This window comes from Paramormyrops kingsleyae, chromosome 4 (assembly GCF_048594095.1).
Source record: "Paramormyrops kingsleyae isolate MSU_618 chromosome 4, PKINGS_0.4, whole genome shotgun sequence".
Lineage (NCBI taxonomy): Eukaryota > Metazoa > Chordata > Actinopteri > Osteoglossiformes > Mormyridae > Paramormyrops > Paramormyrops kingsleyae.
This window is the reverse complement of record NC_132800.1, coordinates 22823636-22895724: the sequence shown is the minus strand read 5'-3', so window position 1 is coordinate 22895724 and position 72089 is coordinate 22823636. Positions and strand designations below refer to the sequence as shown.

Here is a 72089-nt window from a genome sequence, read left to right as displayed (position 1 = left end):
CTTATCCAGAACACAGTGAGGGTGAGGCAGGTGTCACAGATCCGGGCGGATTTGGGGCATGGGCAAGGCGTGGAGCAGGCGGGTGTCACGGATCCGGGCGGATTTGGGGCGTGGAAGAGGCGTGGAGCAGGCGGGCGTCACGGATCCGGGTGGATTTGGGGCGTGGAAGACGCGTGGAGCAGGCGGGCGTCACGGATCCGGGCGGATTTGGGGCGTGGGCAAGGCGTGGAGCAGGCGGGTGTCACGGATCCGGGCGGATTTGGGGCGTGGGCGAGGCGTGGAGCACGCAGGTGTCACGGATCCGGGCGGATTTGGGGCGTGGGCGAGGCGTCGCGCAGGCGGGTGTCACGGATCCGGGCGGATCTGGGGCGTGGAAGAGGCGTGGAGCAGGCGGGTGTCACGGATCCGGGCGGATTTGGGGCGTGGGCGAGGCGTCGCGCAGGCGGGTGTCACGGATCCGGGCGGATTTGGGGCGTGGAAGAGGCGTGCAGCAGGCGGGTGTCACGGATCCGGGCAGATTTGGGGCGTGGAAGACGCGTGGAGCAGGCGGGTGTCACAGATACGGGCGGATTTGGGGCATGGGCGAGGCGTCGCGCAGGCGGGTGTCACGGATCCGGGCGGATTTGGGGCGTTGGCTGAGGTGGGATTTGACCACATAACCGAGGGGTGCGGCTGATGGGGAGCTGGAGAAACACTACAGACTGACAAAAGGGGAAGACAGGAAAGACTGGGACAAACAGGTGCTGACCCTGACAGCAGGATCTCATCCTAGAAAGTGAAGCGCGTCAGACTGGAAACACATGAGTCAGGATGTCAATCCATTTCAGGGCATAAACCTGCATATTATGGTCAAGTGAGAGATACCACCTGACCCATCGGCATCATTTGGACATGCCAACCCCTTATGCAGAGCTGGAGGTGGGATTCAAACCAGCAACCCAACAGGTATGGAGCCACTGTGCCACCACAAATAGAATTATGTTAATAACATATCTGCAGAGGATTGGTACACCCCCTTGACACCCCCCAAAAAAACTTATCTGATTGCGTTCACCTTGTGTGCACATCCTATGTATTTGAATGTCTTGTCTTGTCCTGTCCATTTACACTGATGCCCTCTCAAGTCAAAGACAGCAGTTCTGTGGATGATAATAAAAATAAAACTGCAGGACTTGTAATATTTTAATATTGTTAAAATAGTCACAGGATCACTGAGGCATTTGGGATTTTGACACACTTTGCATAATTGAACAGCCATCCCTGCATGGAATATGCCTACAGTGTAGGTTCATTCCAAATAGTACTATGTGGGTGTTCCTTTTCATGCTTTATACCAAGTTCTTTGGCAGGACACTATTGGGGAACACTTTGTACAGTTCTAGCATGTCAGAGTCACACATTTGCATTCCGCTCAATACTTGTACTGACGCGATGGAAGGAAGGGATACAAAAAATCCGTAATGGAACACATCGGTTTGCGATGTTCTCCTTCAGCTGACAGCAGGGTAACAGACAGACTACAGATGGTCAAGCATAGTCAATGGTCTACATCTGTGACATGGAAAAAGGTGATTTTATCATCACTCCTAAAAACAGATAGAACAAGACAGCATTGAGATTTTTGAACACTACACAACCAGAGAAGGAAGATATGTTTGGTTTGAAACCTTTGCATATTACTTTTTCTTGCATATATATGGAAGCAGGTGCATTGAGTTGGGGGCGGAATGTTGCATTATTATGAAATATTATACAATGTGTCTGCTGTCTGCTTTAACTAGCTGTCAACATGCTGCAGTTCTAATGGTTATGGTTACATATGATGACAAAAATGCAACTGGTGGAAGGAAGTTGTGGAAGGAGCGACAGCATTCATAACTCTTACAAAGTTGAGTTTTTCAGCACGGAAAAGCATTCTGCACTGATTTCAGGAAAGGTGCTGGACAGGCTCAGATCTGTTATCCTGTATCCTTGGCATGCCAGTATTTTTGAGTCAAAAAAGGAGTCATGTGACCAATTGCTAGGGGAGAAAAAAACAACTAATAGGATCAGCAGGCCCTTGTAGACGCGTGTAGCCCAGTTACCAATAGGGCTGTCATCAACTCTCTACTAAGCGCTGAAAGACAAATAGAGCATTCTGGACTAAAACTGTAGTTGTGCGAACTTACATAATCCTTGGTTTGGGAGTCTCTGGTTAGATGTGGGTAAAGGTGGTTTAGGGAAAGGAATTGGAAATGAAGACAACAGAAACAGTTTTAATGACTAGGATTAAGTAAACCTATCCTGTAGAGATAACTAGAATGACCCTAAAAATTACCATCTAATACAAAGAACTAGAGTAATACATAATGATCCCTTCTTCATCTGCTATTTAAATACATCTTTCAAAATCTTTGAATTTTTCAGCTGCAGTGTGACGCCAAGGAACGACTATATGGCTCTGAGCTCTGGAGTGAACGCCGGAGTGCAATCCAGAACAACTGACGCGCGATTTTCCACCCGCTCACCATCCAAGATGGACCTGCACCAAAGCTGTCAGTTTTTCTCATAACTTATCTCAGCCTAGACGAGCACGGAAGTCCAAAATATTTTGGCCACGGAAGGGAAAAAAAAGTAATGCAGCTCATTGTTAGAAATCAAACACTTTTTGCCTTTTTTTTTCAAGATGTGTGACAAAGGACGTAGGTTACGTTAACGATGTAGCCTCGTGGAAGTGCTTGGGAAAGGCCGAGTCCGTTTTGGGGAGTTCAACGTCATCAAATTGCATCATCTTGGCACAGCATCTCAAGGTCATCACCTGCTTACACAAGATTGCTCTGTTCTCATTAGAATCGGAGTCTAAAAGAAACTCAACAAACAGCTGGGAGGGAGAGAATAACAACACTGTTGACTTCAGTTTGCCCCCAGCTGTTCTTCTGCAGTGGCAAGTCAAATTTAGGGCCGTGAGCAAGTCCAGAACTCATCTCTCCTCACTCCTTAAGGGACATATTAAAGAGTAATGAATTATTCTTACAGGAGTTTGGCCTGGCAATCAGCTGAAATACTTACTGATTTTATCTTTGCTGTGTCATTTGTTTGCCCACTTCTGAGTTATTTTTAGATGTTTCGGCGAACTCACTTGAAGGGGCACAAGAAACTTAGTAACTCAGTTACTACTCAAGTACAAATCATGACCGAATAGAGTAACTGCCTGAAATCGATGGACCGCTATGACTGATTAATGATGAATAAACATGGGATCAGCGTGTATCACTTTGTATCTGGCTAATACATTACATAATAGTGCACTACTGCATGCCCTCACATAGTGTTACTGATGTTTCTTATATTAAATAATCATATATCCCCACTACTGGCATCCCGTCCAGGGTGTGACCCAGCCATATACTACATGCTGCCTGGGAGGTCCCCGATTATGCTGAGTAGGATAAACAGATAGAATATGGATGAAAGGATGGATGGATGGATGAGTGGATACATTCCCACTTAACAAATTCTGTTAGGTCACTTAATTCCTAAGCAACTTAATGTTTGTGTATTCTTTTCAGCAATATCAGTACTCAGACTGAGTAACAAAAATCATTATTTACAGTGAGGCAACCTCCATTCAACCAGTAAAAGGCACGGCCCAGTTTGCCCATCTGTCTAATAGTAGCCTGTCGGGGTAAATCACAGTCCCCGGGTGGCTTGCTCGAGGAGAGAGAGAGGGAGCGTTCCTGACTACTTTCACTGATTTACAAAGTGTTGCCCTCCATGCAGGAAAATGATGCCGACTTTTATTTGGGTCTTGTGATCAGCAGAATGTTCTGATACATCTTCACCGAGCTTTTCCCTTTTCCTTTTGCACATGTGCTCCCTATTAGCGGTACTTTAGGGTATTCATTATCGCAGCAGAAAAAAGAAAAACAACGTAAACTGGCCTGACACAAGAAAGACAGAGTTTTGGCTGATGCGGACAGACTGGGATTGAGGGCCGAAAAAGACATATTAAAACTATTACAGTATGAAAAAGGTTACAGAAAGCAGATGCACTTGGTGTTCCAATAAGAGGATGTATACCTGAAACACACTAAGAGGACAAAGAAGGCCTTTCTGTTATTGATGACCATGTTGGAAACACAACAGATTAGCACAGACAACAGGACCGATGTAGGGAAAGGAAAAGCCCATCTCCCTCTGTATCTGACTTGAAAACAGCACAGCCCTTCGTGGGATCTGAACCCACAAGCTCAGCAGGTCGGGGATCTGTGGGCTGTGAGTTCAAATATTGTAGCCGGTAGAGTAATCGCATTACCCTGCTTTCTCGCTTCCGTGTCGCTTTGGACAAAAGCTTCTGCTAAGTAAATGTAAAGTTCATTAATCAGATGGGAATACTGTTTTTTTTTTTTTAACCAGATCTTCTCATTTTTCCAGCTAATGTGCAGAACTCATTATGATGCATCATTAGTACAGTATGACAGCCTTGGGTTTGGCGGTGTCTCACTCTGCTTTGCTGCCTGGTATCGTTTTAAACGTTATTGCCCCTTGGGACTGAGCACTTCATGGAGAACGCTGTGGAGTTGCTTACACTACAATCAAAATGGAGAACAGTCCAATTAAGGCTTCCAGAGTGTGAAACTGGTAACACGACAACAGAGTTCGGAAGAAAGTCGAGCACAATTCAGCTCTTTGTGTCTGCTGAGAACACGCTCTGTGTAAGCACAAACCAACCAGAGGAGCACCTCTACACAATGCCAAATGGCGTTGAAAATCGAGGTTAAACACTGGGGGGGGGGGGGGGAGGTCTAAGGTCAACAGCCCCATCAACTAAATTAAATTAGCGCCAGATTTACAGCTGAAACTTCAGATGAGGTGCAGTGGTCTGCAAATAATCACGTCCGTAAGTCAGAGTGAGAGCTGGTCAGAAACAGGGGCCACGGGCTCCCCAGCAGAGACAGGGGCCACGGGCTCCCCAAAGAGACAGGGGCCACGGGCTCCCCAGCAGAGACAGGGGCCACGGGCTCCCCAACAGAAACAGGGGCCACGGGCTCCCCAGCAGAGACAGGGGCCACGGGCTCCCCAGCAGAGACAGGGGCCATGGGTCTGTACACGGGCTCCCCAACAGAGACAGGGGCCACACACACACACAGGTACAGGCACACATGCATGAACATAAATATTAAGATTTACCCCTACAGATGTAAATAGATACATGAATAATTAGAGGCTGATAGACCCAATCGTCTCTGTAGCCCTGACAAGTACCTTGGAAATGAAAATGAATCAGATTTAATCAATCTGAGCTGCTCCTACTTTTCAGTCATCAAGTTCATAGAACCTCATGCAGGACGTTCAGCTTCAGGTCAGAACAGTCTGGTCATACCAGATACCCCATACCTCTGAACAGCGTGTTAGTGAAAGACCAGTAGGCTCAACGTCTCCACGCACACCCGCGTGTTTAGTGAAGGACGGCCCGCCGTGAGACCTGCAGGCCACGTCACGGCCTCCTTCAAAGCTCCTTCATTAGCCTGTCCACCCATCACTGAGATAAAGACTGAGCGGCGGAGGGCTAAATAACCCTGCGACGTTCATATCTCACCGCTTCAGTCTGAGCCACAGCACTCATCCTCCATACCTTAATGGTGACCCCAGTGAGCAAGTTCCAGTTCACCTCGCCCCCCTGCGGAAAAAAGAACACCAAGCCTATGATTTTTATTCTTTATTATCTCCTCAGGGGCTGAGCAGCGAGACAATAGCTGTCCAGTGTCTTTGAGAGTAGCTGAGGGTCGATCACAACAGTCATGATAGTGACTGGTTACTGTGGTATTGTTAGTGAGTTTACTCTCTCAGTGATTTAGTTAGTAAGGACATTGTGGTGGCAGACAAGACTGGTAGGCAGGCCATTATAATGTCAACAGCAATTTCCTCTCCTCTGGGACAGGACACACTGTCCCAGTGCTGTGCACCTTGGTTTGGCAACATTACATTGCTCCACGGGCTTTTGTGGCTGATGGACTTGACCATATAGAACCAGGCATTTTCGATTAGAGAGGAATGAGAAACGGAAAGAAAAATAAACCAGCACTGGGGGGGGAAAAAAATTCTCAAATGTTTTCAGCAGGTGTAAACAGCCCGTTATGAGGGCTTCCTTTGGAGGCATGGAGAAATGGGATCCACAGCCAGCAAGCCCCGTACGTAGGAGTCAGCCGTCTTTCTCTCTCCCAGGAGCCGTGCAATAAGCCAGCCATCAGCCATAAGGAAGGCCAGCGTGTTGACAACTTGTTGAGCAGCAGAACGTTGTACACATCATTCAGAAGCCGTTGACACAATGTGCGCTTGACATCCTGCCTGCAGTCCCTAGCTCTCTCTCTCTCTCTCTCTCTCACTATCCCTCTCTCTGCTTAATCAAAGAACACATTTCAACACACCTCTCTTGACCGGGTCAGAACTAGTTCTCCACCTAATTTGCTTCCACACGGCGCTGATTTTGCTTCTCCATTGTGCCCCATTGATTGAATTCTATATGCAGCTGGCTTTCATCACCAAGCAATGCCAAGAAGATCCAACGGGCATGTCATTGGCCCTTCTGTGGCCAATCAACAGCAGCTGACACTGGGTTCTGTAAAGGTATTCGTGTACTGGGATTTCAACCAGTGGCCAGTGGTATCTATTCACATCCAATAGTGTGAGGGTAGAAAACAATGAGCATATGCCGCAAACAGAAGACGGCACCAACACTCCTGGAAGACGTATCCTGGCCCCAGATGAAAAAATTACATCTAATAAAAAAATGACATCATGGATCTCCTCACTGTCAAACAGAGAGACGCCCCTCTTTCCCCTCAGAAGCCATGCATAATGGATGTTATTCAGAAAATAAAGAGAGGGGATCACTCCAAAACAATATCCTGAAGGGGGAACTATCGTCATGGAATCGGCAGGCCTCTTGGCAATGGAGGCCAATTAATGATCAGACACAAGATACAGGGCCACTTGATGAGCTCCATATGTGCAAACTACTCTGAGGAATATTACTTACTATTTGATATTTCTGACACAGAAATGCTTCTGATTGTTATTGCAGCCTCAGCCAAGACTCGATAACTTAATCCCGCCCCCCCACCCCGCCGTGATGAGAACTGGAGTGGCGTTCATCTGCATCCCATCATCACGCCTGTCTATATGAGGCGAGGGGACACGGTGCACGTGCCATGGAGGATGTGAAGAGAGGAGGGCGGAGGGAGATGGTGATGGTGGTTTCGGGGGCAAGTCTGGCTTGTTTCAGATACAGGCCAGAAGGACCACAAACAACATTAGCGCAGGCAAAGGACAGGACAGAGATGGATACTCTGTGCTTGCAACACGAACGAACACAGGCAGGAACTAAAAAAGATAATATCTTTAAAACACATACGCTAGCCATCTCTGATATAACAGCAACAAAGCTGTTTTTGTGACTCATCTTGGAACTTTGTACTAGCAAGACAACTGCTTTGGTTTCCATAATACAGGTTCTTAACCCTGAAATGCAACAGTGTAATATCCAACTCAAAAAATTGGTACAGAACCATAACAATGGTCTACATTAGTCATAGCTGACAATGGAGGGATGGAAGACTTCATTATTCTGTTGCTGGCTTAGATTCAAGAGCAGCACGTGTCCCAGCAGATTTTCTCCCATGTACCTTTTTCAAAACCTTAGTCCACAATCATCTCTAAAACCCGAGAGCTCCCTCCTGCTACCAAATTATGGACGAGAAGAAGACGAGGACACGCTCAGAGAAGATCGGTTCCACCAGATAGCTCACAATGTGAAATGATGACGTATTATTCTAGTGTGCATGTTGAGTTTATGCATGCAATGATAAAATAAGAGAAACTCCATGTCAAGAAGAAGGTAACTTTGAGGAAATGAATCACAAAGGCGAATGCCAATTAGTAGCATATTAATAAAATGGATCTGATAATAAACACTTTGATTTGAGTTTTCAAAGGAACATGAGGTAACTAGCAGAGTTTCAAAATACCAAAACAGTCTGTGCCTGAATTGTATTGGTCGTAAAAACTGCAAAATTATCTAATGTGTCAGGGGGAACAGTCTCGAAAACCACAACAGCACATTGCCAAGCATGGACAGACTGCATCAGCAAAGACGAACACTGGTCACAAGTCGAAAGCAGACAGGGTGGCATATAAACAACACAAAAGTACAGCCTCAAGACTTAACACAGAAGTAAATAAGCAGTTCTGTGACGACTCAAAGCTGCCCATTGCGAAGTTCACAAAGCTAGAGTTTGTATGGTAGATCTGCCATTTACCCGACGTGAGAAGCACAAAACGTCAACCCACGGGCAATGCATAAAGTAATATAGTCTGATAAGCCATCGTTCATCCTTTCCGCTATATTCTATCAGATTAACTTTTTTCAGAAGGGCAGAGGATGCTTTCAAGCCAAAATGTCTGCTAGTATGATTAACCATCTCATGGGGCTCATCAGGTCTAAATGTTCCTCTGCATGATCATAGCAAGCAGGGAATATGAGGTCATTGTACAGATGCTCCCTGTGGTGAAAACACTATTACCAGTGGACACCCCCTTGTACGCTACAACAAAAAGTAAACTAAATATCACTCAACCTTTAGGAGGTGTTACGGAGCATAGAGCAGTGAGTAGATTTCTGCCTTCTTAATCTCAAAGTGGACTGGGGTTTTTCTTTATAAAGATTGGTCCAATATCCCATGACACAAATATATATGACAGCGTTCCAAATATCCCACCATAGAACCTATTTGCCAACATTCCTAAAAGCGTTGAAGCTGTTTTAAAAATTAAGATTGGCAGCCCGACGGCACCTTGATATGAGCTGCCCTCGTGATTTTGTCACCCAATAAGTTAAACTAGAATTTAATATCTTAATATATACATATTCATACTCTATAGAAGATAATTTTGTTACAGTAAGGCTTTTTGCCAATTAAGAAACACAAATACAAGTATAAAATACAAATGCTGAGTAATAAAAGGAACTGTCAGATAGTACTTGGGGTTCCCTCTGACAGTCCAGTGATATGCATTCTAGGTGAGCAGGTATCTCTCTAAATTGCACTTTTTGTGTGAGTGTGTCTGAGCCCTGCCATGGAGAGGAAGCTGTGTACTTCCTGGCAAAAGCTCCGAGCTCACCGTGATCCTGTACTGTAGTGTTTCCCAATCCGGTCCTGTTGGGACCCACAGGCAGTCCATGTTTTTGCTCCCCGGGAGCTGGGAGGGAGCAAAAATGTGAGTTGTTGGGTAGGGAGCCGGGATGGAGGAAAAACATGGGCCGACTTGTGGGTCCCTGAGGACTGGACTGGGAAACCCTGCTGTAGTGGATATGGATGGATGCATTTATATTTACTATGAATACATTCTTATAATGTGTTTATGACACCATCACAATTATAATAAGAGAAGCATAACTGGCAAAGGTACATCATAAAATGATACCTCTGTAGTATTTGAATTGGATGTGCCATCCCAAACAACGTAAATCTTAGATATGTTGTTGTGAAATTCAGTGCATATTGTGTGGCAATGCGGGATATTATGTAGTATTTATTGAATTCCAAGCAATCTAATTTATTTTCATATTTCACCACAACATGTGTAACAAAGATTTCACAAGAAGAGCCACATATCTGAAATACTGATATATGATTGTAAAATCTAAGCGAAAATCAAGTCAGAAGATGACAGTGGGGGGGGGAAAAACGTATAAGAGAATAAATCTTTGGCCAGCTGGCTACACAAAGTCCGATCCACCTCAGGAAGGAGATGGGGTGATGGTCAGTAGGTCACACCCTGATGTCACTGCATGTGTGTTGACTGCTGTACGCTTCACCGCTTATGTTCACTGGATCCTTTACACAGCAAACATGGAACACTGCCGTTCCAGTAGGTGCATGACGATTATGTTACGTTTCTGCCCAGTTACATGCTTTTTTAAACGTTATTTTTATTAATATCAATACCCCGATTGGTGACACTATCCAGTGTTCTACTTATTCACTGTACATACTGATATTTTCATGCACAAAAGCATCTCTCTATGAGGCCTTCTGCTTCACTGTCAACAGTGAGTCAGGAAATGTTCTCGCCTTTTGGCGTGTGTTGTTATTAAAAATCTTATTTATTTTTTTTTACTAGCTCTGGAAAATTTCTATTGCAAAATGCTTTACTGTTACAATGTGTGATTCAGACATTACTGACTGAATGACTAGCTTCATCCAGAGCAAGATGTTGGGTGAAATATCTTCCTCACAAGCCCAGTCAACTCGCAGTCAACAGCACACAAGATGGAAAACATCCAGACTCATTTTAAAGGTGTTGAAATCCTAAGACTGTAACATTTCCCTTGATATTAACAGCATTTCCAACAATAAAAAGTATGTGTTTGTCATGTCTCAATTATTCAGCACTGAGATTACGATGAAAGGAACTTTGCAAAGTGCAAATTCTACAGGTCCAGAGAATCTCTTACATTTTATATTAATGTTCCCAAAAAACTATTTGTACACCATTTAATTGTGAAATGTATTTTATTTTTCAAACACGTTTCCTGCTGTGCTGGAAACATTTTTACATTATAAGAAAAAACATCTTCTAGCCATATGACCCAGTAAAATAAATCTTTTCTAAAAACAATGTTTTATTGCACAGGGGATGACTGCAATGCAAGCTTCAAGATGTTCCTAAGAAGGACCAGATGGAAAGGAGAGAAACACGGAGGGCTTCGGTTAAGATCTTAAGAGTCGAGCAGCAACACAAGAAAACATCCATTTCATATTTATCATTTCAGGCGTATGCATGCAAGAACCAGGAAAGATGCCTTTACAAAACCTTTTCTACTTCTTCGGAAAAGAGAACTTCAAAAACCTCACGACTACATTAAACTTCACTAGACCATGTTAGCCTGTTGAGTGGAACAGGGGTAAATATTTTCGTACAATGAATCCCAGCTCCAATTCATTTCCTCTTTCCCATATTTTGGAAACGAAAAATGGTTAGGGTGGCAACGTGCTAACCTTCTTCAGTTTCCGAAAACATCATAGATAAAAGTACATGGCCTGCTACTTCTGTTCCATTCCGGTTCATTCTCCCTCCCCAGTGTAAAGTATATGTTATTCAGTGTGCTAGTGTCAACATCTTTCAGCAGTTAGGTTTTCTCCAACCATCTATCACAATCTCAGTAGCCCACCTAGCCCTGTAGCCACTGTTAGGTTGGGAAACCTTCGCTTGAGGCCTCTGTCACTCTGTCACACTTAACTTCCCATTTTCTTCCTCCCTTGCTCATTGGCAGTCAAGTGTTTCAATGTGATACGCACCCAAGGTCTTATCACGAAAGGCTGCGTCTCCAGTCCGGCCCCTCTGAGATAACAGCCAATCACAGACCAGCACAGAGCAGCTAGTGAAAGTGCTAGCGTGGAATAACAATAATATTCAACATACGCAACGATTTGTACGCCGGCGAAGCTTTTGTTGATGACTATGCGGTTAATTGCAGCAAGCGATGCTTTGAGTGAGGACCTCAATGAGATCTGAGAACTGAAATCTGAGTAGAACGCCCACAAATTATGACATATCACTCCCAAGGCATGGAGAAATGATAAGTTGTACATAGACCAGAAGGGTACGCCTATCAAACAAGGTTCCAAGCATTAACCTATGAAGATCCATTTCAAGGGCAGACTGACCTCTCTGGGGGCCCTAGGCTTACATGGGTAGGGGCCCCCTAAGTGGGCTATTTGAGCTATTTTATTGGAGCTGAAAGAGGAACGAGTTAAAAATGATGGGACATCAATAATATGCTAATCAAAGTGCGGGGTGCCAGTGCTAATACTTACCTATCGGGGGGGGGGGGGGAGTGCTGTCGATAAAATGCATAGGGGCATTGGGCCAACTGATAGATTGGCCAAATTTAAGATTTTTTACCAAAACTGTTATATAAATGGTTTCGAGTGGTTATTTGATAGAAAGAAAAAACAAAGTCTATTCTACGCCCCCCCCCCCCTTTAGATTTTCGGGTTGTTCACCCCTCCTCCCCAAATTCTGCCTTTGATCTGTTTCAGTGGCTGTGTGGTCCCATAATTCTCTTTTCAGTTAACGTCCCCAAACAGTGCACAGTTCTCGCACAAAACCTCCGCCATACCGAATGCTCGAGATCGTGACGGCTTCACATTCTGGAGCGTCTGGAGAAGTCGATCATCGATTCCCTCAGAATAAATCAAGAATACAATCTTGGCATCAAGGTCTCATTAGAAGAAGGTCTGCAACCCTGGAAATAAAAAGCCCATTCATATTCCTTCTATGTGAAGGTATTATCAGCTAGAGAAGCAGTTGGTTGCAGGAGTATCACTGTTTATATTTCTTTGTTAAAGACAGCCAGGAGCTGAAATTAATATTTTGATTACTGTCTGCATCAATTTTTATGACGTTTGTTAATAATTTCCTGTTTTTTTCTACCACTGTATATTTATCTTAGTTGGTTTGAGCCAAAACCAGCATGGATGCTGACAATACTGCACAGGGAAGCTATCAAATCATCCATCTCCCACAGCTACCCCCGACATCAACCGCATCCCCCCCCCGCCCCCCCCCCCTCACAAACTCGCCCACAAAAATAACATCCAGAATTCCCTATTCTTTCCTCACTGAAAGCACACCCCAGATTTAGCTTGATTGTGACCGTCTCTTTTGGTGACCATTCTGCAAGCTGCTCCCTTTTATTTTAACTTGAACATGATTTCTACAGAGATTACTTGTCAAAAATGTGTTGGTAATTCTCGGACCTTGTTCATTAAATCTACCCTAATATTCTCAGTCGTCTTGCTCTGCTTTTATTCCTTATCAGCTAAAGGTTTCAGGTGGCTCTGTGTTACTAAGGCATCCCATCAGCTGGAAATCCATTCAAAAGGAGATGAATTTGTTTTGCAGATAGAGCTGCTATTCATGAGGCCAAGAACCCATTGGGGACACTGGCATAACAATGAGGAATTGATCAATGGAAACAAGTCTTAAGTACAGGAATAGTACAGGAAGTTAAGAGGATGTTTAAAAACTTCATCTCGTCTCTCAGTTAAAATAGATTAAAGCAACCTGCATTTTCCTCCATTTGAGCGCTATTTCATTGCCATTTGTCATATTAATAAAGCCCAAATACGTTCTTTCTGCACCGTCTTTGATTTGACATGATTTATTCGGTATTTTTTCCCCGGGACTAAAAGAATTATGCGCTATGCTTTTGTGTGCCTTTCGAATGTTGTACTGTGATGCTTCACCTCATCTGCAATTTGTCTGATGAAAATTAGAAATAGCATTTCGCACAAGGCGAGGCAGGTGCCGCTCTGTAGGACTTCATGGTATGAAATTCTCTGAAATAATAACGGAAAAAAATGGACTTCCAGTATGTTGGGAAGCAAGTGTGGAAATGAACGTTATGCAGAGTCTGAGCCATGCTTGCGAGAGATGGACAAAAGGTAAACAGCGAAATAAGATATAAACGCAAAAGCTACGTCGATGCATATATAAGCGTACGTAGTATCACAAAATGTGAGTCCAGATGTTATGACAGATGTTTTCGATTCATAGTGTGAATACGAGAGTGCGACACTTCATTCTACAGTAAGAGTGAAAGGACAAATGAGAGCAGGGGTCTGGGTGCTCGCAAATGTGTTTCTGCCGTTGGAGGGCCATTCCTCTTGATGTTTGTGTTTTTTTCATCAGGTTGAGCAACTCCAGGTCTTCAGCACGGACCGCTTCATTCCACAGCTCCTCGACCAGCTGGTGGAGTAATGCTCCAGCAATGGGTCACCTTTCCAAAATCTATGACGTTCTTTTGTGCTCAAAGAGAAACCCAACCTGCTCCACGGACCAGGTCTAAAGCAAGTCTTCCATTTTGGCAAAATTCTTACACGGGGGTCTTAGACGTCTCGGGCTTAAGAAGTCATCAGCAGACATGGGTGACTGTCCAACTGCGTCAGTGCGCCTAGTGTACGGTGGCATGCTTATAAAAACGTTTTACGATAGCTGTACCAATGTGTCAGCGCGTAAAGGTGCAAAAATCTCAGACCACCTTCTTTTCGTGTGCAGGCCTGAATCTGTTTCGGAAGACTAACAAAAGCCAGTTTTCCACCGAGCTCATTAGGTTAAATAAAGACTGCTGATTCATTAAAACCTTAGGTCAATGCCAATGGCATTAATGAAACTGATTGAGCCCCAAACGGACTAAACACATTTTAACCCCAGCCCCCCCCCCCCCCACCCCAGCCATGACCCCAAATATTGTTTCATCCAGTATACATCTGAACGCTGTGGACACATCTACTCCCCCAACCTCCAAGGAAGACATAGAAGTCCACAAAATGGGCCGAAGACGTCTTCAGGAAGAACCCAACGGGCAACTCTAATGTTTGCAAGAGGAGTAGGGAACAAAAATGGAAAATGTGAGACAGTGATGTGCTGAGGTTAGCATTCCTGGAAAAGTACGGTGAATGAGCCACATCAAATCCACGTCCAGATAGGCGTCACATACGCAAAGGACGGTATCAGTCGGCGCGCATGCCGAACCGCAAGTACATCAAGCCAGTTATGCTGCTAAGAGCTGAGAGAAGACAACAGTAAATTTCCACCATTTTATTGTCCCAGTAAAAGGCTTCATTTCAAAATGCAGGCGTGCCAAGGGAAGAGGAGATATGTTTGACCACACGCCGTACACAATCTCCACTATTCCGTGGATATGTCACTGTTTCCATTCGCACACTACTCTTTCTCAATCTCTTAAAAACACCAAAACTATAAAATTTGGCTTTTCATGGTGCGCCGATAATCATTCTTCTACGTGCCTGTTCCATCCATTCTTTTTCAAAACCAATGCCGTCATCAAGACATTACTTATACACAAGACGTTATAAATCAATCGCTGAAAACGTATTGTTGAGCTGTAATCGACATTGTTGCGCAGAGAAAATAAGATCTCAGAGTACATCTGCGAAATCTATTGAGGACCTTCAGGCTAGGAAAGAGGAACAGTTGGTGTGTTGTGTTGCAGACAAAATCAAGGCCTGTGGTAGAAGTGATGACAACTAAACAGCAGAGAGATTTTGAAAACTTTGTTGTGTGTTTTCATCTGCACATATTCATGGAAAATTTGCTATAACTTTATTCATAAAGCTTATTTCACCTTGAAATGCTTTTGCACAGTTTGCTTTTATGTCATAGGTCAGATATTCTCAATACTGTTAGCCTGGCATAACAATGAAACACTGCATCACAATAAAAGAGAACTGAGACTTCTTTATATATTATAAAGAATGGCAAGATGCCTCTGAGAGCAGCATTGTTGCCTCATACAGGGGGTTTTAATACCCCATTGTTAAGACATTTGTATATCAGTTCCTGCATTACACTCAAAAGAACAAGAAACCAAAGGGACCACGAGGGCTCTAAACAAAGGCAGGTAGGCAAGACAAGCGCTAACACAGGCTATAACTGACACTAGGAAACGTAGAGTAAACACACAGACTTTGCACCGGGTTAACAGCAGGGAACATCTCACCGCAAACACAGACAGGCAACAGATTCACATTCGGTGACGCACAGAGGAAAGGGGTATGGGCAGGCACATATATGCACCGGTAAAGAGGGGTAAATGAGGGACAGGTGTGCGTCATTATCAATCACTCTAGGGGTTAGGGGCTACCAAGAACACAGGAGATACAAGGAACATAGGATATGGAACCAAAACGGGGCACCGGCTGGGCCTCCAGCCAGCCTCAAACTCACAGCGGTGTGGGCGGCACGGCTCAGCCGCACACTCAGCCGCACGGCTCAGCCGCACACTCAGCCCATTCAGTCATACGGTGGTGCGGTGGCCTACAAAGTAAGGGAAACCGCGAGGACTACGAGGGGCAGTAAACCAAGGGGAACACAGGGGACATAATGGGATGACCAGCGACACTCACTGGCCAAACAGGGAACTACAGACATAGAGACTAACTCAAACACGAACTGGACTGGAAGAAAGACCAGCGACACGTGCTTAGGAAAATGACTGGGACAAGACAGGGACCTAAAGTTCACAGGTTCTAAAACTGCTCCTGTGTGCTGGAAGCCTTGCACACTGATTCACATTATCCGTCATTATGAAAAAGTATAATTCCCTAATGATACCAGATCACCGACGAAGGATGATGTCAGAGCCCTGCTGGCCCTGGCCTTTGAACCACCAAACTTCCTTTGATGTCCTAATTGCATGGGCTCTGTAGTCATGAAACCACCGCGGTTACTGAATAATAGAGGCAACAGTGCAGACAGGAAGCTGCCAGAGAGCTTTCCTGCAGAGATTTTTGTGGCCACCCAGTGGCGCAACACACACCTCCCGTCCCAGATGCGAGGGCTGTGGTGCATAGCAGAGCATCAGTAGTTCTGTGGTCAACGGAGGCACCAGTGACATGGGCTGGTGGGGTACAGCAGAGCCTACAGAGGACCATGCACTGTGCAGACTGTTTCCATGCTGATCTCTTTAAAAGGGATAATGTGTTTATTTAGGAGCTGATCCAGCAGAAGAGCATCCAGAGATGAAACATGACCTTCACGTCTGTGCTGCAGCCTTGGAAATTTCAATATGGGACTTCGCAAGACACTGCGCAGAATACCCCGGTGAGCAGAGACATCAGCCGCCACAGAACGGACCCCCCAAACCATGATGTCCTTCTATTTATGGTACCGAATAATGGAAACTTAAAGCAGAGTGGGATGTTGGGTAAGCAGGTCGTAATTAAATCAGAACCGTAACTGCAGTCCCTGGCCAGACTTTGAAAGGGGAAGCGCCGTAAGGTGATACTTTAAAAAACACAGACGTGCTCTGGGTAATTCTGGTATAACCCGCCGTAGCTTTTAATCGAAAAAAGGCAGGAACTGCCGCCCTCTTTTTTTTTGGGGGGGGCTTTCGAAAGAGACCAGTGGCAAAGCGGCTGTCAGAGCTCCCGCTCCACACATCCAGACCATAAACCCCCCTGCAAGTCGCTCGGCTCTGTGGGAGCTGGGATTTGACGGGGGAGGGTTCGTCTGTCATCCTTGCCCCCGCAGTGCCGCGGCAGGCCCGCACAAAGTGACCATGGACCCTCGACCCTGCTGCAGATACATCTTCGGAAAGAGTGGCCCCACCGCTACTGACAGCACTGCAGTATTCCCATCCAAGCCTTAAAATCGCACCAAGTCCCTTTCCCAAGGAAACAACATGACATCTGCCAACAAGTGTCTGTAAAAGCCATCGGAACGGTATAGAAATACCTCACCTTTTCACTGCGTCCTTCATCTTCCTTTGATCTGCGACTGACTACCGTTGTGTTTTGTGTCTTTCCTTGAAGAAGAGTTAAGAAATCCTTTTCAGGCTTCATTTCCTTGTTTTTTTTTTTTTTTTTTTTGGTGATCTGTGACCAGGAAACAAATGTATCACGTCAGACACTCGTAATGAAGCAGCAGGATCTTGGACAGGCGATACAGAAGAGTCATCGCACAGCTTCACACGAAGTGCTTCTTGTTCTCCTTCATCAGGTAAGAAGTTGACCAGGAGACTCCACAGGGGACAACCTACAGGGCCTGGTAACCTGCTGGACCGCGGTGGGACACTGATCTTAATTCTGCTTCTCATACATTTCGGGGATCAGTCTCATGTCAGAAGGACCTTTGAAAGCCAAGGCCCAGCTTGAGGAAAAACAGTTCTTAAACTCTGCTAAAAACAGCCAAGGTGCATTATCAGAATAACGATTCTACTTTAGACAGACACAAACTACACAAGAAGGAGACCTCTCAGCATTATAGGAGAAATAAAACGGTAAAGCGCATCTAGAAGAGCCCCTTAGCTATACATTTGCTTGTCTTCTCTGTAACATTCAGAAAGTTTCCATCCATCCATCCATCCATCCTGCTGATCCATGATAGGATCACAAAGCACACACCTATACAGGGTTCCAGCCAATCACAGGGCACGCACACTCACAATAACACACTACGCACAATTCAAAGATGCTCATTCACATAACTGCATGTCTTGGGACCAGATGATGGAATCAACAAAAACATTGGCGAAAGTTGTAAATTACTCACACACACAGCTAGGGGAGGGACTCGAGTCAGCAAGCTTGGAGATGTGAGGCAAGGGCCCCCACAATATTGTTACGCACGTGTCCCTACCATCCATACTCAAATCTACCCCCTTGTTGAGAAGCTACATTGCTACCCTCCGAGCCAAAGGACTGTTCCCTCGAAGAGCAAAGTATCACATTTCCTCCATTGAAACCACTAACTGATAAAATGCTAAGCTAACAAAAAAAGTAAGAACGATCAAATAAACTGATAAATGAACTTCCACAATTACTAGCTGGATGTGTAAGGAAACACCTGTCAGAGACAATTTACGAGCCCTGCTGTAAGAACGGCATCGGCGAGCCAAAGCAGTAGCTGTAGCCTGTTAGCCAGTAGCATCACTGGGTCTGAGGCTTTCAGGGCATCCAGCCTTAATGAAGTGGGATTACTGGGATTGGGGTTTATATCCCAGTGTGAGGCATGCATAATAAGAGTAATGAGCGCAGCTGGAGAACAGCGTGCCACAATGCGGGGCCTATGGTGCGCAGCTGTGGAAAGGGTGCTGATTGGGAACATACGTTTGTTCTTCATGTTCTTAGGCATGGAAACCACAGTTTAGCTGCGTTTGATAACATTCTTCATACTTTCCAAGGGCCTGTTGTGTAACGCCAACAAAAGCTGGGGTTAGACAGGGTATGGCTTTACATACATCCAAAGGTCTTTTTATGATACTTCTGGGCCCTCGAATCCAGGGAAACCACAACGTACTTGTGTCTGATAATATTTTTCGTACATTCCAAGGGCCCGTTGTGTGACCCTAAGTCCTCAAATTTGGGTTAGCCAACAAAAGCGGGGGTTAAAGTTAGAATGGTGTTCAGAGTCATAAAACGGTGTTTTTATGCTGGGTCTGGATCCTAATATATGCATCTGTGTGGCAGGTGATACCTCAGCACCACACTAGCTCAGATGGAATGGAACAGTGCAAGGTTTTTTTCCAGAGACTGCAGTGCCAATCCTACCATCAACCCCTAAAATTTTCCCTGAAAGTTGGAGGTCCTGCTTGCGGGGCTGGATGTAAGTTAACATCATACCCTGGGAGAAGCAACTGCAGGATTAGGGCCTTACTCAAGGGCCCAATGGAGTAGAATCACTCCTGGTATCTACAGGATTCGAACCAGCAACCTTCCCAGCGGCAGCACAGACCCCAAGCCTCAGAACCACCACTCCACCTAATGAGGGTTTAGAACTATCAGTAGATACCGTAGATATTTGTAACAGCGATAACCTTTCTAACCCTAACCGTTGCCAGTGACCAAGATATGGGACAACAGGCCTTTCGAAGGTTAGACAAATGGTATCAAACCCAGTTAGACTGTGGTTTCTCTCAACACCTGGCCCAGAACTATCATAAAAAGACCTTTGGATATCTGTAAAAGCCAGAACTTTTCTAATCCTAGCTTTTGTTGGCTAACCCTAATTTGGGGTTCAGGGTTACACAACAGGCCCTTGCAAAGTATGAGAAATGTTATTAAACCTAGCTATGTTGTGGTATACTTGATACAGGGGCCCAGAACTCTTTGGACCTTTCAAACCCTAACCCTAGCTGTTGTTAGCTAACCCTAACCCTACTTATAACCGTAACCCCATGTGTCAGCTTAATAGCCATTCTAATCCTAATCCCAGTTTCAGCTCTACTAGAAACACTTACCCTCAGCCTAGAGGAGCAGAAAAAGTATTCCAAATTCTGAGTGTGGAACTGTGTAAGTGTGAGCAGCACCAATGCAAATGCAGAATTAGGCACGACTCCACCACATTCTGTGAAATGGCTTTTCCAAAATTGCTGAGTATTGAATATGTAAGCAGTAATGTAGACAGTGTACATGGATTGTGCAACTGTGGAATTTATCCAACAGGGATTATGCGCTGGCTTACACAATTGTCTGAATACTCCCCGAGCGAAATGTGGCTTGCACGTCTTGTTCGTTTTGATGATACAGTGGTGAGGTAGGCAGATTCATCCTATTTCACACTGCCCACATCTTTGAAAGGCAAAAAGGGCACATACTTAACGTGTTAACAAAATGTGCCCGTTAACATCAATTTTGAGCATGTTAATGTGGAAAAAGTAGAGATGCACTTATTGCAATTTTTAGGCCGATTCCAATTTCTGATTTTTATGCAAGAATAACCTGCCAATACAGATTTTTGCAGATTCCGATTTTCTTTCTAAGAACTATAATTGACAGCATATACAAAAAAAAAATAAATCAACTTTTCTTCAATGCAATTTTTTTCATATTAAAAGAAATTTTAAAATATCACAATTTCCCCCAAACTGCATTAAGTTGCAGGATCTTCTGTCATGCCCTGCTTGTCCGATCCTCCCGTGTGCCACGCCCCCTTGCTACCTCGTGTGGAATCCCCATGTTACCAGCTGTTTCTCGTTGTTGTTAATCAGTCCTGTGTATTTCAGTCCGTGTTCAAGTATGTTTCCCCAGTCCGGTCATTAAAACTGCGTGACGTTATGTGGAGTCTTGCTTTCGCTAGTGTTTCTTGTGCTCCCGATCGTGTCCTTCCTGAATAAATCCAGAGTTTTACCCCCTCTCCTGGACTCCTGCACTTCTCTCCCCGCCGCGTCTTCCAGCGAGTCATAACACTTCTCTCACTTAAACAAGTGTCAAAATAAATAGCTCTGTGACTGGAAAGAAATACAAATAACAATTAACTGAAAAGCAGTTGCTGTTTGCCCAGTTTTATCTGACATATTTAACTTTACCAAACAAAAGCAGGTGCAACAGATTTAAATAACAAAACAAATGTCAGTTACTTAAATCATTTTCCAGTATGTTTAAATTCACTAGATAACACAAGATAGGACTAGTTTTTACTAGTCTTGAAATAAAAAGGTTCATAGGTTACAAACCTCCAAATAAAACCGAAGTGTACTATACTCTTCCAAATAATAATAGGTGCAGGGTAAAATTTAATGCCAGCATCACATGTAATGCACATACAATTCTGACATTGCTAGTAAGTTAGATTTAAGTTCAGGCTTTTTCATACTGCATGGACTTAATAGCGCAGTTTTGCTAAAACGTTTTTACTCTGTCATTGGAAAAAAACAATAGCTAGCTTATTTAATTATTATTACTTTTCAAGATTATCTGAAATATGTTTAATAATCAGAGTAAAGTTTACCTCTGATGTTTCAACACATTTTCCTGGTGGTTCCCCCATGGTTTACTTATAGTGATCAATGTTATAGTGATCAACCACTTATTTAGATAAAAAAAACCTTGGGACAGAAGCATTGATAAATATTATTTAAAAATGAAATATTGGGGTGTACACGTCTCCCCCATCCTCTCCGGTTCCTGCACCGTTGTCTGGTTGCCAAATTTTATCAGCAGCATCCACTCACTCAGAAAATGTTATAGTCATCAAAATGACCCCATCTGCTGGTTTTGCTACACATTTGCAAACTAAGGATTCACTGATAAGCACCAGTCTGCTTTTATGTTAATACTGAGTGGTTGGTTATTTAACAAATATGGGTTGAGCTTTGTTGAGCGCTTCAGAAGTAATACGCTTCTTTCATTTGGCGGCCATTTCTAAATCAAACCGTTATATCATTATACCATTAATGTGTATTCATTCATCCATTTCATTAATTTAGCTTTATGTACCTCCTGGTTTTCGGCTACGTCATGGGCAAAACCCGACTTATTCACCGTTTACCAATTATTAAAACTGGATTGCTGGAATTTCGGCATATCCTTATGTTTAGTAAGTCTGTTTAAATGAATAAAAGTAATCAGCATAAATTTATTTACTGGGGCGTTTTGGGATTTACTTTTGGAAATCCATTTAGATAGGTCTACCTATCTAAATGGGGACCATCCATTAATTTCTATGGGGAAATCCCTAATCCCAATCACGACACCCTTAACCCTAACCCATCCCTAACCTTAACCGTAAGTAACCAACCCAAATACAAGACTTTTGGCACTTTTACTTTTTTGATTGCAATCACAGATTTTCTATAAAATTGAGGTTATCCAAATGGGGACCTGAAGAAGTGTCCCCAAAAGTAAGGAAGTTTCAGGTTTTATCACAATTTGGGGACTTTTTGGTCCCCAAATGTGATATATGCAAACCCACACACACATACACATATACATACATACAAACATACACACCACACACAGCTGGGACAGGATTTCACGCAGGGACAGGGCTGCCAATTGAACCACCATACACCAACCCCCCCCCCCCTTTATGACATTTTAGTAAGATGAAAACATCATTTTTATGTAATGGGTTTTCAATTCAGCATAAATAAAGAATTTCATATGATTTGGACAGTTTGTTTGGGCATAAATCATTGAATAAAACAACTCACACTGAAGTAATTCTGATTATATCTCGCAAATGCCTAATGGAACTTGAGATCATTATTATTAAAATAATAACCTAGCAGTTTTGTGACGTAATCCTGATTGATTATCCAGCAATGTCTAACATGCAGCTTGCTAAAGCAGCCCTGTTGCTCTGCAGGACGTCCTGCATTACAGTTTGCCACAAAACGACCGTAGGATTTGAGTGATACAACACTCAGCCCCGAGCATGTCGGTCTTTTTCATCGTGTGACGCCTCTCGCACCGCGTTGTATTTCTCTGCTGACCAGAGGTGCTGCCCTGATCTGCGTCTCCGGCCGGCTCTGCATTTTCACCGGAATGACAAACTCAAAAGCAGTGAGTCAATCTTAAAACACCGAACCATACAAGCTCACAGGTGCTACAAGGCGTACCCAGCTTAAAGACGGCTACTGAAGACCTGCTGAGGGCAATGTATCTCATGACTATAATAGGTAGGTTTCAGTCGCACGTTTTAAAGCATGGTTTACCCTGGGTAACCCAGACACTCCCGGCCTGGCTAAAAGGCAGCTGGAAGGGACAGCGAGTCAGTGGAAAAACCGCGTTTCCTGGAACGAAAGTCCGCCTCACAGCCAGCACTTACTCAGTGGAGGTTAGAGTGCCAATTAAATTGTGAATAGTCGTTAAAGATGGAATCAAGGCGGCCGGGACCTAGGAGCACCTCTCAAGAAACATGATAGCTCGAGCGCAGCCCCTCGAGAGCCGCAGCCGCTTCACTGTCGAGCAACAGGCGCCTAATTCCTGTTTCACTCGCACAATTTAACTTCATTTACTACTCAGATATCAAAAGACAAGTGCAGCTTTTGTACTTGTACCAACCATAACTTTTTTTTCCCAGAATGCACTGCCATTCCTAAAGAAAGAATTCCCAATTTCTCAACCCGATATATCGCCCCTTTCCATCCTAGTACACCCCACCCCAGTTATGTTCTGCCCAGGTATTTGTTTGGGAAACGACGGGTGTGTCACCGCTAGTATAGCACAGGGTTCAGCGAGACACTGGTTGCTTTTCCGTTCGTAAACCCGCATCTCCCCCTAAGAAACCACATTCGAACAGTGGGACTTCACTATGCAAAGGCTCACATTGGGCCGGCCCAAAAATGAACGTTTCCCTCTGACACCGAGGTGAGCTGACAGCTTTTGGCAGGAGGTCAGAGAAGCACAGTCGGGTTCCTGAGCAGGGGAGCCATAAAGGAGGGGGAGGAACAGGTCACATTCCCTCAGGGGGGGCGTTCTCAGCTGCCGGTTGGCACCGCATGCGGGCTCCGTGTCAGCATCTTGGTTGGGGAGTAGAAGGAGGCTTCGACAGCTGGATCAGAGCACCGCATGGTTCTCACACCCACGCGATCACACACACGCACAGCTGGTGTGAGAGTTTGATCCTGAAAGCCCATGTCAGACGTTCAATCAGTGCATCCGGCAGAGCCAAAGGAGGCCCTGACCTCTGTTACGATACTGATGCTGAAATAGTCCAGGGCTCCTGACAGGGACCTCTGCTTATCGATAAAGCGAGCGTGTCGAAACGACAGCCTCATCCTGTGCAGCCCTTACATTACCAGCCTGGCACAGTATTACAGCAGGAAATGAGTGGCATCAGTCCTCGGCCGCTTTTTGTGATGCCAGCATAAAAATGCCGTCTCCGCTACAGCTCTGACTGCGCGCGGACAGCCTCGCGCCAAGGGGCACGACGCCCGGACTACAGTGACACCATCGATCAATGCCTCCAAAACACAGAAGCAGAAAACACGCAGTGAGCACTGGCTGATTTCATTCCCTGTCGCTTGATTTGCAGCTGCCTTGTATTTTTTCCGTTTTTTCTTTATTATGTAAACTGAGATAAAAGAAAAACTTTATTCATCATGAGGGAAATTATTTGATCAAGGCATAGCTCTCCTCGTGCGAGATTAAAACAACAAACAGAACCTGAATACCAAAAATAAGGAAAACAATGTAATACAGGAAAACAATGCAGTGCAATGTGAAATAAAGAATACAAATACAGGTGGAGCAGTGCGGGGGTGCAGTGGTTAACATTGTCAGCTCACACCTTCAGGCCCTGGGTTTGAGTCTCCGCCTGGGTTCCATGTGTGTGGAGTTTGCATGTCCTCATCGTGGGTTTTTCCCCCCCACAGTCTAAAAACATGTGGCTGATTGGAGTTACCAAATTGCCCATAGGTGTGAATGTGCCCTGTGATGGGTTGGTGCCCCATCCTGGGTTGTTCCCTGCCTTGTGCCCTGTGATGGGTTGGTGGCCCATCCTAGGTTGTTCCCTGCCTTGTGCCCTGCGATGGGTTGGTGCCCCATCCTGGGTTGTTCCCTGCCTTGTGCCCATAGTCTCCAGGATAGGCTCCAGACCTCCTGCAACCCTGATAAGACAAGCTGTGTCAGAAAATGGATGGATGAATGGAAGTACGGGCACAAAAAGGCATAAAGAGATGCAGAATGTGAGAACCAAAGTGAGAAAGGACATGTGCAAAAAGGTGCACACAGAACACACTGTGAAGGCTTGGGGGAGGGTGAGTGGAGTCATTCAAGATCAGGGCTGCCAGCTGTCATACATCTGGCATGAAACTCACGCTCACGCAAGAAATCTTATGAAAAATCTGTATTAATCCATTAAATAACTCAAATTATCTACATCAAAAGTGTTGGGGTAGTTTGCAAACCCTACAGATTATTTGCAAGGTAATAGAAACGTGCGTGCAGACTTGTCTCAAAATGAATCTCATGCCAGCCAGCTGACCAAAGTTGGCAACGCTGAAATGCTAACAAGCTAAAGTAGCTACTGTAGCAGCGGAGGGGTTTTACCGCACGACGTCAACCAGTGCAGAGGACACAAACCCTCATTCCCCTCATTTAATGCAGCTAAAAATGTTTTCTGTGTCCTGAACTGCTGATACGATCACATCAGATGTGCTACATATTGACAAAACAACCGCAGATAAAGAGTCTTAAAACCCATGTGGCCTCTGAACCGATCGAGGACCAGTCAAAGACCACGTGGCTCCCTAGGGAAGCTTCACCGTCGTTCCGAGACAAAGCAAAAACGTCTAGCTACGGGGTTAACCCCCCCGGGGGCTGCTTATGTCTCCCGGTGGCTCCACTGTAAATGGGGCTAATTCGGTTGATTGCCGTATGTTGGCTGAGCCTAATCAGACCTAAAATGACCAGAGAGGGGAATCTGCCCCTTTCCCGCGAGATACCTGAGGCAAAGCGCGCTTTCTGCGGTATATTTGCCGATAGCATTCTAATGTCCTGTATCTCATCTCATCACTCATGAAGCGAAGAGCACAACGGAGCCTGCCAGTCACGCGTCGCTCATTAAACTGGTCGATTATGGTGATTTACGGGCTCTGGTGGACTTTAAACAACGTTTTAAACTGACAACATGGTGGGTTAGACCGGAAAAACAATTAAAGGGCAGATTGGATGCTACATTTCAGTATGTGTTTGTAATTTACTTGGAAACGTAATTTAGCCTCTGAGAAACATGTTGAAGAACAGCCAAGGTTTTACTGCTGTGTTTTTGCTATGAAGGTATCTAGTCAGTGTGAGCTCCTGGGTTTGGGTTTCGTTATAGAGATTAGTGTGGTGGGGGACCTTCCAACATGCTGTTGCGGAGCCACACCCCCCCAGCCGCAAGGCAGCCTCGATGGTCAACGTGCTCATCAAACGGGTCTGGACTCTAGATCCCGGCGGAGTGACTCACACATTGTCACCGATGGTGAGGAGCTAGATCCCGCCTGATTCTTCACCGAAAGCTCATGCTGTCATTTCCTTACAGGGCGTTTCTCCCTAATGCAGCCCCCCAAAGGTCCTGGCCTGTCCAGCCCGCTGTTTTAGTCACCAGCTATTCCAGTACCCCAAAGGTCCTGGCCTGTCCAGCCCGCCGTTTTAGTCACCGGCTATTCCAGTCCCCCAAAGGTCCTGGCCTGTCCAGCCCGCCGTTTTAGTCACCGGCTATTCCAGTCCCCCAAAGGTCCTGGCCTGTCCAGCCCGCTGTTTTAGTCACCGGCTATTCCAGTCCCCCTAAGGTCCTGGCCTGTCCAACTTGTCGTTTTAGTCACCGGCTATTCCAGCCCCCCAAAGGTCCTGGCCTGTCCAGCCCGCTGTTTTAGTCACCAGCTATTCCAGTCCCCCTAAGGTCCTGGTCTGTCCAGCCCACTGTTTTAGTCACCGGCTATTCCAGTCCCCCAAAGGTCCTGGTCTGTCCAGCCCGCTGTTTTAGTCACTGGCTATTCCAGTCCCCCTAAGGTCCTGGCCTGTCCAACTTGCCGTTTTAGTCACCGGCTATTCCAGTCCCCCAAAGGTCCTGGCTTGTCCAGTCCGCCGTTTTAGTCACCGGCTATTCCAGCCCCCCAAAGGTCCTGGCCTGTCCAACTTGCCGTTTTAGTCACCGGCTATTCCAGTCCCCCTAAGATCCTGGCCTGTCCAACTTGCCGTTTTAGTCACCGGCTATTCCAGCCCCCCAAAGGTCCTGGCCTGTCCAGCCCGCTGTTTTAGTCACCGGCTATTCCAGTCCCCCTAAGGTCCTGGTCTGTCCAGTCCGCCGTTTTAGTCACCGGCTATTCCAGCCCCCCAAAGGTCCTGGCCTGTCCAACTTGCCGTTTTAGTCACCGGCTATTCCAGTCCCCCTAAGGTCCTGGCCTGTCCAACTTGCCGTTTTAGTCACTGGCTATTCCAGCCCCCCAAAGGTCCTGACCTGTCCAGCCCGCTGTTTTAGTCACCGGCTATTCCAGTCCCCCTAAGGTCCTGGTCTGTCCAGCCCGCTGTTTTAGTCACCGGCTATTCCAGTCCCCCAAAGGTCCTGGCCTGTCCAGCCCGCTGTTTTAGTCACCGGCTATTCCAGTCCCCCAAAGGTCCTGGCCTGTCCAGCCCGCTGTTTTAGTCACCGGCTATTCCAGTCCCCCTAAGGTCCTGGCCTGTCCAACTTGCCGTTTTAGTCACCGGCTATTCCAGTCCCCCAAAGGTCCTGGCCTGTCCAGCCCGCTGTTTTAGTCACTGGTAACTCCAGTTAATCTCAGCATGTTTTTGGACTATGTGGTAAACTGGCACCTGGAGGAAACCCCACGACGACATGGGGAGAATCTGCAAACTCCACACACATGGAGACATGGTGGAGACTCGAACCTTCATGCCAGTAGTGTGAAGCAACACTGCAAACCACTGCTTCATCACCCCTCAAATATATCAATATAACACAAAATATAAATCTAATGAGTTTATGCTAGGAAACTACCGGACGCTGCTTCCTGTGTTCCGAAGCGCAGCCTATGAGCGGAATTAGCTAGCAGAGGGGAGGGGCAGCCTGTGCGGTCAGACCTGCTCCAAAGCCATCGCTCCATCTGGATCAGGACCGGGCCCATGGCGACACCCCCCGCCCCTCCGCCCTGCGAGAGCAGACGGCACGTGTTTCGTCCATTAGCGGCGGCGGCTAGCTTGGCTGCCAGGAATGAGAGCGACTGAATGTACTGTATAAACTATCTGGTTAAATAGCCACGGACGATGGATTTGGGGCGGCGTTGCGTGTGGAGCTCGCATAAATGGACGTGATAGATGGACAGGGAGGAACAATGAAGCGGAAAGTCGAATGATTCCAGAATGGAAAGAGATTAGAAGAGGAAAAGAAAGAAAAAATAGGGAGATTAAGGGCACTAAGTCCGCCCTCCACCCCCTTTGCCACACTCTGTGTCACTCTCGGCCTTTATGGGGCTCTGTCTATGTTTCTAAAGGTCACACACCAGAGCCTGGAACCGTAAAAACCTTGACAGCAACAGAGAGACAAACACACAGCCATTCTACATTAAAGGAGGCGATCGAGGTTTATCGTGTCGAGCAGATGGGGGTTCAGCTCCTTAGAAAGGTCCGGCAGGATAGCTTCTTCCACAAGGCTGCAGGGGTACCTCAGACACAGGGCCAGCACTTTACAGATTGGCGGGCAAAAAGAATAATAATAATTAAAACCCTCTCAGGAGGGCTGACACTTGTTAGTGCGTGCTCTTGTTCAGACGCCAAAAGATTCAACAGCGGGGGAATCCACAAGGTCCCTTGTACCCTTGTGTTGAATTGAACGATGGAATAAATGAAGAAGAAAGAAAAAATACAGTTATGAGCGCCCTCTGCTGGAATATATACGTATTTCATTAGCCCACATTAAATTTCGGCAGTTTACCATGAAAGATAAGATTGTGATTTTAGGGCAACCTTGCACGGCTAAAAAGGAGATTAGGGTCACAGGTTACATTCAGTCTTCCCCATTTACCATTTATTTCACCATGTTTGCTGGTTTATGATGTGTGATAGCATTCAGATATCCACTTTTAAAAATAAATCACAGAGGCTGCACATGCCCAGACCAGGAGTGAGATGGGAACATGGTTTCCCTATAAATGTCAGGCACAGTGGTCCACAGTTTGATAAGCAGCCCTGAACCTTTGTAAAATGGACACCTGTTGGGGTGAATCGTGTCAGGTGGAAGTCCATGTCGGAAGGAGAGACACTGGACTCTTGGTGAACTCCATGCCGTACCAAAAAAAAATATATAGCAGGACATGGGCCGGGATGACGAGATGGAAAGCTGAGCAGCACAGTTACTCATAAGCTGGAAGATCAAGGCTTGGGTCAAGGTCACCCCATTAACCAATCCAGGAGAATCCAACTCTTACAAACCAAAGTTTATGAACACGAAGTTTGGTTGGGATACTACTTTTTCACGCATATTATAGAGCTTGTAATTTAGGGTCAGTGTCCCATAGCATTATTATAAATCTCTCCCGCTCTCATGAGACAGCTGAGAGGTGATGTCTATGCCCCCCATCGGAAGGTTGCTGGCTCAAATCCTGCAGCTGATGGAGTGATACCACTTTTGGGCCCTAGATCAAGGCCCTTAACCCCAAATGGCCCCAGGGCTTAGTCTTTTAAATATATGTTGCTTTGGATAATGTGTGATTGTACCATCAAGCGCATGACCCACATCTGAATCTACGCGCGCATGCAGCTATGATGTATTTAAGGCTCTAGGGGGCATGCTAATTACGCAAGACAAGAGGCTCTTTAATATGAAAGGTAGCATAAAAGGTGTAAGTTTGCCAAGTGGCTGGAGCTGTGAGTATAAATAAATATGGGAGAGGATTTGGTAAAACACTCTAGAGAAGAGAATGCCGATTGGGTCAGTCTAGACAAAGTAGCCAGCTGTTTCGAATTCACATTTGATATGAAAGTTGAAGCATTTACACAGTAACACAATTAAACCACTTTATATATTTGTACTTTCGGAAAATGACATAAATACAGCCCCTTGAACCATGAATCCTACTCGGATTGGTGTAAATAAACTCAAATAAGTTTACTCTTTATCTCTGGCTGAAAGCACCAAACAATTTGTATGGCTTCAAATGTATTAAAAACAATATCACAGGCCTATCCTTTCAAGGAAACGTGAATTGGGTTCAAAAAAACAAAAACCGAAACAAAAGATCTCTGGGATTCATATTATTTATCTAATCAAAAGAACAATAATAATATAACAATAAACAAAGACAGTAAACAATACGTACTAATAATTTACCATTGGCAGGTTTTGAAGAAAATTACAGTGGATCATAATCCTACTGGGGATTAATAAAGGGAAAAAAAAATCAACTCAATTTCAAGACTTTGTGAAGGAAATTTGGGCTTGGGAGTCTCCATTTCAAAACAAAACGCTTCAGTAAATACAGCTCAGGAAAGCTGATATTCGGCAGAGCTGGAAAGTCACCTTTGGTCTTAATTTGAGCTCTGTTTGCTGCATTGTCTGTTCCATTCGACTGATTTTAAATATTTGCGTTTACATGAAGTTAAGCACCATGCTCGGCATCCCTGAACCCGGTTTCCGGAATTTTCTGAGCAAGGTCACTGGGTAGCAATAGCCTGTTTACGTGGGCCGTGTGCTTTGGATAGGGATGGGATATATTATCTCTTTAAGAGAAAAATGTTGTTTTCTTAAAAAAAAAATAAAAAAAATAATACAAATCTGTCTTTTTCAATAACCCCAGGAAACCCTGCCAGAGTGGAAACTTCTGATGCGCTGCGTGGTCTGCTGGAGTCCAGACACGTTCCAGCGGCCATAATTCCTGGTGGCGCAGAGTGTTTTAATTTAGACTGCGACAAAAATGGCCGCAACTGGAAGTCGATAAAGCGAATGCGCCGGTGGTCAGCCCCCCCCCCCCAGCCTCGTCGATTTCCAGGTACTGACTAGGCCCCCCATCATCACAGAAAAATACTTGGGCCGGGAGATATTTAATACCTCCATTCCTACCATGTCTCTCCAAGCTACACTATTAGGGCAGGCCTAGGGAGACTGGAAAAAGCCACTTAAATCGTTTTTAGAGTAATCAAATGCAAGGCTGCCGCTTTTTTGTTCTCAGAAATATGCTCGAACTTATTACTGATAACTTGCTTAAGCTAAGTATGTCCTGGTATGGAAGTTATTCTAGAGAGTTAAAAACCTTAAACCCGCATGCACAGGGGAGTAATGAGGAGTAGATCAGAGTTTATATGGCTTGTTACAGACTTTTAATTCATTATTAAAGATCAACCTGCGGGCCAGATTTTGTTTTCCACTTTCATTTAAGTGATCTGCACTGATTAGTGGAATATAGACATTACATCATTTTTTTACTCTCTGTCATTTCTCTTCCGACTCGTAAAAAATATCTTAAGTGGCCTGTGTGGGAGAAGACCCCCAAGCTGGCAGCCCATAGGTTCTTTGAGTTTGAGACCCCTGGCATTGATTCTGCGAGATGTACATCCAGGGCTATGAATGCAGCAGCAAGCAGACGTCCTGCACTAAACAGTGCCAAGACCGGGCAGACATCCAATGAGAGGGAGAGATGAGGTCATGTGACAGACGAAGGACCAAAAATACATACAGCATACAGCGAATTAGGTGCACCTTGTGGAACGTGGAGGGTGGTCTAGGCGGATGTCCTTGCCATCATGCATCAAGCACCCCGTGCCTGCACCGGTCGGCCGCTGCATTGAGACTGATATTTCAACCCCTGTATTAGCTTAGTCATATCATCTTGTTTTGTTTGACTCATCTGCCGGCCCCTGGAGGATGGGCTCCCCCTTTGGGTCTGGTTCCTCCCAAGGTTTCTTCCTCTTAGGGAGTTTTTCCTTGCCACCGTTGCCTTTGGCTTACTCACTGGGGGGTCCTTACGTGGCAGAAATGTAAAGCGCATTGAGACAATGTAATGTTGTGATAATGCGCTATATAAATAAAATTGCATTGCATTGCATTGCATGTCTTGCGTGAGAAGGGCAGAACCGCAAGGGCCAGAGAGATATGGAGATGGGAGCCTGGCCAGTGATCCAGCTGGGGCTGGAGTGCGACAGTGACCCAATGCCGCAGTGCGACGGGGAGTCACGTGACGCATGGGAGGTGGATGCAGACCCTACGCCGTCACTCCCCCCGGCCTCATGTCCCGGGTGGGACGTAAACCTGCTGGCAGAGGCCCACGGCAGCTGTGAGAGCACCGAGCCCAGGGGGTACCTCAAATGAGGGAGGGCAGGTTCAGTGCAGTGTGTGGCTGCAGGCTGTGGAATCACTGCACCACTGCACTATTCAGAACTACTGTCTACTACAGTGTTTCCCAATCCGGTCACCAGTGACCCACAGCCAGTCCAGGTTTTTGCTCTCTCCCAGCTCCCGGAAAAACCAGGACCGTCCCGAGACTGGTCTACTACATTCTCCTGAAAGCAGATGAAAATATTCCCTCCTCAAATGAATATCACAAACAGCAGCTTAGCGCAAGCCCACAAGGTTATGAGTTCAAATCCCGTGCTGGCAGAGTAATTTTATCAGAGTTGGGCCCTTGAGAAACGCCCCCCAGCCCCACTTTCTCCAGATGCTGGCTGACCAGCAGCTGCACTTTGCTTTGGACAAAAGAATCTGCTAAATGCATAAATGCAATAATGGAGGATCTCTTTAGCTCTGTCGACTTTCAGTCCACTTTACAGTAATCATCCAGTAGGAGTGCGGCTTATATTCATGTAGATTTATTCATTAAAGGCAATGGTCTTTTTAATACTTGATTTGCTTTCTTTACAGTGCTACCCAAATTTCACAACTACAAGTCCATAAAACATCTTTAGTTTTCAAATATCCCATCTGGTTCTCCTTAGAAACATATACATGCACAGGTGAGAGACAGAAGGCAGAGTTACCCATTTATCCAGCACCTCGGAATATTTCTCAAGTGGGTTAAGGGCCTTACTCAAGGCCCCAATGGCAAAGAAACTATTCTGCCGAACACAGGATTCAAACCAGCAACCTTCCGGTGCCAAGCCCAAAGACCTATCCCGCTGAGTCACTGGCATGATTAAAAAAAGTCTCCAAAACACAGCTGTAAGGTACGTTTACAGCTCCAGGGTATCAAACCTGTTACTCTCTTATTATCACACAAATCATGGCTCCAGTGAGAGGCCGGGCCCATTCGGGATCATAAAGAAATCAGCTGTCTCGATCCGTTCCGGGGTCCCAAGCGAGTGGATTTTCCCTCCCCACTCATTTGGTGAATTTAGTGAAAGTTAAACACAGGCTGTGTACAGCCCCATTACCCAAAAGCTTCATGTGAATCTAAAACACACTGCATTAAAACTGCAAAAGATACAAAAAAGCAAAGCCTGACCACAGGAAAATCTTTCCACAGCCTAAGCGGTAAGACCAGTTTTCCAGTTTTTAAAAGTGTTTTTCAGGTTTATTTTTCTACTCTCCGGTTTCATTTATTAGATTTTAATTTGGAAAGATTTTTCTTCTAAAAGGCAGAATAGCACTTTAAATAGCTTTTCTCGCTACAAGTAAATTACGGCAAAACCATTTACACCATTCCCGGGCTGACCTTCAGCTGTTCGAAATGCGAATACTTTAATTGGACAAAGTGTTGCAATCACAAATTACATCTAAGTCTGTGAGGGAAAAATGTGAACGCGTGCAGGGAAATTGGCTTTATTTAATCAGCATATTTGATTATATGCTTGCCTTAGTCTTATGTTTTTCCAGTAACAACATCCAACAGCTTAAAGCAAAAGAACATGCTTCACCTGTTACTTATGAAAGTAAGAGGGAATCACTTAAAGATGACTCAGAGAAAGCTATTCGGATGCCCACCATTTTGCATGGCAGTTGAAGTTTTTATCCATCCAACCATCCATCCATCGCTTATCAAGTACAGGGTTATTAATTCGCACTTTAAAAATGTGTCACGTCCAGCATCATTACATCACCACCATCTTTATTACACAAACGTTGCCTGCATGCAAGTATATATGTCACTGCGGCCAGGAGCTGAGTGTCTAGTGGGAGGGGCAATGTCAAGTAGGAGGAGTTTATCACAATTGGCAGGAGGGGATTATGGTTAAGGTATCAGATGATAGCAGTTATAAACCCCTCCCACATTGCCCCTCCTACTTGACATTGCCCCTCCCATTCGACACTCGGCTGCCCCCCGTCCCGGCTGTAATGGACTATTCCTACTTTGGGACTTAACGCTTCTTCTCGCACTGGAGTCTAGCGGAAGCTACCGGTTGTCCCTCTGTCAAAAGAACCAGTACAAAGTAGCCAAACGGAAGAAGAAAACGGCGCAAAGACACTAGACTAGCATGACATCACCTGTGTCTTTGATACTATCCTGATAGAGTGGTAGACAAATTGCAAGCAGGCAGGAAGTTAATCAAACTAAAATTCGAGACTAACCTCACTAAAAGACGGACCAGTTAAACTTCTTCAATCTGACCAATCAATCCGCTGATGTAATCCCCCTCTCCACCAATCGACTAATTTTACTGACAGCACTCGCATCCCCACCCTAATCAGCACTTTTTGTGCTTTGACAAGCATATTATTGCTGCTCTATCATTTTTAACTCCCTCTCGTTTCTCTTTTCACCCCAATAAAATAGCTGAAATGGCCCACTCAGCACCGCCCCCCCCCCCCCCCCTCCCATGTCAGCCTAGGGCCCCCAGAGAAGTTAGTCTGCCTCTGGTAGAGATACATACTGGCCAAAAAAAGACTCAATCTAACATAGTAACTGGAAATAAGGAACTGGTAAAGTGAACCAGTACACCTATCACATGACTTCAACCTGCTCTAGGCTGAATCAGTTTCTATGCTTAATAAAACATGTATCGTCAATGCATCCTGGCGTATGATGTTGGCATCATTATCAGGTCGGTGTGCAGGTATACGGATTTGCTTGTCTGCTTAATAATACAGTATCTGGAAATGCCAGCGCATGTGACTGCAAAAACACAATAGGCACGCCGTTATTCTGCATGGGGCTGCAGGCAGCAAATGACCCACCCATGATCCGTGTTGAGCCTCGAGGTCCATCAGGATAGCGGGGCGACGGCGGGACGTGAGGGACCTCGCCTTACCCACGCTGTGTGCGGGTCTGCCGGCCTCAGAGGTCAAACTGGAGGCTGCATCACCACTTATATCAGCCGAACATCCGCAGCAGGAACCATAACCCACCGCGAGCTTTGCGCCGTTGGATTTACAGCGTACAGTTGGCAACCGGGAGAATGAAAGAGTGTAACTCTCAACATGGGCCCAGACCTCCTACTCTGATCGTTTCTGTGTTGTGAATGAAGTGCTGGGGAGGATCGCCACACTTCCTGTCTGCCAACTTCCTGTTTCCTTGCATCGTGTGCCATTGACTAACAGATGGCATTGTTATTAATAAGAAAGCATGAATGCAGATGCCCTTAAGTGAAGTAAAACCACATGAATTGCTTTAGCAAAACTGCGTAGAGCCCAGGGATGGGAGCTGCGCCAGTCGCTTTGCATAAATGCATCAGCTATGTGCAGAATAAAGCAGAAAATAAGATCAAGCTGGCGTGGAAACAGGAATCACGAGAGCAATTTTTGTTATGGCTACAGAACCGGCAGAAAGAACTCAAATGAAATGAATATGCTATCCCTGTACCTGATAACGGCACACAGCACCGGGACCACAAACCACAGGAATGGGAAGACAAACTCGTTTATCCTGACACAATGCTGCCCTCCTACAGTATATGTAAGCAAACAAATTTCACCATGATTTTCCAGAAGTGTAGAGAAAAGAGAAATAACGAAAGGGACAAGTGTTAAGTCTTTCGACGCTGAAAGAGGTGGTGTTGTTCTAAAAATGGCTGGTTTATGGTTTTTACAACCTCAGCATATGACCTTTGACCGCGGTGCTTTAGCCATCCCCTGTGCATGTCGCTACTGTGCTACGCAAGCTGGCCAAGGGCCACCGCAGAACTTGGATGGCCCTGTGATTACCTGCTCCCCCCAAGTGTGGGCCTCACATATAAATCCATTAGTGCCTTTCAGGTACAGCCACCTGCGGCCTAGAAGTTTATATCATCCCTCCAGTTAAACTTGCTGCTTTTTGTCCACCCTCTGCTCTTTTAAAAAGAACCCTAAATACGATATGAAACTGACACCTCCTCTCCGCTGAGTTCTTCATATCTGCCACAAGGGACACTCTGCTGTCACTGGTTAAAGACTGCAATACCATTTATCAGTAAGATGTGGGTACAAACTGCTCTCATGTTGCTCCTTCCATCTAGTGGCCGCACGGGGTATTACAGTCAACTTGATTTCCTCTATGGTGTTTATTGAGCAGAAATCACTAAACCTGGGTGGAGTAGAACTACCCATAATGCACTTACAATACATTCGTAGAACATTTATTGCACCTTTATAATGCATTCATCGAACATTCATAAGCAGCATTTATTAATAAATTAAAATTCTAACCCCAGAGGTTTAATGATATAAAGATTAAAATCAAAATTGCGATTAAAGTAAAAACAACATTTAATAACACTAACATAATATTAAAGAATGATTAGGCACTGCATATAAAATGGGCTATTTCTACAAACTTTCCATTAACATCTATGTCCTCAGAATGGAGCACAGAAAAATTATCACGGACAAAGGCCTCATCTGAGGGTCGGCTGGAACAGGCCAAAGGTAGTATCCTACATCAAAAGAGTCACTGAAATTCTTGCGTCTCTGTATAAAATCAGCTATTCCAATAAACTTGCTTTGCCTTGAAACTGGGTAACTGGACTGAAAATGACAGCTAAAGGTTGGGAGAGGAGGAGGAAGGCCTGAGGAAGAGGCCCCAGCTAGTCTTATTCGGGAGGATGCGCAGGGAAGCAGCTGAGCTCAATGGCTGCCACCCTCGACAATCGGAGAGAGGCCAAAGGCGCCCTGTATCGGAGCAGGAGCTCCTATCAAGGATGCATGGACTGATGGGCTGGAGCTGGGGAAGGAGGATTAAAAAGGGAACGGTTTAAATCTATGTATTACAATAATGAAGTATTTCATATTTAAACATCAGTGTCTGTGTAATCTTTCAGTTTTGTGTCTGTCTTGGATAGCTACAGCTGTCATGTCCTTCCCACCATGTTCAACTGACCCTTCTGTCTCCTTGTTGTGGCCCTAAAAAGCCACGTCTGGCACTCATTTGTCTTACTTCTCGTTCCTGCCCTTGTATTAATTACTCCAGCTGCCTCTCGTTTGCTCCCTCATCAGTCCTGTATAAAAGTGCTTCCCAGTCCTGTCTGGTGCCTGTGTTGGAATTATTTAACTCTTCCCACTTGCCGTCAATTTAACGCTGATCGTGATTTCACTACATTACAGTAATTTTGGGGGTTGCATTATATTGTTTCGGAGACAATAGTAATTGTTATTTTTTTTAGGTCCAGGACCAGTTTGGGGTCAAGCTGTAGTGTATGATGGGTTGCTAGTCATGTCAATGACTTATTTACGTATCCAACTGATTAATTTAGTCTAAGGCTCCAGGTCCTCTGTGATCGTGTGCAAGATAAGCAGTTTGAAAATGGATGGATGGATCGATGATTTTGTGAATATGCACAAGAGCTGCTTGGAAAGAGAAATACAAGATGAGCTGTGTTTGTAACGTAATGAGGATTGACAGATAGGAATGACGTTGCTGTCATGGCTGAGCGTAGTGAGCTGCATCACCCAGTCCAACCTCTGCACCAAACATCAAACCAGAGCGGAGAATTGGCCTATAAACTGACCTCGATTTACAACGTGACCCATAACACATCAATGGCTTTGCAGTGATGGTTAGCATGACAAGCCAAATATTTGTTACAAATAGTTGCGGCAAAGCAGACTGGTGCATGAATGGACCGTTGCAGAGACAGTGCTGCAATACAGAGCAAGAATATTTGGGAGTGTATTCAGTAGAACAGTCCACAGAGTAGGTACATCAAAATAAAGTGGACCAGCCCTGTATTTTCCTGTAATTTGACCTGAAAAATGTCAAAAAATCGGGGCAGAACCAGTGCCGCAGTTACACATATGGGCAAATCGCCATGCACCATTCATATGCTTCATCACCAGCCCCTGTGGTCTGCTTGGAAGAGGGACTGCCCATCACAAGTCTGTGACAGATCCAGGCACTGAGGTATGGGTCCTACAGTTCTAAATTTATGCTTTCTGTGCCGATTCCTCTGTCTACTTTCTCTAAAGCACCACCTCTGTGCTGAGCAGCCTTCCCTGACCTGCACACTGGATTCAGCGGCGATCCTGACGCCGAATCAGTTACGGAGAGACGCGTCAAGCATATGAGTAACGGCGCAGGCATTCGGCATCCATCCTTCCCAAGGTCGCCACAGATGTTCTTTCAGTTAAGACTGATTATTACTGTAAGTCTGCAAAAGCACAAGAGGAGCAAAATGTTCCAACTGACGTTCAGCTCTGTGGCAAACCGACACACCGAACTTAGGGTCGGCCAGACGGAAAACCCATCCAAGAGCCGCAAATCCAGAAAGGACAGATCCGAGGGAAGGATGTCAATCCTGAAATCTGCTGTTACACAAATCAGGGGAAACTATAATATCTCACAGATGATGCATTTTATCCAACATATCTCACATTTTTACCCATGTTGGACACTTTACTGGAGAAATTTAGGTAAACGTAAGGTCTCGAACTTTCAGTGAAGCGTGTCGACAATTCCAGGCATGCCTTGAGCCAGTCACTTCCAATACGGGCCTGGGGTAAGAAGGGGACACAGAGAGACACTGCGCACACAGTCAGAAAGCACACAGGAAAAGATAACTTAAAGACATCAGCAAAAGAAGCCCAAACAAAAAGAGGGACAACATGCATTAGGAGACTAAGGGGGGACATGATCCAGGTCTATAAGATTCTAACAGGTCTGGATGCTGTTCAGCCAAATGGCTATTTCAATATTAGTTTAAATACTAGAACTAGTGGAAATTAGCGGGAGAACATTTTAAAATAAATTTGAGAAAACACTTCTTTACACAGAGTGTAGTTAGAATGTGGAATAGTCTTCCTGCTAGTGTAACACAAGCTAAAACCCTGGTTCCTTTAAATCAGAGCTAGATAAGATTTTAACAACTAGTTAAAAGCTATTAGTTAAGTTCTCCCCAAGCGAGCTCGATGGGCCGAATGGCCTCCTCTCGTTTGTAAATTAATTTACAAGGTCAGCTATCAAATCCCCAACTCTGAAGGTGTGAGGTCACCTGACACATGACAGTTAAAGCAAAAAAAAAAAAGTGATTAAGTTAGATGGTTATAGGGGGGCAGTCTGAGGTAAGGAATGCCGGAAAAGTCAGACAAAACGAAGCTGCTTTGATTCCCTAATGACGCCAAGAGGCAACTGCATCCTTCTCTGTCCATCAGACTGAGGCTTCATCTCCCAGACTCCTTCTCCAAATGTTCTCCAAATGTTCTCCAAATGTCCAGAACACCAAAGTTACCCTTTCGATTCTGGTTCCACTGAGTTCCGTGCTTTAATTAGCCTCGGGTAACTATTGAACTTACCCAAATTGAGTCAAAGCAAATTGAATCGTGCACTGAAATTAATTTACCTTAACTGTATAAGAACCAAGAGCATTTAATTGATAATTAACAGCTACTTAAAACCATTTTCGTCAAAAGAGGAGAACTGGAAATTAGCCTTCAGCAGTGCCTGATTTCAGTCTGACATCAGTATGAATAAGACTAGCATGCTTTTCATCTTGCCCTGTGAGAGTAACATGCTATATTTATTTATGTAGCACAAGCTTTTATCCAAAGTAACATACAATTGAGACAGTAGGGTCAGCCAGTCCCAGGAGCAATTGGGGTTAAGGGCCTTGGTCAGGGGCCTGACAATGAAATAATTTTGCAACCTTAGGATATGAACCAACAACCTTCTGATCACTAGCACAACAGCTTTACTTGCCGAGCCGCACACCACTTCCTGCTGTTACTGATCTGTGACTTCACTGGTAGGCAGTGAGCTTGAACAGCCAGACAGCCTGTATGTCCTGGCGAGTATAGTGCCGGGAATCACTCTCCACACACCGAGAGTGACGACAGGAACAGCACTCTTTGGCACATGCAAAACTGTGACGCCCCTGCACAGTATAAGCTCCTCCCTTCTGACCACGCATGCTCCATCCTGCCTCAGTCTGTGGTGGCAGAACACCAAACCAAACACTGCAAATAATGAGCTCGCCAAGCTCAACACTCTTGTCAGATACCTTTCAGCAAGTGTGCAGCAACAAGTGATGCAGGAATTAAGAAAACAAGCGACAGACCAAAAGGTTGTGGCTTGACAATACAAATGGTTGACCCTTGACCTTGAACGTCATTTATGTAACCTACTTTATAATAAAATATTGTGAGCTCCATGCTTCATTGTGGACTGTACTGTCAGCATAACTGTTATGGTAGCTGCCTACAGTATGTGTGTGTGTGTGTGTGCGTGTGTGTGTGTGCGCGTGTGTGTGTGTTTATGTCTGTGTCCCCTAGGTGGTGCTGGAGGAAGCCTGGGGGGGAGGGGGGGGGGAGATATAAGAGCTTCCTGGGAGCAAAGGAAGAGGAGGGATCTGAACATCTGAGTGGAGAGCTGGAGAGATGGTTTTGGTGAGAGTTGCAGTGAGTTGCAGTGGAGGCCTTTCTTTGCAGTAGTTGCTTGGTTAAATCAGTGAGATTAAACCTAAGATGCCAGAAGGGGGGGGGGGATCAGCACCTTTTCTTTTATGCCTGATTTTTCTCTTGTTTTTGGAATTAGTTAGGAAGAAAGGTTATGTCATTGTATTTTGTTTTCTTTTCTTTTAGATTAGTTTGTAGGTGGATTTAGTGGTGCTCAGTTCTGCTTGTTATTTAGGCCTTGCTTACTCCCTGGAGATATGGCTGTGATGCTCCAAATAAAGAGAGTGAATTAATATCGCTTTGGTGTAGTTTGTTTGGCCCACTCCGCAGATACATACATATATATCAAGGCTGAGCAAAATACTGCAGCTGACCACACACACACACACACACACACATATATATATATATATATAATCTCCCCCTCCCTCTCTCTCCCTCTGGTGTGATGTGGTGTGTGTCAGGGCCTAGACTGTCGTGTAACAATAAAATATTAAAAATGGGATCTATGATGCCTCTTGGCCTCAATCTACAGCCAGCAGTGACCTACAAGGGTAGAGATCTCTAACTCAAGGCTGTGCGAGATACTGCAGCTGACCACAACATCCTCTGGCTAAGCTCCTGAAGCTGTAGGGAGCTGTAGGTATTTGAGTTACAATGGCATTAGAGAATGCATTGTCTGATATGCCGCATTCTTAAAGCTCATTAAACAAAAAAAGTGCATGTGCTTATAAATACTGTATGTCACCATCCATCAATGCAACCCTCTTATCCTTATCAGAGTTTCAGGCTAAGTATATTCCTATTGTCAGTATGTTTTGAATGCATTACCTGGTAGCACAGCGGCTCAACGGATAGCACTGTTGCCTCACATCTCGAGGACTGGGGGTTTGAATGCTGCTTCTGCTCTGGTTGGTGGAAGTTGCATGTCCCCCCTAGGTTACACAAGTCTCCTGAAGTACTCTGACTTCATCCTCAGTTACAGTACATGCGTTTATGCTAACCGGTATCTATAAATTGCCTGTAGCGGCGTGCAATTATACGTCCTGTGATGGACTTGTATTCCCTCAGGGTGTACCCTAGTTTTGAGCCCTATACTGGGCTCCAGAAATCCTGTACCAGAGAGCATACATACACCCTGATCAAAACAAATGGTAATGCTTTACATTAACTACACCTTCATAATGCCTTTATAATGCATTCGTAGAACATTTATTGCATCTTCATAATGCATTCATGGAACATTCATAAGCAGCATGTAACTATACCTTTACATTAAAAACAAACATCATATGACAATAAAAGCCATTACAATCATATGATGTTTATTAATGTAAGTTGAAGCTGTTAAGGGATGTTAGGATGATTTAAGGTATAATTACAGCTGCTTATACATGTTCTATGAATGCAAAATGAATCCGTTATGAAGGCGCCATTGATGTAAAGCATTACCAAACGAATAATAATACAATAAAACACAAACCATAGCCTTCAGGGCCTTTAAACTGGCAAAGGTCTGACCCTGAATTGGTACGGGGATGATGGCTATGGTAGCGTATCTCTATCTTGCCCTGAAGGCCGAAACCGACAGCGGTCACAGTTTGCTAAGTAGCACCCAGCTGTTCAGCACTCGAACCACACGCTGTGACACCTCGTCAGCCTGCGCACTCACCCAAGTGCTGGGTGATACAGCTTGGCGAAGATCTAGCAGATGCACGGTCTGCATTTGGACTGAAACGTGATGTAACGCAAACAGTGCGATCATTCTGCCCTCCCCGGGCTAGTGGAATTGACCGCTCCCCTCCATCCCCCCAGCGCAGTGAAATCTACCAAAGGCAACCTCTCTGTGGACCTTGATTTTGTGTGGGTGATGAAATTATGAAATTTGGACCTCGGGGAATAATAGTTGAATACCTCTGCCTTGTATTGAGAAGAGAAATCTGTTTCCAGATATCCAGAAAATGAAAAGGCTTATATGCATAAAGTTTCCTGTAAAATAATCCATATTGTACATTTCCCTGGTGATGGTCAGGTGAATCTTAGTGTAAATAGTATAAATCCCTTGACAATGGAGAAAAGGACAGCAGTGGTATGTACAGTCAATTCAAACAGGCAATCTGCTGCATGCTGAGTGATCTCCATGGGAACAGTGTCTATGGTTACAGCAAATCAGGGTGAACTCTGCAGAGTCAAATGATACGGGACGACGTTCTCACAGGTAGTCAGGCCAGAAGGTCATGAGACCCTCAATAAATTAAAAGCCATGAAGAATCTTTGATAGCTTTGTTACAGATTAAGATCATGTCAGTTTGAAATCGATGCAAGCTGTCCATATGTCAATGCAATACTTCATGGCAAAAGAAAGCAGATTACTTTTTACTTTTATGCATCACAGGAGGACAAAAATCAATATTTAACTTTTAAAAAATCTTTCATAGAGGAATCAGACAAAATGGCACATAATCAAAACATAACACTCATTATCGTGTTATTTTATTACTGTTATTTGTACTTTGTTAGAAATGATGACTCCCACAACCTGCTGTCCAACTCACATTAGCAATCTTAGATATAAATAATATTAGATACAAATAATACATTTTTATACAAGCAGCAACTACATAACTAACTGTCTGTAATTAATTTTGGTATCCTGTTGTTGAAATACATTGATTCCACTCTCTGTCTTCTTGTATAGCGTCTTTATTTACTTATTTATTTATATATTCTCTTCACTTTATTTTAACGATTTTAGAGCAGATGCGTATCCATCCGCAAAGTTGCTAGATACTTTTCTTAGCGGCTATCTGATATTTCAAAACTTTGAAACATGCAGTGTCGCCAACTAGCCACGAGGTGTCGCAGTATATCGGGTGCTTTAATTAATAATTCCGGTAATAGAGACTGACATGCCGGTCCTTGATCTTGGCGACCACCTATGCAGGTTAGTTTTTAATTCGAGCGGATAATTGGCCTCGTTTAATCTTTTAACTGTGTCCATTTTCAGCTACGCTAAACTGATTTCAGATCGGAGGAACTAGATTTTTTTTTCTTGCATTGTAGGTAATTATTTGTTTTTTCCTCCAAATACCAAACTAAAAGTAGATTTCTGTTTCCATTGACCTCTGATCGGTTTTTCCCGAACTCCACTGACCTGCAGTTCATTACCAGGTTTTTTTTTATTTAAAAAAATATCCGGCTTATCAAGCAGCTTATCAATCACGTTGATAATAAAAATGCAACTTTCTATCTGTCAGCGACAGGCTATATATCCTGTGATGGTGACATTGCACGTAACGTGCATAAAGAAAATTAAATACGGGTTTAAAGTGCCCCAAAACTCAACTAAAGAACGTTATACGATCGTTCAGTCAAGTGATGTTTACCCCTGTAACGTCTGATGCATTAAATAATAGACAGACATTTCTACATTTATAAAACTTAAGTTTTACTAACTTAAAAAATTCAAAAATATATGTCCAAATATTTTTCTTTAATTATACTGAACATCTCAAGCATTTCTGGTAATAATTATAAACCACTTATTGAAACAAAGATACATTATGTTACATTTGGAAAAGATTTGCAACATTTTAAAATGTGTTTCTTGGCCCACAAAAGCCCAGCGTGCAGCAGCCTCCCGACGCCCCGCCGGATGGGGCAGCCCGAGTTCCGTCGACGGGGGCCCCGGCGTGTCCCGGATGAGGCTCGGCTTCCGTGCGGGGCGGAGGCGGCGCAGCTCAGTGCATCGGAGCGGGAGATGGAGCGAGGGCGCTGTGCCGACTAGCCGAGGCTCACGGCATCACAGACAGCCGCAGCCACCCAGATAACAAGTGAGGGGCGAGTCGCTGAAGACAAAAAGCGGGAGAGAGAGGAGGAAAAAGAGAGCAAACAGAGTGCAACTTTCACCTCCGGCCCGCACACACACTAACACGGCATTGATGGTGATGCATGCAAGGAAACAGCCGAGACTGAGCGATGGGTAAACTGCTCCGGCGTCGCCTCCAGCGCCCCGCTCCCTCTGCGCGAGCTCAGGGCCGCGCCGCCATCTTTGTTCAGACCAAAATAAGTGCAAACTTAACCGAGGGGGGGGGGCACTCCGATTCGCGGAATTACTCGCTTTGCTTCTCCTTATTGACTTTTAAAAATCTTGTTTTTTTAAACACCTCTCCGTCCTGTTTCTGTTTTCTTTCCGCCGTTTTTAGGTGCAGCGAGCGAAGGGACTCCCAGCCGTACCAGGTATCCGCGCTCCGCCGGAAACGGACAGGGCAGAACGGGGACTCTGAGCAGGGCAGAACGGGGATTCGGAGCCGGGCAGGCCGCGGCGCCCGAGAACGCCACTCCGACCCAGAAATCCAGCCCCAGCACAAAATATTCGTATTTTCCCTTGTGCCTTATGCCTGGAAAGATGGTTTTATTCGCCTCTTTCGCATTGGAAGTTTAGCTCGAACGGGGCGCCTGGTTCATTTTTCCGTCGCTGAGGCCTATAAGATTACCCGGGGCTAATAGGGCGAATTATGAATAAGAACGGTAATATTGCCGTTGCCAATGTCAGTGATTATTAAAACCAATTGGCGTTGTCTTTTTGTTGCAAAATGACTGGTATCTCAAAAAAAAAATTTGGAAAAAGAAAATGGGCGTCAGCCTGACATTAACAAGTTAGCTAGCTTGTTAGAAACGCCAAGTTTTTCGCCGTATTGATGTGTCCTCCATTTCAAAGCGGAAAACCCAAATAATTCCATTTAATAATCTGTGGGTGTGGAGCTGTGCGTCTTAATACCTCGACCCATACGAGTTTTTTTTCTATATTTATAATTATAGTGTTGCTATATTTTGACGTAGCTAGATGCTGCTGTTAAGTGTTTCAAGATGCCAAGACAAATTATATATTTTTTATAAGTGCGGCTTTCAGGTGTATTAACCTACATTTCAGTCTGCATGCAGGTCTGCACTTTTCACGCATAATCAAGCTTAATCAAAAATTGAATTGAGTTGTGAAAGTCTGTTTATTTGCTCTGTACTGGCCTTTAAGGTGTAAGGGTGCTTTTGCATTGCAGAGCATTAAATACCCATCGAAGAGTCATTTGGGCAGTGATCACCGGCATGAGAAGATGCGAGATGCCTCGGACCCAGCCCCACCGTACAAGATGCTCCGGCGCTCAGATAGTCCTGAAAACAGGCAGGGTGACCCCTTGGGCCACAGCAAAGCGAAGGCAACCCATCAACATCGGCTTAGAGAGAGAGATGGAGGTAAGGACAGTGCAGCCGGTTTGGTGTCTGACTGTATGCATCCATTTGATCTGCTGCACAAGTGGTCTTAAGGTCTGCTTCAATCAAATCCCTTTTTTCTCCGTGCTGTAATTTCTTGTACGTGTATTCAAAGCGATGCAAGTTCATATGTGCACTCTTTCAAAAGTCAGCGGAGATGTCAAGTGACGTTTCTTTCTGGGAACATCTTTGTCACACAAAACGCTCCTTTAAAATAAATTATTTTCAACAGAAGTTTCCATTATCCTTTTGCTAGCTTATCAAGCCAGGTTAGCTATTAAAAACTGAATTAAGCTTATTTTCTTATAGTGCACTTTATAGTAGGGGTGTAAAACTCCAGTCCTGGGGGGCGGAGACCTGTTTAGCTTAGTTCTTTCCCTGTTCCATCGCAAATTATTCAGCTCCTAAGCAGTGTGGTGATTAGCACAAGGAGCTGCAAGGAGTTGAATCCGGTGTGTTATGGGGAACCCAAAAAATGTGCAGGGCTCCGGCCCTCCAGGACTGGAGTTTGACACCCCTGCTTTACAACATTGCCACTTCAAACTATTAGATAAATATAAAGATTTCAGGTTTGCTCGTAACTGTGAGTCAAATCTTGGCATTTTACACCTGCATCACAGGCCAGATAAACGCACATAATCATGCAAAATTAATATAGAAAGGAGCCAGTGCACAGAAAGCAGCCTGTGGCAGGATTAGTGAGGGTCAGTGTGGGATTCAGAGGCCAGCTAGCTGCCCGGCCCAGGAGGCTGTTAATAGCTTAACCCAGGTCACAGTGGTTCAGTGGGCTTCTGTACTTCAAAGACTTATTTGATGTGACCAGTGAATACAGTTGCTCTCCTGCTGCATGCTGATTTCTTGCGTACTTAAGCAGTATCCACACTAACCTCCTTATCTCCTATATCAGTTAACAGAAAGGAGTGCTCTATAAACACATTTTTGCTACTAATACATTTAGAAGTGATTGTTTCAATGTTTGCCTTTTTATGCAGCCAGGTATTTGAATGGGGTTGGTGTCGTTGTGTTTTCCATTTGAATTGTGAATCATGTTACGTTTACTATATTCTTGGTGACTGAATTTAATAAAACTTGCTTGTTGACTGGAATAACTGAATAACTGAACAGGACTACAGGACAAGTAAACATGTCATTTTAAACTACAGATTCTCCTTGACTTAAAATGGGGTTGCGTTCTTATGAACCCACCGTAAACGGAAAATATCGTAAGTCGAGAATATGATGGATAAATAAGTAAATAACTACTGTCACTGAATAAGTAATTACTGTAACTATATACCAGTAAGGGAAAAGTAAGCAAATGAATACAGGTTTATTTAGTTAACAATGCAGTATGATTAACTTAAGTTAAACGCTGTATGAGATGTTCGTGCTTGTGATCGCTACAGAGACTGGAAGCGTGGCTGTGCGGATCAGTAAAAGTATCGAACAGCATATTGCTACCCGGGAACCGATAAAACTTCAAAGTCGACTATGGGATGTGCATCACTATTGCACCATCGTCTGGTTAAAATATGTTAAGTCAAAGCATTGTAAAGCAAGAAGCATCTATGTATGAAAGTTCCCTAGCTTGTAAACAATCAGCTCGATGGGCCGAATGGCCTCCTCTCGTTTGTATAGTTCTTATGTTCTTATGTTCTTATCAGGTGTTTCCTTACAATATATTATATAATGGTTTGCACATTGCTTATTGGTTTGTGATAACATGGAACCCTGTGGTATTGTGACAGAGGTGGCATTGAAAGCTGAAATATGTTCTCGCTGCTTCGAAAGTGAGCAGGTTGTCGTACAGAATGTGTCCCTGCATATTCAGTAAATCCCAGCAGGAGTTCAAGAATGGAAAGCATGGAAGAATTTTGCACGAGTGTCTGAATCCTTTCATGTCATTCAAATGTTTTACACCAGTCTCAGAGATGATTTTGTTTTGAATGGAAAGTAATTGTCTATAAATATGGGAAATTTTTGTATTTAATTTAATTTGTTCCTACATTATGTGTGATTAGTTTCTCTCTCATGCAGTTGCCTAGCTTAATAAAATATTTCCTAGTGTGCGAGCATTTAAGGAAACCTAATGCCATATTACCTGTCTCATAGATTAGGTCGGCCTCATAGATCTAGTTTATGGTATTGATTTTAAAAAATGTAAGCATTATTGCTACTAGAAGTGTGCTGATAATTATCTGTACTGAAGTGGAAGGGGTATGTTTGCGTGTGCCACATTAATTCCACAGATGCTCAAAGTTAGTTTGAATGTCCTTGGAGAATATCTTTAAGTCATGCATGTTTGCATAAGTCAGGTGTTTCAAGACCTGGGTAGTACTTTGTCGTCTTGGATTTTTTATATTTCTGTCTGCAGTCTAGAATAAAAGGCGAAACTCTTAATTGCTGCAAACTACTGTCAGATTTGTTTTGTGCCCTTTGGGCATTAGATCATCAAAACATAAATGGTAAAAGGTGAATACTTTTTAAATTGCCCATTTGTTACCAGGTATTTAATATTTCGAATCTAATTTTTTGTTCACGTCGAATTTCCCATAATCTCATTTGCGGAGGGGGATCCTGGATTGTACCTTCAGCGTGGTTTCATTGAAACTGGTCCAAAATCACCAACTTGTATCGACGTGTGTGTGTGCAATATGATTTTTTTTTAACCTGTGTACAGCAGCAGAAGGGGGTTGTGTAGTTGTGTAATTTCAATACAATGCAGACGCTCTGCCTGCTATTTCTCATCCCTTTGTTTGAACATCTAAGAAAGATGAAGTCCTTTTTCCTGAATGTTTTAATTGATCTTTTCTTCGACAGATTGTTAATGAAGATGTTTCATAAGGATTCGTCATGTTCATAGTTTTGTTGAACCTATTGTTTGGAGAGATTTGTGACATGTTGACTGACTTGGTACTATGTTTAAATGTTCTCATCTTGTCTTTTAAGTGTTTATGCATTAGTTGAGCCAATTTCCTAATACTTTATACCCACAGATGAGTGTTTTTTTTTGGGGGGGGGGCAGCTCTATGCAGTGAGCCTCCTAGGTCTCACTGTTAATTTGATTGGTTATAAATTCTTCATCTGTGATCCCCCCCACCATTAAAAAGAAATATTCTCTGTTTAGTGGTAGTTTTAGCTGTACAAAATAGTTTGGTTTTTGTTCCCAGCATCCTGACCTGGCCTGTTGCAGTGCTGATGGGTCCTGCAGTCCATTTTGCTGATTTTATAATATTTTTTTTTCTTTTCAAATTATATTTGATCTAAGGACTTTATTTTTCTTCCCTCTCATCAAGGGACCAGTTATTCTCCACAAGAAAATTCACACAACCACAGCACTCTTCAAAGCTCAAATTCACATTCTAATCCAAGCAAGACGTCAGAAGTAGTAAGTATTTTTTTCATCTGTTGTGATTGTGTATTTGCATATTTTTCCCTTGATTGGTAGCATTCATTGTGCTCCTTTTGATGCCGATAGTTGCAAGGGGGTTTCAGGCCGCAAAACAAACATTCATAATTTTTGCGGGATGGGAGGCGGTGGTGGGGGGTGCAGACCTTTTGGGTTTTTCTTTTAAATGTTAGTTTTTGAAAAGCTGGATGTTTGGTTTGTCGTGATCCAAGACGCATCATCACTGCCCACTGTGATGCATTTATTTTGATACAGAAAAGTGCTTCATCCCACCTAAAAGGGGTAATTTTGGGCCTTTGCTTCATCACTCATGGTGCCGCAGAGTCTCGTATGTGAGGAGGTGTTGAATCTCAGTTCCACCCTCATGGTTTTGGAATCCCGTGTACTGCGGATTGTGATCTCGACGGGTAGTACTAGGTAACAGTTTGCCTGGAATGATCGTTTCCTCCTGTGTTAGTTATAATTATCTGCATTGAATGTTTTAATATTAAGCAGTAAGGCTGCAGTCCTGAAGGCTGTGACCCTCACTACGTCAACTAGGGCTGCACGACATCACATTGAGATTTAATGGCAGCTGTATGGAGTGTGTACAGTAATCACCAGGGCTTTCGATAAGCACTATTCCGACGCCCAAAATGTGTGTGAATTTGTATTCTTATTTTTAAGTGTTAGACTGCAAAAAGTACCACCTCGCTGCCGATGTCTTTGTACCTTGTTTAGCCACAATATCAGCTCTCAAAAGATGTGGCCGTTGAGCTGTGACTTTCTTCACCGTCTCTTCCGTGCTTATCGCTTCCACGGCTTTGCCAAGACGAGTGCATTGGCGTCAGCTAACCGAATTTTATGCGTACGTTTCATTTGCTATCCTACCTGGCCTATGATGAGCGTCGCCTGTTCCTAGCATCTACCTGAAAACAGGTGTGGCTCCCCAGAAGCCAGGTAGGATAGAAAACCCACTGGACAGTAGCTCTGCAGGACCGGAGGTGGAGACCCCTGCTGTTGAGTGATGACTAGCTGGGTTTCCCGAGTTCTCCCCATTCAGCTGCCGCCACGTAGATGGCAATTCTGTCTCCCACTGGATCCTCTTTTTAAATTGAGCTTCCTGCCCTTTCGTTAGTGTTTGTCAGTAAACGCCAATTCGTGGGCCCTCATTTGTTCTTTGTCTGGGTTTACAGAAAACCTCTTAAATATTGCAATCCAGTAAATATTACTAGGCGCCTAATCTCTTCATATATTGTCCATATTCATAATCCTGCAAAGCCGTAGTTGGAAAATAGGTAATTGCATCGTTGTTTTGAAAATAATGGTTGCGTGCTAAAAGGATCGAAGTTCATTTGGTTATTGTCTGCAGATTAGAGACTTAATTTGTGCATTCTGTGTTTAATGAATAGAGCGAACCACTAGGTTTTTGCTTGTTTTGGTTCGATTTTGAAATCATTTATTTACTTGTTAGAATATGGTTTAATAAAATTATTATTCCCGGACTCTTGTATGTTATCTGGGGCCCGCAAATGATTATGCCTCCCGGGTGTCTTTCTTGTTCGCCTCTTCTGCCATTGTCCCCTCCCGAGGCCCGGATTACCCCCATAAACAGGCCCTCAGCAACACACTACCTAAGACAGTTGAACTGCCTTGTGACACATCCCATACTCTTGAGGTATATGCTGAGCCATATAATTGCACAGTGCAGTCTGCTTCATCTCGTCCTTGATTTTCGAGCGTACGGCCCTGCATACCTCGTGTATCCAATGGTGCTAGCTTAACCCCAAACATCTGTCGTGACCCCAAACTCTGCCAGTGGTACAGTCACAGTATGATTCTCTATGGGACCTGGCGCCCTGTCGTCTGTTTTCGCAGCACTTTCAGAAATGTTGTAGCCATGGGGTCTGACTTGGATGTGTGGCAATAATCTACGAATGCGCATTTCCGTGAATTATAGCCCAAGCATTCCGTAACCTCCAATTTGTGAGAGTCGCGGAGAGGTTTGAAGACAATATGATAATTAGTTGTTCTAGAGCTACCAGCTTGTAAAAAGCATGCTCCAAGTACAAGACATGGATTTTAATCTTAGAGGATGGTAAATGGCTAGCATTAACGTGGCATCCATTACTGGAAACGGACCCTGTTCACAATGTAACTTTGACTTATTGAAACTTTGCTTATTTGTACAATAATTTGGACACGGCTACTGTCTTTGCCCATCCATAGAAGGGGAGTCGCTAAGCCAAAGTATGCTGCTCGCATCTGCTGCTGGGATAGTTCACTCTGCATTTAGTGGTTTGCATAGCTTTCTACACGCTGTAAATCTAGTCTGTGGAAGGACGGGATAATGCCGGCCTGCCTGCTGAGGACAAGCCTTAAAATTGTGGGCTTCAGTGCAAGTTGATTTGTTTTATTGAATAAATTCCCATACTGATCTCTCAACATTCTTTAGTGGTGGGGGGGGGGGGGGGGGGGATCGCAAAAAGATGTTCCGTATGGTACTTGTGCATATAGAATAGCAAGAAGGTACTATACTGGCTACAGAAGTGATAATGGAAAGTGTCACACTGAAGGAATATGGCATGCATTTGGTAATGTGAGTGGAGAAGGGTCTTAGCAAAATGGCGGGGAGCAACAGGAACATGATGTTGGCATCTGCTCAGGGGTATGTTATCTGGGGCCCAAGGAACAGCAGCGTCTTTATAAAGGGCACAGGTGACGTGGATGAATATACTCATCTGACGATGCTCCCCCTTTTCCATTTATCTGCAATGCTTCTCTTAAGCAGAAAACAACTCCTCCTTCCAGAAATGCAGAAATCGACTTCCGAGGATCCGACAGGAAGTCGCGTTTGATTTAACCCTCCATTGAATCTGAGATGGTTCATTTTCGGTGATATTTGCCCTGCTCCTCTGCCTTAGCCCTACGAACCAGCAGACGATTGGTCAGAACACATTAGCTCTTCTGGGAAGAAATACTATTACAACTGCAGGACAGAGGTTTCCCAGTGGGAAAAGCCCAAGGAATGGCTGGAAAGGTACTCCGGCGTTTTGTTTTGATGCCTTTCTACCTTATTTTTTATTTATTTTTTTGCTTCTGTGTTGGTGCCACGCATGACACTGATTCGTGGTCTGTGTTCCTCATCCCAGAGAGCAGAGGCAGAAGGACACCAGCAAACTGGCCATGGTCAACAGCTTCCCCAAAGACAGGGACTACCGGCGGGAGGCCATGCAGGCGGCAGCGGGCGGCGGCTTTGGCGGCACAAGTAGGTCTGCTGCTATTGGCCGCTGTGTTTACAGGAGGGGCAATCGACCAATAGCTGCCTCTCTTGTATGCTGCCATTTAGCATCTGGCCCTCCGTTTGGTTGGGAATTATCATTTTGCAGTGTTCTCTATTGCAAGGCACCCCATGAAAGGATCGTGGTCATCTCCCCGCTCGTGGGTTGCCAGACCCGATCCACCCATTTGTATGTTTTCTCCAATTTCGTGCAGCTGTTCTCTTTGATTTTCTTACTTGACTCAGTCTAGTAGTTTGGGTGAAAAAATTGGACCTCACTTCATTAATTTGATGTGGAGCAATAAAATGTGTTGGGGTACACCTGTAGTGTAGGGACTCAGTTGGGTGTTTACTAAGGACAGGCAGTAGGTAGCATTTTGGTGACGTTTAGGCCATGAGACACAGGGTCAGGACCAGTTCCCCCCCCCCCCCCCCCCCCCCCCCAAATCGCTTCAAAACATCAATCTTGGTGAATTAACTGTTTGCTTAGGGTGGGTTCTTTTTAAAATGGTGGTAGGTAGAATCTGTAAGGCGTTTGTGTGAAGTAGACAGTATGGGTCTGAGCGTAATGTTTCTTGTTTGCCAGCAGGTTGGCATTTTACTGGGCTCCACGCGTAGCACCGAGCGGGAGCCTGATTATGAAGATCTCACGAGTAGCGCGGTAGCAGCCGAAATGGTCCTTAATGCTGCAGGAAGCTTTATAAAGGCAGACTTAGGAAATCGGACTGGTAAAGCTTGTGACTGGATTGGCTATTAAAGTTCATAAGGATAGACCTGCATACGTACACAGTATGTGTTTACCTTATCAATCCTGAACTAGCACAGCACATTTAGACAATAATGAACGGTAACACTGCAAAAAATATTCGATTAAGTATTACAGTGAATTATCTCATAACTAGTATTTATTAGTACCATTGCACAATGGGTTGAACAGTGACAAATAGGTATAAATGACAAATGAAACAAGTTTAATAAGCTATGAAAATAATCTGAAATGTTCCATTTTAGGGGGTGGCATGGTGGTGCAGTGGTTAGCACTGTTGCCTCACACCTCTGGGACCAGGGTTCGAGTGTGTGGAGTTTGCATGTTCTCCCCGTGTCGTCGTGGGGTTTCCTCCGGGTACTCCGGTTTCCCCCCCCCACAGTCCAAAGACATGCTGAGGCTAATTGGAGTTACTAAATTGCCCATAGGTGTGCATGTGTGAGTGAATGGTGTTTGAGTGTGCCCTGCGATGGGCTGGCCCCCTGTCCTGGGTTTGTCCCCTGCCTCGTGCCCGTATCTTCCGGGATAGGCTCCGCCCCCCCCGCGACCCAGAAGGATAAGTAGTTTGGAAAATGAATGAATGTTCCATTTTATTAGTTGGCAAGATCCATTTGAGTGGAGGGCCGCCAGTTGATGAGTCCTTGCCCACAGGTTTGAGACGGTTCGGAACATGATGCACTGCGTGAAAGTAGCTGTCTGAGTGCAGTGTCCCCTATCGCACTGCGCTCCCTCAGTGAGGTCCGCGTTGCCAAGGGCTGATTGCTCTATAGCTGAGGACTCCCTCTTGTGTCCACAGAGTGCACTGCATCAGATAAGCCTGCGTCACATTCCTGCGCGCCCCAGTCAGTGCCAGCAGCAGCGACCTGCTCTGGCTCGGGCCTGAACCCGGCCAGCGCGGCGAGCGTTGGGTCGGCCTCCGCGCTCCCCGTATCCCCGGTCCCTCAGTCGCCTGCGCCCCCCTCCTCCAGGACCCTGGGCTTCTGCGGCAGCTCCTACCCGCCTTACAGGCCACCCTGCAGCTCAACAGCGCCACCGTGGACGTGGCCAAGATCAACGAAGGTGAGGCGCACCCCTCCCCTCCCCTCCCCGGCGCAGCGATGCCCTGGCCGAGCTTCCGCGGGCGGGGGTGTCTTTGAGGGACACGCCTGCCAGAGCAGCCAGGACCCCAGATGCCACAAAGGCCCAGGTGCCGTCAGTGGGATCTGATGCATGAATTTGACCGGCTAAGAGCAAATGAGAACTTGGGCTTTTGAGGTGGAAGCGCTGTTATACCATAGATATAGACCAACTGGTTTAAAAGCTCAGGTCCTAGGAGGGTTCCCGCTATTGTGCTCATGAAAGAGCATAAATGGAACTTCTCCCCTCCTGTTTAATCCCCCCTTCCTGAATTGCATGTGGGGAGGGCAGGTACACGCCTTTCAAGGGGTCCCCCTCATAGCGGCCTTGTCTCTGCATTGCCCCCCCGCCCCTCCGGCTCTGCCTTCCTTACCCCAGTCCTTCCCCTCCTTCTGGCTCGGCCTGCAGCTCGGCGCTGCTTGCGAATCTTCTGCTCCTCCCCTTCTGTTATCGTTTAGCCTTCCTAGCTGCTTGTGTGTGCGTGCACGTGCATGCCCGTGCGTGTGTCTTATCGTTACTGTACTTGTGTACCATGAAGGCTAGCTTTAGCACGCCAAACCTCTGTTTCTTTTGAGCTCTTAGTTTAGGATCGGAAGACACTAGAAATTCGGCCTTCTGGGGTTTTATTTTTCTTTCCATCTCTTGGGAGAATGTATTCTCATACTTTGCAGTGCCTTCCTGGAGGTTTCTGCTGTGTGTCAGTAAGGAGGTTGTTTAATTGCAGCCTGTTATGATCGGTTGCTGTGATATGGAATAGTTAAGGCGAAATTTAGATGACTGCAGTTTGAATGTAGTTTCTGAATCTATAGCTTAATAGAACTTTTGTCATGTGTTTGCTCTTGCAATTTTGACCACTTACAAGCAGTTGAAAAATGTTGCTGGTGACAGCTGTTGTCTATCAGCATTCCCAGGGTACTGATTTCTTGTGTTATCATCCATCACCCACTGGTGTTCAGGTGCCATTGTAATAGAATCACCTCTGATGGGATGGTGCTTTGAGTTGGCTAGTGGGTTTGATGGTCAGCAGTGCAGTGTCATTACCGAACACTGGTTTTTTTTGGTCGTGTTTGACTGACTAAGACAGGATGCTTCAGCACAGAAAGCTTCTCAAAGTATGCCGGTGTGCAGTCACTCGTGATAAATGGTGAGACGTGAATGGAGCAAAGCTGTAAATTGAACTGTGTGTGTGCGCATTTCCCATCAGGGAGCCCTTGCTAGTGGACTGCAAACTTTTAACTGAGTCACGAACAGCCATGTCCGAGCAAAACGCTTTTTTAAATAATGAAATAAAAGCGGTGAGGTCAGCCGGTAGCCTCCCCTTCATACTAAGCTTATAGCCTTATCCAATAGACGAACTGAAAAGACGGTGACTTCAGATAGTTAGTTTGAACTCCATGACTAATTTAAAAATGGACATTAATGTTAAGGCTGAGTTTTGGTACAGATGCTCCAATTTTGATTCGTTTCGGATTCACAGGCTTTCAAATCGATTCAGTCCAATTCGATTCCGATTTGATATCAATTGGATAGGAGTGAGATATGAAATACTATTTAGAAGCTTTCCATATTTGGACAGATATTTTAAAAAGCTGTAAATTGAACACACATTTACAAATTCAGAGTCACTGGAAACATTGTGAAAACCACTGAAGGAAGGCCAGAAGCTTGTATAACACAGCCTTTTTATTTGAGGATCAGATGGGTATACTTCCTTAACTTGTCCCTTTCAAAGCACAAAAATGTCGTCTTGCTGAAAATGGAAATGGGCAAGTCTAAAACTCACTTGCCATGATTCAGAAGGACTTGGATATATGCCAAAACATAAAACTGAATCTTATTTGAGAAACATATGGGTATTGTTTAGGACTGGGAATCAGCCCTGATCTCACAGTTCGATTTGATTTTAAGTGCCTGATTGGATTCAATTTCAATTCTGTTCAATTTACGTTTAAGACATTCATAAATGGACGATTTGAAAAAACAGGCATAGCACTGTAGTGTCATCATTGCAGAACAATGCAACGTAATTGTATGTTACATTACATGACGGAAATAAGGTAACGAAAAGTAATATATAATAATCATGACATTTATTCTTGCATTTACCTTTTGAATATACCAAAGTATTTTGTCCAGCGTTTTCCCTCTGCAGTTCTCATACCCATCCGGAAATAATTATACCTCCAGACTTTCATTTTCTTCAGTTTTCTTCAGTTTTACCCGCAACTTTTGCAAGAAAACAGGTTTCACAATATTTTCATGACTGGCAGTAGGTCCCATCCAATAAAATCCATGTATTCTCTTTACATTGTTTGCAATTATTTCATTTATATTAAAAGCAAATATATAAACATCCAGTAAGCAGTGTACTGAATATGGCTGGTGTGAAACTAAAGCCCTAGTTGAATTGTTTGCATTCATGTGCTCGGAGTACTCCATTACCATGACTGACAATGCACCAAGATGGCGGCATGAGGCTACTGAGCAATTCTGTTACAACCCTTCTACAGGTGACAGAGAAAGTAGTGCCACCTATATGATCAGAGGTCCAATACAAGTAAAATTCATTTTTCATTTTTAAAGTGATGGAGGAAAGGTATAAATTAACTCTATATCGAATTGTCTAAACCAGGATTGCGATTAATCTTAATCTGTTTTTCCCCACCACTACTTTTACTGTTTTTGGTGGCTGTAAGCATTGCATGTCTCGTTTAGATATATGCAATGGGGAGAGCATTTGCCTCCTTTTGGTGACATTGTTAGCATTGTCAGATGTGCATGGTTACCTGTGGGATCTCAGAAATGGGTCCATGTTTCTCAAGATACTTGGCGCCCATGTAGTATGTGACTTAAGGTTTCAGAGCTCTGCAAGCTGCAGGTGAGCTGCTGCCCTTTTAGAAGGCATGTGCTACAGGGAAGATGCGCTGAGAAGCGACCCCGCATGACGCTTCCTCTGGGGACTTGGGGTCCGAGGAGTCAGCCGGGTCGCAGCAGGAGGATGGATGAGTGCAGAGAGGGGAGCGAAAGGCGGCCGGCCTCACGTTTGTGTCTCTCTCTCTCTGTGTTTCCCCTTTTTTGTTTTTTTTTGTTTGTTTTTTTCTTTTAGCCCTCACAGCTGCTGTCACGCAAGCTTCATTGCAGTCTATGCTTCATAAGATTCTCACGGCTGGACCGTCCGCTTTCAACATCACTTCTATGCTTCCCCAAGCCGCTCAGCTGTCCGCTCAAGGTATGGCTGCAGTTGAAGTCGCAGACGCTGAGGTATTCTGTCCCGAGTTCTTCAGCAGGATCTTGTGGCATATGAAGGTTCCTCTCCGGTTAAGGGATGAAATATGAAGGCATATTTCAGAATTTTTATGGACCTTTGATTCCAAAGTCGCACAAAAATTCAGGTCCTTTTCGATTGTGACCAGCTTTTAATTAGGGGGCCGTACATGCATGGAAGGTGTCTCTGCTGTTTGAGGTTCCCTTCATTCCCTTTGTGAACGTCGTAAGTGCTCAGAACATTTCCGCTCCCTCAGATACATCGAGTTGCCATCTCTGTGTGTACGTTTACGTTGCCACTGAAGTAAATTTGAAGGACGCACATGCTAATCTCCCCCCCCCCCCCCCCTTTTATCACGGCATTAAAAACCACAGCCCAGCAGTCCAGTCAGTCCCCCATGTCCCTAACGTCAGACGCCTCGTCACCAAGGTCGTACGTGTCACCCAGGATAAGCACCCCACAGACAAACACTGCACCTCCACTGAAGTCCCTTTCCAGCACGCCGCCGGTGTCGTCACAGCCAAAGGTAGGCGCCACCTCTCCTGGAAGGAAGACTGAGCCTGGCCCGACGTTCCGGCTGAGCATGTCTGCTCTCTGTGCTGTGCAGGTCAGCGTCAGCACGCCGGCACCGAAACCTGGACCCGTACCGCAGGCGGCCGCGCCGCAGCAGCCGCTCCCAGCCGACAAGCCACTCGAGCGGGACTCTCCCCGCAGCCTCCAGAGGCAAAGGTAGCGTCTGCTCCAGGCCAAAACGTCACTGGGCTTTTTATCTTCCATTTCCTTAACTCCTACTATAAAGACAGTGGAAGAAATGTGGTAAAGATTTTTTTATTTGCAGTAAAAGCCACCCCCTCCTCCCCCCAGCATAGCGGATACGCCAGTATACCTTATTTGGTTTTGCTTATTTTGTGATTGGATTGGTGTTTTGCTGCCATCTTTTTGTGTCATAGAGAACTGCAAGTGGCATCCTGCATTGGTGACTGTTTTCATCGCTTAGTGTTGACGTGCCCGTACTCAGGAGAGCTGTTGGCTTAGCCTCTCAGCACCAGGATGTCATGCTAGTTATGTTCCTAATGTACGGCCTGGTTCAGGCTTTGTGGTGGGAACCTTGAAAGTGCTGAAGAATAAATTATTTCATAGCCCCTAGTGGCTGCTGAAGAAAACACGCCCCTCCCCTCTGTCTTACAGCAGTCAGAGGAGCCCCTCCCCTGGTCCAAACCACATCGCTGCCGGCAGCAGCGTAGCACCGACCGGTGCCCTGGCCCCCAGCGGCATGCCGGGAAGGCCGACCTGCACCTTAACCCCCACACTAGCATCCCATTTTAACGAGAACCTCATCAGGCACGTGCAGGGCTGGCCGGCAGAACACGTCGAGAAGCAGGTATGCATAGCTCTGCCTGTCTGTGTGTCCTGCTGTCGTCTCAGTCCTTTGCTTGGAAGCATGTTAGGATGCCTCATCTTTGATCGGAAGGTCACTGGTTCTAATCCCTGAGTAGGCCGAGCAACTTCACCATTTTGCCTTTGAGCAAGGCCCTTAACTGCGAATTGCTGCCACGACTGTCTGACCCTGCATTCACTGTGTATCGCTTTGGGGGAGAGCATCTAAGTAAATAAGACGTATTGTTATAGTATCGGCGTGTATCTGTCAGTAAGATGGCCCCTGCCTGAGGATGTCTAACACCGTGCTGTTCACTTTCCTCCTCCAGGCGTCACGGTTACGTGAAGAAGCCCACAACCTGGGAAGCATTTACATGTCTGAAATTTGCACAGAGCTGAAAAACTTAAGATCCTTAGTGCGAGTGTGTGAGATCCAAGCGACGCTGCGCGAGCAGAGGTACGCCAGGCCGTCCGCGGATGCGCTCTGATCTACGCGCTAGCTGCACATCACTTAGCCCTGCTGCTATGGCTGTTAGCGGGGCGCTCTGCTCTGGGCGCTAGCTGCACATCACTTAGCCCTGCTGCTAAGGCCGTTAGCGGGGCGCTCTGCTCTGCATGCTAGCTGCACATCACTTAGCCCTGCTGCTATGGCCGTTAGCGGGGCGCTCTGCTCTGTGCGCTAGCTGCACATCACTTAGCCCTGCTGCTATGGCCGTTAGCGGGGCGCTCTGCTCTGCATGCTAGCTGCACATCACTTAGCCCTGCTGCTATGGCCGTTAGCGGGGCGCTCTGCTCTGTGCGCTAGCTGCACGTCACTTAGCCCTGCTGCTATGGCCGTTAGCGGGGCGCTCTGCTTTGGGCGCTAGCTGCACATCACTTAGCCCTGCTGCTATGGCCGTTAGCGGGGCGCTCTGCTCTGTGAGCTAGCTGCACATCACTTAGCCCTGCTGCTATGGCCGTTAGCGGGGCGCTCTGCTCTGTGAGCTAGCTGCACGTCACTTAGCCCTGCTGCTATGGCCGTTAGCGGGGCGCTCTGCTCTGTGCGCTAGCTGCACGTCACTTAGCCCTGCTGCTAAGGCCGTTAGCGGGGCGCTCTGCTCAGAGTTGGCTTTTCATGCCTTGCTCTGGCAGCAGTGGGTGTTCTATTTGCAGACATTTCAAAAGGCAGGTTCAGTGTTGCTGTCTCATAGCTTGACATATTTTTTTCACCTGCAAAGAACATACAGATGGTAACAAAATTTGATTTCCTGAATGAAATGACTGAATATATTCAACTACTTTCCTGTAATGCACTTTCATACTAGACTATAACCGGATATATAGAGAAACCGTCAATATGCAGTCAGGTTCCTCTGTTAATCCAAATTGTAAGAATACTAATTGGCTTGTTTAGAAATTACCCCCCTGCAGCTAGCAGAATTATTTGTAGTCATTTTGCATGTGTTTTGTAGCATGTTTTTGTCAGTAGCAGTATGGTTTTAAGTCGCTTACTGTGGAGACTACTGAAAAATGTTATGTTTAAGAAGCCAGATTTTGAATAATTTTGAAATATTTGCATAATTGCTTTGATAATTGAAAATGGGTATTTAATCCCCCCCCTTTCCACCAGGATACTATTTTTGAGACAACAGATTAAGGAACTTGACAAGTTGAAGAATCAGAACTCCTTCATGGTGTGAAAACTGGAGGGAAACCGAACTTCACACAGCTGGAGCTGAAGAACTGACTGTCTGTGGCCAGTCTTAATGCTTTGGGGCGGCTGTTGGGTGGGGGCTTCGGACCATTGAGCAAAGCTGGGGGGGGGGAGGCAAAGAGGCATCCAAGGGCCGAACCAGGTTTGGATTATAAAAGGCCTTAATGTAGAATTCCTGTAGATCTGTCCATGTTGTAAATACGTTTCGTAGAGTGAGGCCTCAGAAGAAAGAGCCACATGGGGTTTTAACATCAAGACTAACAGACACCAAGATGGCTGCCCTTTGGCCTTCTCTTATTAACCTGTCTGCAAACTCTAGCTCCTCTCCACGGATCACGGAGTCAGCGGCTGGGGTTTGTGTGCCACGTGGGAGAGATGTCCGTCACGGCCAGTGATCTTTGGTTGATCAATCCCTTTCCAAAAGAATCAGAAGCCAGACTTGGAATTCTTAAGTGCTCTTGACTTCCAAACAAAGCTTTGGGAAGATGCCGGAATAACAACCTGCTGGAACAGAAGACACTTCTCCCCCCCCCCCCCAAGCCTCCACAGCCCTATCCCTGGAATGGCTCTTGTCCAGCTGCGATGATTCACAGATGGGATTCTGACAAGCAGTGATGTCACACTTTGGTCGAGAGGTCAGAGGTCACCTGATGACCGCGAGGTGTAACAGTGCTCCAAAGGACAAGCAAGGTGCCCCCACTCCCACTGCCTCCCCCCTTCTGCCCGTGTAATTTCAGCACCTCAAGAGGACGGTGTCCATTTACCATCTAACATCCCTATTTAGTTTCCAGATTCCTTACTTTTTGTTACACAACTGTACTTTCAAAGCAAAACGTGCAAAGTTTTAGGTTTTCAATGCACCTTGAACCAAGATTTCATTCCTATGTACAGTTGATCAAGTGATACAAGAGGTAAGTTTTATGAATAGTTGCAGTGATTACTAGTATATCTGATGTATTCATAAATTATTGCTACACATTTTTCTTTGCACCCTGTAATGATGGATCGTGTGTGCTGCTGGGCACACTGGCTGAAAAGGGGCGACTCAGGCACGGAACTCCACGTGGCAGGGTTGGAGCGGCGAGGTCACAAGGTCAAATGTGAAATGTATGTATTGTAATAAACATACTAAAATTGAGTCAAAACTGGTCTTCTGGTTCTTGCGCATCAGAGGTAGACTTCCTGGTTGTCCAGGAGGTAGTGCAGATATAGCACTATATATAATATAGTATACACTATATATAGTGCAGATATAAGCAGAACAAATTGAGAAATTAGTGTGGTGAGGTGTCCCATGGTGTGCTGACCCTGGCTTTCTGGTGGTGCAGTTGGCCTGTTACCCATTTGCACCAGTTCCCTAATCCAAATCAAGCATTTCCAACCTTTTTTATGTCGTCTGCTGCTTCTACAAAGAAAACAATGTTGTGGTTGAGGGTAAGAGGTCCTGCGTCTCTTACTGGCTCCTTCCAGGCTACTAGTAGTTTGCAGCGGATGCATTAGCTACCACTGGTCCAAAAACATGGCCGAAATGAATCGGTGTCTGCAAACTGCCTGTGATGTATGATTGTGTGCCCTGTTGTGCACTGGCACCTTGTCTAGGGTGTCCCATCTCGTGCTTCCTGAGTTTAATGATGAATTGCAGAAGGACTCTGCAGAGGATCATAGGGTAGCAGTGCACTAACACATGCAGGATTTGGGGTTCAGCTCCTACCGCAGCTTATAATTCATCCTGGTATATCTGTGTGCTTTTGTTTGCTCCCACAGTGGCTATGGCAGGGCTGTTCAAATCTGAACCTCGATTCCAAATCCGGGCCTTGTTTTCAGGTCTCCCAAGTCGTTAGTCACTGATTCTGATTGACCAGAGCCTTCACACCTGGCTCACGGGTAAAGGAAGGCTGGAAAATCAGCATTGCTCTTCCCTTAAGACCCGTGATTTGAATAGCCCTGAGGTATGGTACAGGTGAATTGGGTGTTTGTCTCTCATACTGCACATGCGCACACCCTAGATCAGCGATTCTCAACCCATGGGCGGTGATCCAAATTTGTCCTGCGGCAAGTTCTTAAAGGGTCCCAAGGCAGAGTTGGAAATGCAAGCAAGTTCCTATGCTGACCCACGATCAGATTTTCCAGCCCCAATCCTAGAATTAACCTATATAACCGGGGTCATGGGTCTGCAAATGCTTGGTAAAAACTAATGAACACTCAACCAATCCAAGCCAAACCATAGATGCTTAATTTAAAATTCACTGTCACATCCAATCTGCTTTGTGCGATAGGCATTGATTGGCATAAATGGCAGAATGTACTGTGTGCTTGACCTAAGCGTTAATTAAAACCTATACTTGATACAGGACACCCATTGGCCTCGATGCACTTTGTGTTCTGGTTAAGCAGTATTAGAAAAATGTAAACTGATTTCTATTATTTACTTTAACGAATATGCTTAGTATACCCTGATAATCAACCGCAGTATTTTAGAATTACAAAGGTCTTGATTGTTTTCTTATCGGGGCAGCGTACGATTTTTCTTCAGTTTTAGGTTAAATTGCTTCATGGGCTACAGAGGTAGTGGGTACTGGTGGATTATCCTCATGAAGAAAGCTTGAGTTTCAAGACTCGATGTTCACTAACACCGCGAAGGATACAGCGCCACTGGAGACATACGGGGAAGCGCGGCTGACGTCAACTCACTTTTGACTGGATTCATGCATTAGCTGAGACTTCCAACTTTTGCCAGTAGATGGCAACATCGAGTTAAGGCAACGAGGCTATACGTCTTGCATATAAACTGCAGAAGATCGTAATGTTACATACACACTAATAAACGCATATACATGAGCCGCAAATTAATGAAAATGTTAGTAAGATATTACTGCAGCCACGTAGGCCTAATTCATTTCACGAAATTAATTTGCCAATATCAAAGCATGCTGACCTATACAAGTCGTTATTGTCCTCATATTTTGTTTCACTGAATTCACGAAAATTCATATTCTCCCAACCAGGGAAGACATGTACCCCACAATATTTAGTATGGCTTCATTCAACCCCTCGCCCCCCCCCCCCCCAAAAAAAAACAAAACAAAAAAAAAGAAATAGAACTTTTCCAATACCAAACTCTCTCCTACGTGCTTGCTCCCAGTAAATCTGGTAATTAAAGCCTCCCAAAACATTTTGGTAAAGATGAAACCATTTACCAGGAGTCGGAATTAAGTGTGGTAAATCTAACAGCCTGTTCCGTCCACATGTATTGCTCAACCCATGACAATATCCAGTGATACAAGTGAATACTGTGCATCGCTGGAATGGGATTTGTAGAAAACATTAAGTTCGCAAGTTTCTGCGTAGTTTCTGTTTTTACATGTGAAAACATGGCAGCAATGCGTAACGCAATGCAATTTCATATCTTTTTAGAATCTTCCTAAAAATACTCTTTTTCTTAGGTCATAAGTGGATGTTTCCTCCAAAAGAACTTCAGTAACACCTTAAAACTTTTTTTTTTTTAATTATTTCTTAATTTGACCTTTTCAACCAGTTCTGAGTGGACTAATAAAATTATGTTGTATTTATCCATGTTTTGATATCCATCAGACATCCACGTGTTTTTAATGTTATTGTTTTGAGTACAATAGAGCGCAAGACACTATCTGTCATCTCTGTGGCGCCATATTTTTCCATCCCTTCCTCTTGATGTCTGATTTTACGAACGTTGTTTTTATCTGCCCACCCACAACCGTCCATTTACAAAACTAGATAATCACGATCTCCGGAAATCATTTCGCAAGGCACAGGTAAACTACGTACAAACAATTATGGTTAATTGCGTGTCGTCATTAAGAGGTAATATACCATCAATAGTATAAACATGAATTAAATGCTGCATGTAAGCATAGCCGTTGGTAAATTAATATACCGTTTTTTAACGACGAATTCCAATCTTGAAGCTTCACGTATCTTGAAAGCCGGATTTTAATAGTATATGGCAGTATTACATCATATTGTGCTCCCGCTTTCATGAAATAAGTCATTTATATGTTAATAAGGCTAAACGAATCTATGTTTTCAAACTGCCGTTCGCAGAAACCTGCCCGCCGCCCCGCGCCGAATCACACTACGTCATTTCTATCCGCGAGTGGGCGGGGATTTAGCTGCGCGGCGCGCCAATCGTCAAGCGGATGCTAATTAATATGTAAATGACGCACCAGCGGAGAGGGCTGACTCGAGCTCATGATGAGAGCCGTGCAAAGAAACCTTTCCTCTCCGGAGCCGCTGCTTTATTTTTCACGGGGATCACCGGTAGGAAGAGAAAAGATCATATTGGGATACTGGCTTGGTTATACCACGACGGACATAAGCTGACTCGTCAGTGAATGATATTAATTTGCACGTGTTTTCTCAGACCTGACGAAATATATTCATTTAAGTTCTCTTATGTCTAAAATGCAAAAGGTCCTTGTGATAAACGATGATCTCTGCATAGTTTTAAATGCAGGGCAAAGCGGTTTCTCATATTAAATGCACTTTGGTTCCGCCTGGAACAGCCGGGCGCAAACAGTTACCGGAGTCCAGCGCATCTCCTTCGTCCATGCCGTTTTTGCGGAACGATCTTCCATAAGACTGTCGGAAGAAAGAGGATTTTATTATTGTTTTTTTATTCCTAAATGGATCGCCATACTAGTTTAATTTCTATTTGGCTTCAGCTGGAACTTTGCGCCATGGCTGTTCTCCTAATAAAAGGTAGCCGTCTACTTGTCCGATCGTCCCTGGGAAATTACCCGTTTTTACCTGGATAGTTCCGTATTTTCTACCGTCTGTTTGATAAGCTGAGCGTTACAACTACTTGTGGTTTGATGCGATGGACTTGATCACTCCGGTTTCAGGATACGCGTGAAAAGCTGAGAAATCTACGCTGATCATATATGAGATAATAAGTTAATCTATTGTTAGCGTGTAATGTTCAATAAATATATGACGCAGGCGTGAACTTATCTGGGTAACTTCGTAATTGTTTGATGACTTTATATATGTTATATATGTTTCATGATTTTTATGTAAGTAAATGAAGTGAGATGTGCTTAGATGGTGTAAGACTTGCTCCAGCATAAACGGCTTCAGATTTACAGTATAGGAAACTAGTTCGCGGCCCGAGTGCAACTTTGAACATTTGACTCCAATCCGAGCAAAGCTCAGGTTTATAGGAAAATAAAACCTGGGTCTTCAGTTCCAGTCCCAGTCGAAAGCTATTTACTGTGGCTAATAGACCGCTGGTTGTAATAGCAAGTTTAAAAACAATAGGGATCCTGTAGCTTCCATGCACGGTTGTCATTTATGAAATTATTATTAAACTGTATGACCATTTCCAAAATTAATTTAACCAATGTCAAAATTAGTTTGGCATTCTAAACGTTTTACTTTTAAAACGTGTTCATTTGCGTGTTGGAGCGTTGCAATCTTTTAGTCACCATCGACTAGCTGTGCTTTTAATTTCAGTGCATGGGTCTAAATATTTATTATAAGAGTACATCTGGATTTGGAAGACGGCCTTAGGGAAGAGGTCTGTTGAAGAGTACCCTAAATATATTCTGTATGTTAAATAGTTTCATGCTTTGACCAACAAGACTAGCGGCTAAAATGAGTTAATTTCACTTTCACATATATAATTTTTTTAATGTTTTGGCCAGGGTTGGGCTGATTCTACTGTCTCAGTTTTATATTGCTTTGGGTGAAAGGCTCTAAATTAATGTCGATGTAAATTTGACTCAAATAGCTGAAATATACAGTGTGATATTTTAACTGCCATATATTTCCTTCGCAGGGGAAATAAGGTGTTACTGTGACGCCCCGCACTGTGTCGCCACCGGCTACATGTGCAAGTCACCGCTAAACGCCTGCTTCACGAGGGTCCTGGACCCCCGCAATGTGAACTCGCCCCTCGGCCACGGGTGCGTGGACTCGCTCGCCCCCCTCGACGTGTGCGCGCCTAGGGGCGTGGAAGGCGCGCCGGGGGGCTCCGGCGCGGCGCGGTGCTGTCACGACGATATGTGCAATTACAGAGGACTGCGAGACCTGGAGCCGCCTAAAGGTGATATGTCGGTTTCAGGGCGAATCCTTACTTTATTTGCCGACTGAAATACGTCCAGGGATGCAGATACTTTTTTTTCCATTCTAATAGGGCTTGCAGAGGAGAAACGGGAGAAATAAATCAATAATATGTTTATGCACGCTTTCCTGTGGCTAAAATAAAAAAGGGTTCTCGTTTTATAACTAGAAGCAATACGAGTCTGTTCGTTCTGCGCAGGCTTTGAGTTTCATGGCATCGTGATACCGCGATATCAGGCCTGGAGCACCGCGCTCAGTTCACAGGGTCCTGGTTCCTTTCACCGTGCTTTTCACCACGCTCTCCCGAATGTGATACCCGTTCAGTTCTATCGAACTCGTTGGGTTTTTGATTGGGTACTGTGCACCGATACTGAAAGTGATTGAAAGGTTTGGAAACGGAGGCGATGATAGTGACACTGGGGGCCCTAGGCAAAAAATAAATAAAAATCCACTTCCCGTCCCCTCCCATGGTAAAATTTATTACCCTTTATTGTGAAGTGTAAATTAATAATATGAGCAAAGATAATTTAATAAACTCAAGACCTTAATTTTCACTTTTGGAAAAACAATGTACTGTGTAATCGGTCACCCTGGGGGGGGTGACCAGCTCAGACAGCCCCAGTCCTGTCTCTGCTTGGAAATGCATTTCATTTATTCATCCATCCATCCATTCATTTATTTAAGCCAAAAACAATGCTCATAATTTCCAATCATGTACACATCACAGAATACAGGAGCGTGGGGATGAACGCTGGAAGACAGTAGATCCAGCAGAAAGATTTATGTCGGGGTGTTATAAATCAGTGCCTCTCATTGGTTATGAACACGGCCAATGTAACTAAACGGTTCCAATGACTAAAAAGTCCTACAAGAGCCAGGTAATAACTGGGACCTTTTCTGATGGAATATCCATCTGCATCATAATAGCTGAGAGAAGTCAGCTGGTGAGATGGGGCTTGAGGGAAAATGAACGTTAGATGTTTGAGGTGTTCCTTGGGGAGGACTGCTTTGAGAAAGGTACTTAACCCGAATTCCTGTCACCTTAAAGTTTTCTTTACGTCTTGTGGTTCTCTTTGTCGTCTGGTCTCCTCAGAGCACGGCGGCCGGCATGAGCAGGACGGTGGCACCCGCAGCCTGATCACCAAGGTTCAGGAGCTGGCGTCGGCGAGGGAGGTGTGGTTCCGCGCGGCCGTCATCGCCGTGCCCGTGGCGGGCGGCCTCATCCTGGCACTGCTGGTGATGCTGGCCCTGCGCATGCTGCGCAGCGAGAGCCGCAGCCTGCGCCTGCAGCGGCAGCAGACGCTGGCCCGGCTGCAGCACGGCTTCCGTGGACATCGCCACAGCAACGAGAAGGGACTCCACCCGGCTAAGTTAGACGTGGGGTACGGGAGCCCTGTAGCCGGTTTACAGAGTGACGGTGCCTGCCCGGCCTGTGACAAGATGTACACGCCGGTCCTGGGCGGGCAAGGCATTCTCTCCCTGGTACACTGGGAGACGTACAGGGGGCCCCAGAAGCAGGAATTTGTCTGACCCTCCCTTTGGAGCCAGGCGGAACTTCCCATAACCATGTGGTCAGACTGTACCATTTACAGAAGGCAGGGGGAGAACTGAAGCGAATTACTTTTAATTTTTTTTCTTGATTGCACTTTACCTGAAATAAAGGCTCAGTCCACATGGAGCAGTAATTTAATTTGAGGCCGTCGGAGACGGTCGTACTTGAGCCCACTGGGTCCTGGACTTCTGTCGATTGCTGAAGGATTCCAAAATATGTATTATTTGCACATCCGTATAAAAGAGTAGGTCGTCTTGCTTTAAATGGAAGAAGGTCACTTTGACCTGAGTGTAGAAGGCTTTTTGCAGAGGGAGGATGTGTATATCAGTGTTAGGAATGCACCTTCCTTAGTGTCTGTTTTGTTTGTTTGTTTGTTTGTTTGTCATTTTTTAAATAGCATTATTTTGACTGGTAAACTGTTGGTTGTTCCCCACCTCCAACCCTCAGATGGAGGGGGGGCTTTCAGAAGCTGAAAGAGTTCTTACATTTCCACGGAAGCATCTGGAAGCTGAAAAGCGGAATCAATATAACATAGTTCATGTAATGAATATGCACAAGCTAAACATCTAGCTGCTGTTCAAATGTTTTATTGACTGTACCTATGAATAGCTGGCTTTCTAACGGTGTCAATTGATTTGGTTCGTTTGCTTGTTTAATTTGTCCTACTACCACTAATCCCTTGTTCTGTAGTGTTAATTTATAATATGATTCTGAGTAAAATGACTGGTATGCATTGTTAAATATGCACAATGCACTATTGCGTTTCAGCGTTTGTTTGGCCCCGATTGGCTTTAGCCTGCTGTTCATCCCGTTAAGAATTTTCCGGGGCGGCCACTTTCGCGAGTTCGTTTAGCAGCTGTTAATTTCACAATCGTTGCCATGGTGCTGCCGGCGTCGTCCTTGCAGAAGTCGCCTCCCTGAATCCCCGGCTTCTCCCAGAATCGGCAAGAGAACGAGGGTTAGTCTGCACTGTCCATCAGTCAGGATTTGGAGACGCATAAAGAACCGGTACGCTAATGGTTCTGTTAAAACTCCAGCTTGTTACTGTCCCTTTGGGTGGGGGATTGGGGGAGTCAAGGTCCGTAAACGCCCGTTGTCATTAGTGTCCCTCACCGATGGCCTGTTGCTGCCCCCAGGGCCATTAGCGTGGTATTAATAACAAACTCTGAACCTCCTATGCATTAACACTCTTCACTTAGCCACCAGTGTTACTGAGACGGGAACAAGGTCGATTCAGAACATTAACCAGGCTGTTAAATATTACAGTCCTGGGGAGGCAGTGCCCTGCCCCCATTCCCCTAAACCCCAAAGCAGTAGTTTTCCCCGTTTCGAAACTAATCCCTGCACCCACCTCTTCTTCCATTTCAATCCTTCTCAAAACCCAAATTCACAAAAAAAAACACGTGTTATAAATACAGAAAACAGCAGGTAGAATTCATAGCCCCCAGTCCTGCGCAGCATCAATGTATATTCATCACTAAAACAAACGCTTTCCTTAGAATAATTGCAGTTTAGTTTAAAATGGTTACGTGTGTCCAAGGAAACTAAAAAGTTAAACAAGACATGAGTCATTCAGTAGCAGCAGAGTGTACAGGATGTCGAGGGTGGAGTGGGGGGGTGTCCACAGCCTTATCCCTGATGGACAAGCGTTAAGTGGAAGGTTGGCGTAAATATTTAGCCCCTGAGAAGCACCGCTTCTCCAAGCATAGGAACGTAGCACGTTTCCCGTGTGCCTGCAGAAAATCATAATATCCGTCAGCTGGTGGCCTTGGAACTAAAGGAGCTAGAGCCAGTTTGATTCGGCCCGTGTCTGTAGGGGGTGGTGGGGGCAGAGTTGTGATGATGCTGCTTCACAGAGAACTTTACCTACGCAGCTGGGGCTAATATCTAATTGTGTAACCTTACAGAGGTATAACATTGTTAAGTTTGTTATAATACCATTAGGGAAGGAAACCAGTAAGCTGACTGGGATGAATGTCATAAGGCGTCCTGTTAAAATCAGCCTCACTGAGGGACGTCCGGGGAGAGTCGCAAAATGAACAGACGACAAAGAAACAGGCTATTCCAAACCAGCACTGGCTCTCACAGTGTAATTATGGAGCCACTGTAGGGTCCAGTGTGGTTCCACTGAGGTAGGCCAGGAATAGCTGCAGTGCATTGTGGGAAGGGGAGAAAACAGCTTCTGCCTGGGCGTTTGCAAACAGGGGGCCGTGGTTGTGACACCACGCCCCCCCCTGCACACCACGCTGGCTGCTGCCTGCTCTGCTCCCCCCCCTGTTTACAGTGCGCACAATGCAGTCGGATGGCAGTTGGCAGAAGCTGTTCTGACACCCATGAAGGGGTTGATCAAGTAGGGTGCCAGCTATAGGCTTGGGCCAACTTTCAGATGGAGTGCGGTTCTTACAGAAAGGCGACAGCTCTCATATGAAGCAATGGAGTGGTGAATATCCCCTTCACATAAAACATAACTATTACTGCTTGTGACAATGCCTGAATGGCAGTATAGCAGAGACCAGGAGCGCCTACCTGTTTAGGCCCCGGAGCTTTGCATTGGTGTTGTGGTAAGTTGGGTCCTGACCTTTGTCCCCATGACCCCTGAAGTGAACAGCCACACAGAGGTGAACATTTGCCCAAGCCAACATGTCTAAAGAGCAGGCCAGACAGTCTTTCTGGCACCGGCAAAGGTGGAGAATGTTCAGAAGAGACCCTCCTGGTAATATGAGGAGTTTCTGTCTGAACCAGGAACAGGTTTGATTAGACATACATCTGCCCTCCAGAGCTGGCCTGGACTCTCAAACATCTGACACCATGTTAGGTTTCCAAGGTAAAGAATCCCGATTTGTCTATGAGAAAGGGTAGTGAAGATGAATCAGTGTAGTAATTCGCCATCTGCATAAAACCTGAAAGTAACTGAACCCACTGTAGGTTATGAACTATGCCAGTTCATTCTCATGTTGCTGAAAAACAGAGTTTCTGCTCTCAATGGATTAATTACCTACATCATCACTCAAGCATTTTGCCCTTTTTGTTGTTTGTTTTTCTTTTTGGTGGTTTAGCGGGTGGAGTGTTGGTTGGCTTTCGCGTTTGGTGTGTTTCGGGAGAAAAGTGCATTCACGTCGTGCGTGCATATTGATCGCCACTGTCACAGAACCAGTAGGGCCCCCCAGGACCGAAAGCCAAGTGCCTGACAGTGATGTGTTCGTGTTTATGGAAGTTTGGGCCACTTTTGCACATGTTGGACGCTGCCACTGTTTCTCTGCTGCGTTTCAGAACTCCTTACCACTTTAACACACATGTGGGAACCCTGAACGTTACTGACGTTTGGATACCTTCTAAGGAAATGCATTTATGCAGGAGTCATTCCAAAGTTTACATGCCTTTTGCTTAAGAAGTACTTAGAGTTTATGTTTTTAAAGGGTTAACCTACTTTGATTTTCTCTGGCGAGGTCATGATGCTACTTACCTGACATCTCGATGCACGTTGAGTGGGTAAGTATCCTGACTTTCTGGGCACAGCTATGGCCTCTTGGTTGACTTCATCCAGTTCTCGAAAGCATATAAGCAAGTAAACCTCTGTCTATCACTGAAAGAAGTAACAAAATGATTTTCCAACAGGATGTCAACAGGATTTATTCATTTTAGAGATTTCCAAAGTCCAACTTGTTCCAAGGAGTTACCTGTGTTTTGATTGGTTCGCCGTCTGGGATTTATTGGCTATTCCATCGCATCATTGGTGAAGGAGCTTAAAGCACCACCCACCACCACCACTCTCCTTTGGCCAATCAAAT

The 72089-nt window shown here is 45.1% G+C and overlaps 2 protein-coding genes across 5 annotated transcripts; both read left to right on the top strand.

The window, feature by feature from the left end:
* Positions 1–44137: 44137 nt before the first annotated feature.
* LOC111840203 (WW domain-containing adapter protein with coiled-coil-like) lies at positions 44138–61795 on the top strand. The gene is given in 14 exon segments (XM_023804793.2): positions 44138–44479; positions 44703–44736; positions 45555–45747; positions 49062–49153; positions 52078–52193; positions 52306–52421; positions 53996–54157; positions 54160–54258; positions 57422–57544; positions 57955–58106; positions 58188–58309; positions 58769–58961; positions 59287–59414; positions 60567–61795. Coding segments are annotated over 14 exon segments (1641 nt in total). The 5' UTR covers positions 44138–44438; the 3' UTR covers positions 60637–61795.
* Positions 61796–64181: 2386 nt separating this feature from the next.
* Positions 64182–68967, top strand: LOC111840204 (BMP and activin membrane-bound inhibitor homolog). 4 transcript variants are annotated; one of them, XM_023804799.2, is made up of 3 exons: positions 64182–64441; positions 66466–66732; positions 67843–68967. In XM_023804799.2, exons 2-3 carry the CDS (start codon positions 66516–66518, stop codon positions 68277–68279), a joined length of 654 nt encoding a protein of 217 aa, XP_023660567.1. In that variant the 5' UTR covers positions 64182–64441; positions 66466–66515; the 3' UTR covers positions 68280–68967. The 4 variants fall into 4 exon arrangements, with proteins under 4 accessions (XP_023660567.1, XP_023660566.1, XP_023660564.1 ...); XM_023804798.2 differs by lacking the exon at positions 64182–64441 and adding an exon at positions 64502–64533; XM_023804796.2 differs by lacking the exon at positions 64182–64441 and adding an exon at positions 64691–64946.
* The last annotated feature ends 3122 nt before the right edge of the window (positions 68968–72089 follow it).

Coding starts and splice junctions, on each gene's coding strand:
- LOC111840204 (XM_023804796.2), top strand. CDS start 64,844: ATGACGCACCAGCGGAGAGGGCTGACTCGAGCTCATGATGAGAGCCGT. Junction 64,947..66,465: donor ATTTTTCACGGGGATCACCG/GTAGGAAGAGAA, acceptor TTTCCTTCGCAG/GGGAAATAAGGTGTTACTGT. Junction 66,733..67,842: donor AGACCTGGAGCCGCCTAAAG/GTGATATGTCGG, acceptor TGGTCTCCTCAG/AGCACGGCGGCCGGCATGAG.